Genomic DNA, 69,428 nt, shown 5'->3' with positions numbered 1-69,428 from the left:
TCATTTAAGCACAGAACAAGGTACACCTCCTTCCAGCAAAGAAAGCCACGCTGGACTGAAGCATGTCCACCTGACAAAGGCTTGCCACTAGGGCAGCCTGATCCTTAGGTAGCCTCTGGCACAGCCTAAAGAAACATCAGTTTGAGTAGAAAAAGCTCAGAGAAGTGTAATTAGATGTGAATCATCTGGGCCAACCTTCCTGACTTTGTCCTCAAGGATCAAAGGTAGTAGGGAGTTGGGATGGAGATGAGAGAGGTAAACGATCGGCCTTGATCAGAGCAGATATCTGGGGGATGACCTAGCACGTACACCCCATACCATGGAGCCTAGAAAGACATGTGCCTTCAGAAGGTCCAAGGCCACCAAAATTCATGTCAGCAATAAAAATCCACAAGGGAGCACTAAAATCTAGAAGGTCTTTCCATTTACATCTTGTTCAGGACCGATCACTAAACTGCCTATAGGATGAAGGGACATTTTAGGAGGGACTTTCTCCTTCCCAGTCTCAAGGGATTAAACTTGTTGAGGCTGTGAAATGACAGAGACATTCTCATTTCTCCTATTTTTTACATCACTGGTCTCCCAGAGGGTGACATTGGCTATGTGATCTTTATCCTTAGTTCACAGGGATCCTGCAGGGGAGTCTCAAGACAAAAGTTATCCGTGGATAAAAGAGGGCCTCTCTACAGATTTCAATAGGTTTAGCAAGCATGGGCAAATGAATATTTTATTGTAACACAAAACCCAACTAAGATCTAGGAGAGAGACCGCTGGCAGGAAATGTCAGAACAATACAAAGCACTGTGCAACACCTGCTTTACACTGCCATTAACTCCACTGGCTGCACGGGGTGGTCCTCTTGTTTTCCAGGGGTGGACGTGACAGGAGAACTCAGCCCGGAAAACCTTCTGTGGGTATCCCAGTGTGAACCGTGGAAAAGGGAACAACTGCCAGCAGCTGGCCAGAAGGAAGAAATAGGAAGAAAAGCAAAAGAAACACAGCCAAGAACCCAGGTTAAGGAGAGGAGAGGACTCTACAGAGCCACAAATCACCAGAAGACAGCATAAAAATGCCCCATTAATATCCACTTTCTGGAGCAGGCAGGACAGCGCAGGGCTCTGCATGAAATACTGACAGTGACACTGAATGCTGCTGCAGGGACTTAGGCAGGGGGGAGCTGGTCTAGAGTGGGATTTGTGCCAGAGCAAATTTTGTATTATTATTGAAATACGTGAATCTTGACCATCAGGTGACACCAGGTGCCCTCCTCCTGCAAACTGCTGCCTGTGATAGGAAAGCTAGGAGCCCTGGTTGCTTTTGAGCAAAACTTTACAGGCTTTAGAAAAAGGGAATGTGAGTTTCATTCAATTGATTGGAAAGTGGGGCACACAGGGATTACAGGTGTTCCCGAAATTGCTCTGGATGCTCAGTTGGCTTCTGATGAGCCTTAAAGCTGTATCTGCGAGCCCTACCTTAGCGAGGAACAGCAGCTGCTATTCCCCACTGAATTGTCATGGTGATTTTAAGGCAGAGAAAAATTTGGTTTCCTATGGAGAGAATTGCTACAGAGTGTTTTTGGCCTCTTTCTCTGTGTTAGTCTTATGCAAGGACTTCGCTTCAACTCAATTTTTCTTTGAATAGATTTTGTGAGGCTGCAGGCTGACCCGAAAGCCCTCAGCAAGCAGAAGAAAAATGCTCGTGCCAACAGCTCTGTGATAGCCTGCGGCAGCTCAGCAGTGCGCTGAGCAGCCAGAGCATCTGAGTGCCAGTTTGGGAGCCCATTGCTGCTCATCTCCACTGCCTAATTGGCAGAAAAGGCTGTAATTGCTACAAGTCAACAGCACCAAGAGTTCAACACAGAAATCAAAGAGGGGGGCAAATTAGACGACTGTACATGGCAGGCACACGCTTCTAGCAAGAGACCCAAAGGCTGTGCACCTCTGAGAAGGAGAACTATAAAGCAAATTCCTAACACGTGCATAACCTCCAGCATGCAAATGCACCAGCCTCTGAAAATACTGATGAGCAGGGAAACTGTCATGAATTTAAATATCTCGCAGTGTCATGGCATGGAGGGGGAGCTTTACATAGTTAGGTTAGGAAGTGAGAAGCATTTGCTTTCTTGTGTGAAGAATTTACGAGACGTATCTAGGCCTTTAAGACCAGACATAATTCCTTACTGCTTAAAAGAGGAAAGCAGGTTTCCAGCTCTGATGTGTCTCCATTTGCAGGGAGCAGTGGGACTGAAAGACAAAAGAAAAAGACCTGATTTTTTTTTTATTTATTTTTTTTTATGAACAATGGAAAGAAAGGCAGCAATGGTACTGCTTTCACACTGATACCTCTCTAAATTGGTTTGTCACAGTACTGTTTCACCTGGCACCCAGAGATGCCACCCCACCTATGTGCTGTTATGCTATGGAATGACTGTGGTGTATGGTCACCAGTGCATGGTCACCTTGCAAAAGTCAGTAGGCAACCTTGGAAAACTTGAAGAATAGGATATTTCAGGTTCACCCAGGAAACCTTGGTCTCTTCAAGGGGTACTGAAGGCCTTTATTTGCTGTTCAGTATTTTGGGGTTGGCTTTTCCTTGCTCTTCACTCTGCTGCCCCACTGAATATAAAGAATTAGGACTCTAGTGGAATCCCATTTTGCTGCCATTGATGTGAGCACCCCTCAGCAGCCCCCAGGCCCACTCTGTGAATTCAGCTCCAACCTCTGCAAGTAAAACAGCATCCTACGCACTGATGGCCAAGAGACATGTCCAGGCCTTCTGACTTAGCTGTCAGGCAGTGACTGTGGCGTGTTAGCCCCTCTAACCTTCCTTTTTCTAATAATACCTAAACCTTCAGAAACACCTCCCAGTGAAGCGCACAAGACACATCCAAGGTTTACTTCTTTTGATTCACGTAACCCAACTACATGGCGCTCTGCCTAGGCTCTCACACATTTCCTCTGCAGCATCATCTTGTTTCCCACTTCTCCACAGACTCACAGAAGAGCAGCCAAAACATGAGAGCAGTGAGGCTTCAAAGCAGTAGTGCCAGCCTGCCCTATAAATAATGCATGGAGATCTTTTGTAGTGGTGAATTTCGCTTCTGAATCGTAAATAGTGTTATCTTTCCCATTCCTGCCTTCTGCTGCAGCCTTCCTGTAACCCTCGTAGAAATAAAGTTATGTAAACAGCAGATTTGAAGCTCTTTTTTTTTTTTTTCTAGGAGTTCGGCTACCCACTGAATGGCTCTTACTACTCACCAACTTCACAGGAGAGTGGTTCTCCTTTTCCGAGGAGCAGAGAGCTGGGGAGCTGCTGCTTTAAGGAGAAGAGGCCTTGCACTGCAACAGTGCTGCAGTGCTCAGTAAGACAGGATGTTAAATACAGTTTTGATAAGTAAACAGGGTTGTGTCCATGAAAAGCCTGACCTTGACCATCCATTTTTTCCACTTCAGAGAGGAAAAAACAAAAACACACACAAAGGCTTCAAATACTCAGCTCTGGTGAGGCCGCACCTCAAGTACTGTGTTCAGTTTTGGGCCCCTCGCTACAAGAAGGACATCGAGGTGCTTGAGCGGGTGCAGAGAAGGGCGACGAAGCTGGTGAGGGGCCTGGAGAACAAGTCCTACGAGGAGCGGCTGAGGGAGCTGGGCTTGTTCAGCCTGGAGAAGAGGAGGCTCAGGGGTGACCTTATTGCTCTTTACAGATACCTTAAAGGAGGCTGTAGAGAGGTGGGGGTTGGCCTGTTCTCCCACGTGCCTGGTGACAGGATGAGGGGGAATGGGCTTAAGTTGAGCCAGGGGAGTTTTAGGCTAGATGTTAGGAAGAACTTCTTTACAGAAAGGGTTGTGAGGCATTGGAACAGGCTGCCCAGGGAAGTGGTGGAGTCACCATCCCTGGAAGTCTTCAAAAGACGCTTAGATGTAGAGCTTAGGGATATGGTTTAGTGGAGGGCTGTTAGCGTTAGGTTGGAGGTTGGACTCGATGACCTTGAGGTCTCTTCCAACCTAGAAAATTCTGTGATTCTGTGATTCTGTGATACTGGCAAGTCAAGGGTAGGACTTCTAAGATCAAATCAGATATTTTCCTATAAGCCAAAATGTAATTACCTCTCACTGCTGACTTACAGATAAGGCGCTAAGCCAGCACACCGAGGTGTGAATAATTGCCTGAGATACATGTGAGTGCAGTTCTCTTCCTTAAAACAAACACAGAAGTGTAAGACTTGTAAATTTAAGACCTATTGGCACATTACTTTGTTTGCTTTGCTCACGGAGACAGAGAGCCTGCTGAAAGTATCACTCCAGCTAGGGAAAAAAGTGATTACTTCAGGAGTCCAAGTGTGGGGTTGGATGTTGCACTTGCATTGCTGAAAGGTCCCCAGAATGAAAGGAACACACAGCTCATCGTAAAGCCTGAATTGTGGCTCGGTGTGTTTGTAATTGTACCAGGCGTGCTAATGGCCCTGAAGCAGACATTAAGTGCCTGAGAAAGCACTCGTGTCTTCTGCAGAAAAACATAAACAGATACTAAAAGCAAGGGCAATAATAGGTTTAAAAATAATGCCCTGCAGACCTCCACCAGTTGAGTAATATTTATATAGATGCCTGCCAGATCCAAAAGCACCCAGAGGAGTACTTACTGTCACCTCCTCCTAGCCACCACTTTGGTCTTTGGCTCTCTGAGACCAAGCACAGAGGAAACACAATGCCCTTGGCTTCTCAGAAGTCCACAGAGATCACTGTTGACCAAAGAGATCCACTTTTTGTTCTTCTCACCCTCTGTTCTGCCTTGAGAGGCTAAGCCTGACTGTTGGCCACCCTTGCCTCCGAGGAACTGGGGCACCAAGCTCTGAACTAGGCCCTGCGCTTGTATCCATATTTTTGGATCTCAGTGGCAGGGAGCTACTGTGATCAAGTAGCCCAGTTCTCAGATGGAGCCATTCCTGACTCATGTTTGTTTTCCACAATGGCAGTAAACACAAGGGAAGCACTGCAGCAACCCAAACTTTCTGACTAAATAAGCACTACGTTTCCCAACAGCTAAGAAGCACATAGGATGCAGTTCCTCTCCACCACTAACAGGGACAAATTCCTCTCCTAGAACTGCAGAAGCTGGTTCTTCCTCCTCTTTCTTAGGTTGTTGCAAAGCAATGTCTCAGGGTAGAGATGCTCTGAATTGCTGACCCCTTTTTTCCTTCCTTCTGCTTCTGCAGGGACAGTGTTGGCCATGGAGGGGGCAGGACGGAGAGCCCAGAGTAGCTGCAGGAGCTGTGGCAACATGGGGACAGCACACCAGTGGCCTCTGTGTCCTTTCTTCTCCAACTCTCTGCCCCTGGATTTTTACATGCCCCAGGCTGTTGCTGTCCCCTGTGCAGTGGGCACACTACTTCAGCTGCAGCCACTGAGATACCACAGCTACATATACCAGCAATGGGGTTGATAACCGTGGTTGCTTAATGTCTTGAAGGACTGGCCTTCACTAGCCTCATTGCTGCTGTTCTGTTCCCCAGCAAAACACATGTTCTTAGTGACTTCTGGCATTTTCACCACCTGGTATTTTGTCCTCTGAACACTTGATTTTCCCCACCTCTCCCAGGAACAGGTTGGCAGCTGGGTCACCTGGGTACAACTGCTTGCAGCACTTTCCTCCTCTGACATTTCTATTCCCTATCAACCACGCTGGATCATTAAGATGTCTGTAACTTAGATCATTAATTATTATGTATGCAGAAACTCAATTAACACTGTGAAAACTTGAAAAAATAAGTTCCTAGCTGAAAAGTTTTCTTTTCTGGGTTCCTGACACACTTGTCAGTGAGTTGAGCAGACTCATGTCACCTCCTTGCTGGCTGTCCATTTGTGCTCTCCATCTCAGTTCTTACCACCACTGTTAGACTCTTCGTAAGGAAGAAATGTCAAAGACCAATAAAAGCTAATTACTGGAATTGTGGAAAAATTATATAAGATAAGCTTCCCTTTCTAATGATATAAACCTTCATTATCACATACAGCTGTGCTTTCCTCAGGCATTTTCTAGCAGTGACTCATTTAGCCACAAAAGAAGAAAGCTCCAAAGCACTGTGATTGAAACTGTGCCAAACTTTATTGACAAGGAAGCACCAAGGCTTTGGAGGGATATGGAAGAGAAGCCACTGGAGAAAGAGCTACATTATGTATAAAAATACATTATGGAAAATACCCAAAGGGAAAAAGTAACTAGACTTGAACAAGTGTGACAAAGACGATACTTCAGCCTCAGGGTTTATATTTCTGTTGAAATCTAGTGTGGAGAACTGATCAGGAGGCTGAAATCAATGAAAGACAACAATTCACAGGTTTCACACAGTGATGAGCCTCTGTGAATCACTTGGATGTTGGGAAAGGAAAAGACAGAGGAAAGATGTGGCTGCTCACTTTCTGTTAGAAATTAGTAAGAACTAGGTTTTCAGACTCCCTAAGGGACTTACAGAAATGAATGCTAACTTCACTGTCATAAAAACTCATACTGGAACAGCATAAAGTTAATAGATGCATGGAAACAAAGTAATTGTCAGCAAATGGGAAATTTTAGCCTGGAAATCTGTACCTACAAGGCAGGCAGACAGCAGGCAGGTATAGGAAAAACTCAGAGGTCCAAATGTACTCAGAACATTGACAAAAAAAAAAAAAATCAAAACAAAAATAAACCATTCTCTGTCTGACAACTGAATTTTTACAATCAAACCTCAAGCCCTTTTCACATAGTTCAAATTCTTGAGCGATCTTACAAGTGCTTAAGTTTGGGGCAGTCACATGTGTCTGTGCTTTGGCTAGAATCTTCTAATGTTTCAGGTGCCTCGTTCCTATAAGGAGCTTACTCAGTTATGATTATCTGAAAAACAAGGTGAAGGTGTTCATTCATATTCACAGTGTAGTTTAATCCATACCAGAAGAACACTCCCAGCATCCCAAAACAGTGCATAAAATGGTAATTGCCTGGTCACGATTTTTGAGACACTAAAGAAAATAAATAGCTGAAATTCTAGCAAAGTTACAAATGCCACCATTTTAACTTGCAATAATATAGAGATTAATTGCTACCCAGGAAGATTCATCTGCTTAATAAAACTTAAATGCCACTGTAATCTGCTTCAATCCTTTCTTCCCTATCCATGATCTTTTCAGCGCCCTAGAAGTGAAGCCTTGCAAGGAGACCCTAAGGAATGTTTGAATTGAACCTCTATGACATCTGCAGGCTGAGACAGCTGAACTCCTCACCACAGCTTTCCCAGCCTCAGTTTCCAACACCACACTCTGAGTCTGAGGGCTGTCAGCCCTCCCTGCCCCTTCATACTTCCTCATGCAATCTTTGTGGCCAAATTTGGGTTGCCGAGTGCAGTAGCATCTGCTCATCTCTTCAGTTATCAAAATTCATTTAAATGAATTTAAAATTCTTTAAATGGTTGAGCCCCAGATTTCTCCAAGTTAGAGCTCCAACCCTGCTTTTCTATATCTTCTTTGCAAAAATTGTCCCCACAGAATGGGCTGGAGTCTTTCTGTTTCCTGCATACTTTTCCCAGCCACAGCACTACCTTTATCAGCTGGGCCTGCAGGATAGCTACAGGGGCCTATCAGTGAAAATCCCTCAGACTCACAGCAGAGTCCTGATGGGGTTCCCAGCTTATCACACAGGCAGACCGAGCCACTCTATGTTCCTCTGTCTCTTCTTCCATGGGATACCCCCCAGCAAAGAGGAGCTGTTCTGCAACTTCAGCTGGCCCAGCTCTGCAGCTCAGTGACAGTTTAAAATGAAGTGTCCCAAGACGCTGTTTTTAAGTGGGAAAAAGCTGCTGGAAGCCACATTCAAATCTCCTTTCCTGTTCTTGTTAGTGCCCATATTGTAAAGTCCCAAACAATTGTTCTTGAAATGCTGTTTGCAAAAATAGCAGTTGGATAGTTTGCACGCTACATTTCCATCTGGAACAGATCTTTTTTTCAACAGTTTGAAACACATGGATATTTAATGGAACCAACTGTCATGGCTTGAATAATGGCATCATTGAATAGAGAGCAAAGCTCACTAAGTGATTAATCCCAAAGAGCACTGAGCCCTCCAGGTCCAATTCTGCAAAGCTGTTAAGCATGGATGTACGTTGTTTTAAGCAAGCTGCTATTGCAGCACCTTGCAAGATTTATTATTAGTACTCCAAAGGCACATATTGATTTCTGGAATGTGCAGAACTGAAACAGTCAGAAAGAGTATCTAGAGTATTACATCTGGAGCAGTGTATTTCAGTTTACTGTTCCATCCACTTTACCAATACACTCTCTCTCCTGTTGTACTTGTTCATCAGTATTCCATGTGCAGCTTTCCTGCCTTGCTTTTCAATCAAAACCTGTTAAAACATCTCAGAACTTAATTGATTCTAAGATCACACCAAAGTCCATTGAGCTCCACAACCACATGCTCAGGAAACATTTGATAAGCCATCTGCGTGTACAAACACAGTATCTGCTTTTATTTATCAGGCACAACAAAACACAGTTCAACAGTCTCCAAGTCTACATCAAAATACAATGAATGGCTGGACGTAGAAGCAACTTTTGCCTGATTCACCAGACCAAATTCATCACCAGCTGAACGCTGAGAAAATCAATAGAGTTCTGTGACTACAGACTGCAGGGGTCTCTGCAGTAGCAAAGGACTTTTCGTGCTTTATCTACTCTAACAACTAAAAGCAATGCATTACATATCTCAGCTCTCTGGATTCATCAGCTTTTCAGATTTAAAACAATTTATGTAGTATATGGTACTGTAGTTTCTAGCTAGCATTATTTAAAGTTTCAAAAAATGACACTAAACTATGAGAACAAAATGTATGTATTGCTTTCAACTTATTCCTTTTACAAAAGTCCCATGATTTCTTCCATGGTGGTTGTGACTTTGGGCTGCTGGATTTGGCAGTACATATAATCTGACAAATTCTGTGACTGACAATAAGGCTGTACCATCGTGGTTCCCGTATGATTTAATCACAATCATGCTAATGAGATAATATAGTACCAAACTGCATTTTACGTCTGTTCCTTCCTTGCAAACAAACAATACAGCAGCGTTATGCTGGAATCATCCCAAACTGTGCAATATGGCTATCTCAAGATGAGAGGTGGCTTTGAGCAATCATTGTCAAATACTACAAGGCTGAGGTTTTATGAAAGGCTGCTGGAAGCCAGTTCTGGCCAGGGGAATACCCTTCCTAAGGGGCAAACCCAGGAACCTCAGGCATAAAAACAACTTGGGGACCCCATTCCCACGGAATATGAAGCCTGCATATGCGTTCCTCCCATTAGCACACTGGTGCTGCCTCACAGATACAGCAGAAGTAGGCACAGTTGGTTTCTTTCTAGATCTTAAGGTATGTACAACCCCTCGTCACTGTGCTTGAGCACAAATAGAAGGCCAGGTCCTCAGCATGCTGATACCGGTCTTCTACCCCAAGATTCTGCCCACTGGCAGCCATTTTGTCCACACATGCAGCCCTAAGGGCCTACAAAATGGTGCCTTGTCTGGGGCACACAGTGTGGTGCCCTAGTACGCAGGTCATGGGCTGTGAATTTCCCTCCTCTTTTCTGTCTGTTTTCGGTGCTGAACACACAGATCAGACTGGTCTGAAGATTAGCAGCCTGTACAGACAGCCTGTCTCTAGTAATTTCTTTCTCTTTGAGCTACTGAACTCTTCACTGCTTTTGCACTGCTGCCTCCAGTCTACCCTTGTCCTCTTCAGTTCAGACACTGAATCTCAATTTACACTTAAAATATCATTGTCATTGACATAATTCTATTAACAGACAGTAAGAATACACAGATAACTGCAAATCGTGTTTCCAGGTTATGCTTTAAATATTTGTTCTGTTTTAATCACTACATCTGTTCCAAGTAGGTGAGCACTACCATCATGAGTGCTGCATGGATTCTTTCACCACCCCAAAACCGTATCTACCATCTGCTCTGAGACATGGTATGGAATAGTGATGACAAACAAGGATGTTCCTGGCACCTGCAGCTTCATTGGGAAAGAAACAAATAATTGGCAACATACTGATGAGACCGTGCCACCATCTCAGCAACTTCAGCAAGGAGTATGCAGACTGACAACAAGATGGCAACTGGAAAAGCCCATACTTTGTGTGAGATAGGCTGGAGGGGACTGAAACTTCATTTATAGAATTAAGGGCCTTCTGGCTTCCCATTCCCTGCTTTATGAAATACAATGAAGTTTAGATCATAAGAACTACAAAAATTCTGTCTTTCAGAAGAGATGTTTCCAGGGTGAACAACCAAACTGGCCCTTAGAAGGGAAGGATGAGCACGCGTGTCTACAGCCTGCAGGCAGTTCAGACTTGAGGCCAAAGCAACCTGTTTTTGTAGACTGCCATTCTGACCTGCACAAATCATCATATTGCCTGCTAGGACAAGAAGCTGTAAGATGGGATAAAAAACACTCTGCTTTTCCTAAAATTGTTTGCCTCGTTATTGTTCTGCTCTTCAATTCTAGACATCCAACATCGGAAGGCTGGCTGGGTATTACTCTTTTGTGTTGTGCTTTGACAAAATTAATCTGTGCCATATTTGAGGCATGCATATGTGTATTCAAAGAAGTGCAGAATACAGTCAGTATCAGCTGAGATTTTGGGTTCTGAGTTTTTTTTTGCAGATTCATTTATATCTTGATATGCCTCTGAAGTGGTCAGGAAGTTGGATTCGGTCTTTGTAGGTCTTCCAGCTGAACTATTCATGCCTCTGTGTGCTACAGCGGCAGTGGCACCTACTCCAGTTACAGCCTTCTGCTCTCCATGGTCAACACACAGCCAAACCACACCATGCCAGCCAGCCTAACAAGTATCTCCCCAGCCAGAATTACTGGCATCCAGGCCATTAGGTTTTCCTTGAGAGAGGTGCTGGCTACTCGTCTTCACAGGCATTTTGTGCAGCTCACGAATTACTTTGTCAGTGAAGCTCTTCTCAACAGAGCCCATCAGTCACCCAGGCAGAAGCTGGTTGACTTTTTTTCAGGTTGGCAAGGACTGGGAGGAGTATGTAGGTGTCCAAAGGACCAACTGTTTGCGAGCAGTGTCCAGGAAAGCTCATGCCTGCTTATTCCAGACTCTGAATTTGGTGATAAAATCCCTGTCCTGATGTATGTGAGGTATCTGGTGCCCTTCCATGTATAAACTGCAAATCTAAATGGCAACTAAACTTGAAGAGGCAATACAAAAACTTGCTCACATGTCAGGTACAATTAAAATTTTAAATGGACAAGGTATAAATCCGACCTCACTCGAAGGGGAAAGCAGCAAAATGCATTTTTCCCAAGTTCACTGTGTTTGTCTTCCCAGCCTTTAGCTACTAGTCTGATTTTTTTCCCAAGTGTTGCATGTTTGCACTTGTACTTGGAGAGCTGGCCAAGGTCCAATACCCATTAAATCCATTCAGGGCCTTCATTTACTCCCAAGTCCAGATCGCTCAACAACTGTTTAAATGTGACTAATTCAAACTCCATCACAACAAAATTGTTTCAGCTATATAACTGTATGTATGGGAAACAGCTAATTATCTGCAATAAAGAATGTTTTAAATTTTGCAAGTTTTTTATTCTTTTCTTTTCTCTTTCCTTTCCTTTCCTTTCCTTTCCTTTCCTTTCCTTTCCTTTCCTTTCCTTTCCTTTCCTTTCCTTTCCTTTCCTTTCCTTTCCTTTCCTTTCCTTTCCTTTCCTTTCCTTTCCTTTCCTTTCCTTTCCTTTCCTTTCCTTTCCTTTCCTTTCCTTTCCTTTCCTTTCCTTTCCTTTCCTTTCCTTTCCTTTCCTTTCCTTTCCTTTCCTTTCCTTTTTCCTTTTCCCTTTTTCCTTTTCCCTTTTTCCTTTTTCCTTTTTCCTTTTTCCTTTTTCCTTTTTCCCATACCAATGAAACATACTGGAGTCCCTACGATCTTTCTTCAGAATTATTTCACAACAACAAAATCAATTATTCAATGCATTATTTGGCAACGAGTACTTGTTCTATTGCAGGCAATATACAGCAGTCTAGTTACTAAAGCTTATGTTAAGACATACTAAAACTAGTCTCTGAACAGAGATTTATAATCTTTCCCTAGTCCTCCTTTGCAAATGTTCACAGAATAACCTGTATATTTCTTCGCTGTTGCCCATCTTGGTATTGAAACTTACTCATGTGGTTGCTAAGGTAAGGAAATATGAGCAGCACATTAAAACAGTTCAGGAAGATGTATTAGAAATCTGGACCATAATTTGAGGGAAAGGTTTTTAATTAGTTACCAAATAGGAAAATCAGTGATTTTATAAAATGACTTAAACAATCAAAGCTCAACTCTTTTTTTTTTTTTTTCTTTTTTTCTTTTTTCTTTTTTTTCTTTTTTCCTTTTTTTCTTTTTTTCTTTTTTTTCTTTTTTCTTTTTTTCTTTTTTTATCCTGCTTTAATCATTCAAATATCAGCCAAACAACAATTAGACACTAATTATTTGTAGCCTGTATCCCAGAGAACCTAACTGGCAAAGATGTATCAAAGCTCAAGAATTCCTGGTTTCTAAATTCATCAGGTCTATACTATACTTAACTGCTACCAATGAGCTTTATGTGTTTACAGTCTGCTATACATTCAGCTCCCACATACACCTGAGTAGTGAAATACAGGCTCAGTTTCTAGAGCAACTAAAAGGAATTAATCATCAGAAAAGATAGGCTCGTTATAATCTGACTAATGTGGGTTTGCAAACAATGTATAGATCCATAGTTTTACCTCACCTTCTTAATTTATTTATATGGAATGAAATCTGGTATAACAAGAATTTGTCCTCTTGAGAGGTGTCAGTCTTCATCTATAATGTATGAAGTAGTACAAGCAGGTTGCTGTATCCAGCTAGAAAAAACATCCAGACTCAGTAACTGGTGCTGCAGACAGCATCTAACTTCAGTATTGTAATGCTTTTAAGATGATTAAGTACCTTCTGCACCACTACAAAATGGCTAGACTTCTATTTGTTATTTCACCTAGTCAATATTTAAACAAAAGAGAACATTTCATCTTGAAGCCAGCTCTTGATCAGCTTGAGGAAAGTGATGTTATAGCATCAACATTCTTTAAAACTCAGCCTAGTGCTGCAGGGACAGGGCACAGGGGCTTTGCTCTCCCCAGGAAAATCTTTTACAGTGCAGTAAAAGGACTGTATGAAATCCACACAGCAGAATAAACACACTGAGTAAACAAAGAACTGTTGGTGTAAAACAGGCCTGAGTCGCCTTTGTGCTTTCCAGTGAGTTCATGAAGAATCCCACGTGGGCATATATGAGTGGAATTTGTGCCACAGTGTTGAGGGAACAGCTCTGATAATGATTTCAGCATAAACAGAAATGTAAGGAGTTCAAAGAAAGCATTCACACAAGCCAGACTGAACAAAAAATCCATCGTTTACTGGCGACTTATCTGCCAAGAGATATTGCATGGAAAGCCTAAGGATGGATGTAGAGAACTGAAGCTTTAATAATGGGTATTAATGAACATCATCATTGATGGTAATTCTTTTTTATCTACCAGGGACAGAGCTGTGTTGACACACAGACCAAGCAACTACTTCTGTTTCCTAATTCTAGAAAGCTCCTTCATGGATGGTTGCTCTGTGTTGCAACTGCTCCTTTTGTTGTTGCCTTTCTTCTTCATCATCTTTGAGTTCAGTGAAAAACTGGGACTGATATTTCAGGGACCCAGTTATTTCCCCTTTGCCACCCACCTTGGGGATGGAGCATGCGATACAGGCTTGAGAAGATTGGGCTCTGGATGGACTGAGGTTGCAGGAGCCCCAAAAGAAATAACTTGTTTTTTTTGTTTTCCTGTTATATACAGGTACCTCCTGTCCCACACAAGTTATGTTTACCATGTACTTCAGCCCCCTCCCAGGAATAATGAGAACAATTAAGTGTTTTTCTTACAGCCTTCTTATGTTTCTCATCCCTCCCCTCTGAAGTTAAGGGAAGAAAGTTCATAACTTCAGCTTCTTCTCTGGACATTTACATTACACAACATAAGCACCTAAGTTTGTCTGCACTGGTTTAGACCAAAGGTCTTTCCAGGGGAGCAAAAATAAAACTAAATATTTTATACATGTTATACATATATATACTTGCTGCTGATATTATTTTTCCACCTCTAGATAGCTTTTGCCACCAATAACACTCTTTAAGTGGCTGCTGCCTTTTTCCCTTGGCACCTGCAAATGAGTTTCCCCTTAATTTTCAAATTGGCAAGTACCAATTAGCAAAGGATGTTTCTAGACCTTCTGTATTTTCTTTGGAAGGGACACAGCACAAAGCCTGCCTGACATTTCCTATGTTTTGAATAACTCCAGCTGAGGAGCACAGGGGTTATTCACAACCACCTCTTCCACCTGCATTACGCTGCACAGATCTCAAAAGCAGGTTCTGGAAAGCTTGTAATATTCACATGCCATGCTGGATGAGAGTGGGGGGAATAAGCCCTTTTCTTGCACCAATGTGCTCCCCATTCCACTGATTTTCCAGGAGCTCAGCCAGGCTGCAGAAGGCAGGTATTTCCTTTCCCCTCCGCACTCGCTCCCCTTTTCTCTCTTCCACTGAGTTCTTGCCTAGGGAAGGACTAAGCAGAACATTTTTTTAGGGGAAGGGTCTCCCTTCTTCTCTGCCAGGAGAAGCAAAGGCAAACTTTCCGTCTTGTGCTACCTCCACAGTAAAAAATAAATAAATACATAAATCCCTTATTTTATTTTATTTTATTTTATTTTATTTTATTTTATTTTATTTTATTTTATTTTATTTTATTTTATTTTATTTTATTTTATTTTATTTTATTTTATTTTATTTTATTTTATTTTAATTTTATTTTATTTTATTTTATGTTTCTCTCTCTGCCTCAGGAAAGTCACAACAGCCACAGAGATTTTCTTCTTTTAAATTACCTTTGAGCTCTGGAATTCCTGTATGCCTCCTTCAGCACAGCAAGTGCTTTCTCTCAGCAGGGTGAGATCTGTCTTCTGGTAGCAAACAAACAGCAACACCAGCACCCTGCACAAGTCTCACAGCTGCAGGAAGAGGTCTCCTCTCCGAGCTCCAGCCTGGAGCTGACATGGCTGGTCTTCAGGAAGATGCCTACACAGTTTGTGACTATTGCTTAGAAAGTAGGGAATGTGTATTGGATGCTCAGATTACCCAGGAGTTACCTACAGACCAGTTCTGATAGAAGTATGTGATTTCTAAATATGAGATTTCCATCTGGAGGGGGGATTTCATGGGGCTTTCAGAGTATTTCACAGAAATACTTGGTCAAGGAACACCAGCCCATATACTCACCAGATTCAGCTAATCGTACTACCTGCTTTTGATGTCACCTAAAAAGGATCTTCATTACAAGCAGGCTGAATTGTGTTCCTGTTTCTCAGAACAAAATCCAGAGACATGTCTTCACAGAGTTATCCTGAGACTCGTCTCAAAATGACTACCTTAGAAAACACACGGAAAACACCCAAAGAACATTGTCACTCAGGTGTGAGAAGTTGTGGAGGTGCATTGCCAGGATTTATCCAACATCTTGCCTACCCAGAGACTGCATCGTGTTAACATGATTATATTTCTCCTCTCCCAGGGAGAATTTAACTGTACATCGTTACAGTCTACCATTTCCATTCCACCTTGTGTACAAATACTCTGTGCCCAAGGCTACCTGCAGCAGCACTGCACCAAAAGAAAAGAAGACACAGCTTGGTTTCAAAAGGTCATGAAAATTGCCTTGGCTCCACAGCAAAATGGTACTTTAAGTGTTATGAAGCAAAGAAGACTTTCTGATTTAAGGCCTACTGCAATTAAATCCTTTGGTAAAATACACAGTTTCTTCCAGCAAATGGTGAATCCATGGGGCTCTGAATTTAAACAAACTTCATGAGCAATAATAAATTAAATCTATCTACCTCAAGTTTTTCTCCATGCTACCATATTCATTACAAGGAGCTTTATCATAACCGTCACGTACAGAGTATGGAGTCCTTAGAAATCTCACAAAAATCATTGCAGTACTTTTAATTTCAAATAAGAGTTCAATTTTATACTTCATTAAAGAGGAATGCATTAATAAATTGAGCCCAAATACAAGATTTCTTGATGTTTTAATTCAAAATAGCACTTTGGCTTGATTTTTCCACCTTGTTAAAGAGCTGATATTTATTGCTAAATGAGTGCTATCATGTTCCAAATAAGAAACAAAGTACACCAGATAGTGCAATACATCTTGCCTTTTTATTTGTAATAGACAAAGAGGAGTACATATAGTCAGTGCCAAAACTTGCAATGTCACTCTGATCGCTTGGGGAGACAGAGAACATCCACTCATCACTCGTTCCACCATTTTATCATAATAAGCTGCGAATATCAAAAGTTAGCTCTGAGCAAACATTTTTCTAAATGAAAACACAGCCAAAGAAAAGTGTTTGCTAATAGGATATTGCAGGATTCTTTAAGTGACTAGCAGAATAAGCGTGTTTAGTAGCAACACAAAACCATAGACATGCTGCTGTTCCCAAAAGGTGAGCTGTGCTGGAATTCTGCCTCCTACAAAAAAAAGTTAACTCATGATCTGTGCATTGCTTATGTTCAAATCTAGGTGGGGGTAAAGCAACCTAAGGCTGGTGTTTTGCAAAGCGGTTGTGTTATTCCTATCAATTTATGTGTAAAATGACACAGTCTGTGCTGATAACCTCTGTTGGTGCCCATCAGTCAGCTACCAGTGCTGCAGTGCAGTGTAATGCTACAAGAAGCAAGGTGTTGCTGTGTCGTGATGTTTCTTTTGTACACAATCTAGGTCCTGGTGACCTATAAAGGGTTTTTCTAGAATGCTACAAAGGACAAAGAAAATTTCCTGCTTGAAATGCAGGTGCAAGGAAGCCTTTCCCTGCTGAAAAACACAAGCCTTTCAAACAACTTTGGCAGAGTGTACGGTAATACACTCCTTTGTGTTACGGAGAGTGACTGCACACAAAATAATAAGTTGGCAGTGGCTCACGGTTCCCTATGCCTGCAGTGGTGGGATAAAATGGAAGAGAAGAGGTTTGGAAACATACAGAGGTTACTAGCTACTGTCATAACTTACTGAGCTGCCTGACAGCAAAATATCAGCCATTTATAGGAAGATGGACATTTTAATAAAGGTTGGTAAAATAACTTTGAAAACCACTGTTGTTGATACAGCTTCCATAGTCTTGCTTGTATAAAATTTCTCATTTTTACATAGATGCTCTAGCTGAACTACTGATCTCTGCTAATTACACTTTGGGGAGGATATTTGAAGTCCTATGAAAAACCTTTTATTATCTACAAGAACTTTCCACTGGGGGCATCTTCTGTTCCCTATCCTCCCAAAAAAAGGAAAAATGTAAAACAAGGAGAAAGGGACTGCTATTTTTCAAAGCATAACAAGGCGCAATCTTGTCTACTACTGCTACCACACCACCTAATTTCTTCTGTCCTCTCTTGTCTCCCACTGATTGCAGCAGGCATATTAATAGCATCGGCACTGTAACCCATCCCTACTGAGTGAAATTCATCCCTGTGTAGAGTCCTTGCAAGAGCTGTGGACCATTTTGCTGGAGCCGAAATATTTTTTAAATACCGTTTGCAGGAGGCTCCTGGGTGTGCAGGCGTTCGGCAGGCTGCCTGCCAAAACTCTCGGCAGAGGCCAGCGAGAGTGGTTCAGCCCAGTATGTGATTTGCTTAATGAAAGACACTTCTCCAGAAGATTTTGGCAGACACAATCAGTTCAACTGCCAGGCAGTATTCATGTGATTATAAATGTTAGCGATCACATTAGATACTTAATAAATCCCTCCAAAAAGATCACAGCTACTGGGTGGCTTTGAAGAAATTAACGTTGGGAGGCAGATTACTGTGCTTGCTGTGCACCGGACTATTGATACAATTGGGAACAAATCCCTTCCCTGGGCTGCCAAGCTGTCAGTGACAGCTATTAATTTCTACATAAAACCACGACTGCTTGTTTGCAAATTTTTAGCTAAGCATCGTTGTGAAGTAGCTTCCTTTTCATGTTGGGGACACATTCTAACAGAAATCTATGAAAGAATGTGACTCCACTGAGTTTCACAGATCTGTGGTGACTCACATGGACTGAGGTTGGCCTGAGAGTCTAAGGACAATTTTTGGCTTGAAATAGCAAAAAAGTGAGATGGTGTGTCCTTGCATAAAACCTATGAGTGAGTCGCTGGCACTGTTTTCTTCTTTTGACATTTCAGCAGATGCAATATCACATACAGTACTGATAAAACACATCAAAGCAAAAATGATCTAACTGAGCTGTACCTGTTTGGATAGAAATTGTTTTTCTTGTGGTTGTGGGCACAACTTGCACTCTATCTTCCTGTAATTTATTGAACAGCATTTTAAAAATTAATAAATGTCCATTGGCCAAATCCCAGTGCCCATTTCAGAGTATTGCAGGGAAGCAATCACACAGGCCTCTCTTCTCTGCTCTCAGGAGGAGGGATTCTGTCTGAAAAAAAATAAAAATAAAAAAATTAAAATGAATATATCACTTTAAAAGAGTTTATAATTGATTAGACCTAATCCCTCTGCACAGCTGTAGTCAAGGTGCTGTGCTGAGTGAAAAATCATAGTTATTACTGCTGGTTTCCATCCAGAAAAAAAGTGATACAAAATAAGTATGTTCAGAACCAAGAAGCATGGAGAGTGTTTTTGTAATCTGAATGTTTTTGTTTTCATACTTAACTTCCAGGGCCTAGGCTGTCAAAATTATTAAAGCGTCCTTTATAAATGCTGAGCAAAAATTCCACTTTCAGCTGCACTGCTCTTAATTCCTTCCCAGTGATTGATGGCTTCCTGTTGACGATGTCTTCAGTACTGTATAATTTAATTGTGCCAGATAGCATGTGCTAAGGAGCCAGTTGTGCTCTCAGTTACACTGCTGTTTCTTCAGAGTAACTCTGGGTTCAGTCCAGCTGTCAGTCTAATCTCATTGCCTGCAACTCGCAATCTTTCAGAGCAGACCTTAATTTGTGGCTCTTATTTCATCCTGAGTTAGTTTACTGACAGTTGTAAGTATAAGTACAATGTAAGGATAGTGTAAGTACAGTGTGAGTGTGAAAGACTTATTGCCAACTCCATTTGGAGCCATGCCTCCAGAACCCCATCAAAAGCTTAAAAACCATTCCCTATGCACATCATTTAAAATTACTTGCTCTTGGTTTTGGAGTGTCTTAGTGGACAAACATTTCCAAGATGTTTATTTATTTTATTTTTTTTTAATCTGTATCCAGGAAAAAAGATAATGTCAGATCCTCAAAGATGTTTAAATATCATTTATTGTTATAACTTAGATCTTTTGTGGGTCCTGGTCTCACTTTTAGGGAAACAATGGTCAAGTTTCCCAAGTGGCACCATCATTTCAGAAGCTGAGTCTCTTGCAAGGCTCAGAATGAAACTGATGGTGCAAGCAACTCACTTTAGCTAGTGCAATCATGACTGAGGAGAAACTTCCTCCTGAGTACAATTTGTGGTTTTCGGCCTGTGGTCTGCGGTCCCTTAAGTATTTTGTAGACTAACTTTGAAGTGTTTCTTGAGAAAAAAATAAAGTAAAGTAAAATAAAGTAAAGTAAAATAAAGTAAAGTAAAGTAAAGTAAAGTAAAGTAAAGTAAAGTAAAGTAAAGTAAAGTAAAGTAAAGTAATCAAATCAAATCAAATCCAGGCTTAAATTCACAATGAATGGGTTTTCCATCTGCACTGGAAAAGAAAAAAAAAAAAAAAAAAAAAAAGAAGAAGAAAAAATAAAGGAAGAAAAAAATACAAAACCCTGAAACCTGCTTGTTAACAAAAGATGAAAGAGCTCTGTGAAACATGAGGTTTTCAGTCTGCCAGCATTCCCCTTGCACGACACCTCCTGACAAATTAAAAATGGCAAAGGCCCAGCTAATGAAGACACCCAGTTCCCATAGGAGTCGCTGGGCACTTCTGAAGAGTCAGGCAGAGGCTGTTTGAGAGCTGCTTTTTCCTCCCTCCGCAGCCCTCTATCCTTTCCAACCCAAACTTTTTGACATCCACCTTTGCATTAAAGAGGAACTTGTTCACTTGCCTTGTCTGCTTTCACTTACCAGCTTAGTGCAATGGCAGGCGTTATTAAACACTGCTCCCCGGGCGTACGGAGCAATCCTGCATGACTGAATGCTCTCATTGTTGGAGCCCGGTGGAAACAGAATCACCCTAATGTCACGCAGGCTTCCTGGCTTTCACCGTAATGCCAGCAAGCTGTCAGTGTTGCCACAGACCCTGCCTAGGCATCACTCATGCCTGTTTGCAGGCAGGAAGAGCAGCCCTGGGACCACTCAGCTGTGAACTGAAGGACTATGAGAGCGAAGCATCATTTACCAAAGTTAATTGTGGCCCTGTTGGCATTGGCTGAGGGAGTCTGGGGTAGAACAGTCCTCCGTGAGGTTTGCCTTTGGAACAAGAAATTTAAAGACTCGGGAGTTGTTAAATGAAGTTATTTTTGTATAAAACTCGAGAAGATAAAGTTGGTCAGCAGCAGCCAAGCAGCAGCAGTTCGGTAAGGATATGGAGGCTGTGCCTTTCAGAGAATGGAAAGCCACAATGTGCCACTTAGAGAGCCTTGGCCACTGCATTTCATTTTAGTATCTCTGTACCATTTAGTAATTTACATTTAAGTATCTCTTCTAGAAAGGTCTTTGGAATCTCAGTCAGGAAAAGATGGAAAATAATATACCCTTTCTGATGCTCCAGATAACTGGTTATGCTTGCTTTGGGATGGACTGTTCCTGTGCCCCTTGTCTGGTTGTACTGACAGCTGTCTGAACCAGAGCCTTGTCATCTCAGGCCTGTCCAGGTCTTTGCAGAATGAGCAATTTATGAGTTTATGAGCAGCTCTGGGGCCATCTTCTGCCTCTACGCTTTGCCTCTTACAGCACAGCATTGCTCTCGGATGGGTTCTCCTCTCACTCCAACCCCAAATAGCCAACAGAGACATCAACATAGGTTCAAATATCTCTGTCAGTGAGATTTAGGAATTGTGCTGGCTCTGCTGCACTCAGAAAATCTGCCCAGTGCAGCCTCAGCAGTAATTTAGTACCTCCTGGTCATGCATAGGTACCAAACATGTCAGCTGAACCTAATCCAAAGCCCCACTGTGGACCACAGCAGCCCAGCCCAGCTGCAGGACTAAAGCACCTCCATTTGCAGCCTGACACCTGACAGTTATTGAGTATTAGGCTAGTGCAGGGGAGACTTTTGCGATGTAACCCACACTGCACGCAGATCTCTGGCCTAATCAGTTTGCTATTGACAGCTGAAGGAAGCTCCAGTCACTCTGACCTTATCATGCGAGGCCCTACATGATTGCCCAAGGTCACAAGAAACCAAATGCAAAGCAACGTAATTGCCCTTCAGTGGTATAGTTTGAGACATAATTGATTTACATCTCCTTGGCTGACTCTGCTGTGAATGACAATTGGAGCAGAGCGTGACTTTGAAGGAACAAGGAGCACTTCCCTGCCACCAACAAACAGCATGGCTGAAGGCACTGAGCAGCCACCCAAAGGAACTGGCAGATGTGGCTCCACTCTGGTTTCTCTCACCAGAAGTTGCTTTGCTGTCATGCTGCCAATGTTCATGGAGCTGTTAGGGATGGAGAGGTAGTGCAAGACATACGAAGGGGCTTTATTAGAGGTGAGAGACCTCCCACCCCTTGCTAACTTCACACAGCATGGAAACCACTTGTGGGTTTTCATTAAGTCCTATCCCAGTGTTTGTGTATAATTAAGAACCAACATAAGTAGGTATGGCTAAATTCAGGGCACTTAACACACCCCCGTGTTTTGTTCATTGGGACCTCTGCAGCACAACGCAGGCAGGTGCAGCTGCAAAATGCCCTGTGTGCTGTGGCAGCTACCCAAGCAAATGAACCTCACCCTTTTTCATGGAGAGCATCAATACATGAGCAAAAAAGATATGTGCTTGCCTTTCCTCTCTGCTAGCCCTGCTTTCAGCCTTCTTGCACTCCCATTCATCTGCTGCTCCTGCCCAGCGGATGAACATCCACAGCTCAGGAGCAACGCTGTGGGATAAAGAATAAATCATCTTTCTCATTCTCCTCCCCTTCATGCATCTTCTTTGCTCTTCTATTTGATGCAGGAACTGTCTGGGGTAATTCTTTAGCCTGTTATGCAAGCAGTTAGTCTAGATGATCTTTCCTGAAGCTCTCCAGCGTGTGGAAAATAATCTGTACTTGGAACAATCCTATTTGCCGAAATGGAAGTGAGTCAGCAGAGATGTCGTGTCTGCTGTGTGCAGACAAGCAGACCTGGCCACTCGAAGATAAAGGCTCAGTCAAAGCATTTCTAGAGGAACACATACCCGTGTGTCTAGATTATACGCCGTCTTCTTTAAATCCTGCAACGCCCTCTGCATGAACTCAAACGCATGGCAGTCAACGCAGGGACGGCCTGGGGAAAGGTACAGAAAAAAAGACATCACTGTCACAGCATGAAATCTGCCGTGTGGCAGTACAAAGAGGGAAGGCTCGGAGACCTTGTAATACCAGGAGAAAACCCATGTTACCAGGACCCACAGCAACGTCTGAGTGAAGTTAGGGCCGCCTGTGGACAGGGCTCTGTGTGTTGCTGTGCAAGTGCTCACGTGGGGAGTGAGGACCAGCAAAAGCACAAGAGCATTTTGCTACGTGGGCTTTTCTGAATGGAGCCCAGGCTTGGTTCTGCGGGGTGCTGTGTGCCTTCAGCCCCCAGCCTCTCTCCTTGAAATGGAAATCCTCTCCTCCTCCTTGCACACGGGTTAATCCTCCGCTGACATGCTGAAAATAGCAGCTTGCAGTGGTTCAAAAATCAGACAAGCAGCTCTGTTTTTACAGGAGCTCTTACAGAACAGCTTGGCAAGGGTTGCTGCCAGCTCTGTATTTGCTTCCTTTCACCTGCTGCTGTATTTTTTCTCTGCCAGGAATGCAAAGCGTCCCCCTGGCTCTGCAGCTGATGCCAGTGTGTGTGTACAGAGGGGCAGGGCAGGGAGAAGGCAGAGCAGAGGAGGAGGAAGGGATGTGACAATAACCAGCCTGGCTCACTGCTGGACCTGGGCATTTCTATGCTGCCAGAATTCACCCTGCACCAATCTCACACCCTTCGGTTCAGCCACAGAGTTACTGAAGTTTAATGAGTTTAATGGGTTAATGGGGCTTCAGAGGAAGAAATTGCAGACACTGGAGGAGATGCAGGGGGAATGGAAAGAGAGGAAAGTTTTTTACACTGATCCCAGCATTCCCATAGTGGGGGCAGTGCTAAAATCCTGGTCCCCAGGCAGCCACTTGTGCTGCTCTGACAAAGCAAAGTGATACAGCACAGCTCTTCAGGGCCACGTTGCAGCTGTGTATGGTTTCCTGGGCTGTTCTCCTTGGTGGAGGGTCCTTCTCCAGGTGCAGCTGTGTCTGGGCCAGGGCAGCACCCCTGCTAGCAGCTTTGGCAGCGGGACAGCTCATGTCATTCCTCTAACCACCTGTATCCTGTGTGGGGCCAGGGGCTGGACCCAATATCTCAGGATATTCTATGAATTCTGTGATATCCCAGGATGGCAAAATGCAGCTGTTCAACCTGACCTTTCATTTTGAGTTATTTGACAGGACAGCTGTACCTGGGAGGAGGAGGAGGGCAGCTGTGGAGGTGTGAGCTCTTCCCTCCATGCAGCTCTGGAGAGCACATGTCTGTGCCGAGCTTTAGAGACCAAACTAGGGCAGGGCTGAACTCACAACCAAGCATCTTGCACAAGCACAGAGCAACCTGAATGCAGTTCCACCAATAAAACAGGGGCAGCAAATCCCCACTACCTAGAAAGTCTACAGCTGTAGTCTGATTTTTACCAGCTGAGCTTTTAAACTATCATACTAGCCAGGCTTTTCCAGTAGGCATTAGCAGGTACTTTGATAAAATATAAGAATAAAACTCCAGCAATGTTATTCTAGGCTGCCAAGAGGTTTGGAGACATCCTGAGTCTGGCTGGTGTTTTTACACCTGATAAGCCCTCCAGGGATTTTTCTCACATAAATTTGCTACAGTGCTTCCTGCAGCCATGGAAACTTTTGGCATCTACAGCACCCAGCGACAAGAGATCCACGGCTCAGCAATTCACTGTGTGACAAGCATCAGTCCTGTGTGCTCTGAAGTTAACTGGTGTCATTTCCTGCCTCTGATTTTTGCATGGAAAAAGCAGTTATTACATATTTACCATCTTTGTCCCACTTTTGCCTTTGCTGATCTCCATCACTCCCTGCCTCAGTGTCACTTTTCCAGACTGAAGAGCTGGCCTGACAAACTGGCCTATCTAGCCAGACTCAGCCTCTCTTTGTGCTCTCAGTGTCTTCAACAGGATAATGTGAACGTTTCCCCAAAGTAACAGTTTTTAAGGGTCTGCTTTCACAAGGGGGTTAAACAAACTTAAATATGTGCTGCTGCCACTTGGAGCAACCCCACTGTCCTTTCTGTCCTTGGCTGCACGTTCCCACACCTTCCCCTGCTCACAGCAAGCAGTGACCGTGCAGTTGCTTGGTCAGCTGGATTGCTGATTTTGTTTTCTCCACATCAGCTCCCGAATGCACAAGTTCTGGGGCCAGAACAAGGACAAGGGGCCAGGTTCTGGGGAGGAGAAGGGTTACATCAGCTTTAAGCAGTCGTGAAACCAAACCTTCATGTCGTAGCAAAGTACAGCAGAGTGCTATTAATTCCTTGCTGACAGCTGGGAACAGGCTATCATTCATAGGGAGACTTAACAGGTTTGTGGATTAACATAATGAGAATTATCAAGAGTCAGCTATAATTCTTTAAATGGATCCTGTCAGCACGAAGACTGTATGTGTCTTTGTGTGTTTGGGGAGAAGTGGGGGAGGAGAGCTTAAAATATGCTTCTTGGCTTCTTCTTGGTGAAAAACTGGAACTGAAAGCACTGTGGAAGTCTCATTTACTTTCCCTCTCATGCACATGGCGTTTACTCTTTGTATTTCATGCACCTTGGCTAATGAAACCAGACTGACCAGCTTCTGTTCTTCAAATTCCATGTTTCAGCTTTCGCAGCGGGTGATCTGGGCTGTAAATGCAATGGGAGGTTGGGGAAATCACTTAATTATTTTTTAGTGGATTGCTCTGAACTTTAGAGAAAATACTCTGAAAGCATTAGTAACACCATTTCATACTTGAACAGGCTTTGCAGATGCAAAGTGGTGCGTATAAAGTATCAGGATGTGATTAATCACTCCTAATTAGCATTACTCGTAAAAGTTGGGCCTGGTTCTCTGACTAGCAGAGGCTAAGTGAAGTGAAGAGTAGGAAGAGGCAGCCCAGGCCAGAGATCAGCGCCACGCAACAGCACGGAACCTCTCTGCAGCACCAAGAGCTCCTGCACATCTCCTGCAGCTCCTGCACCTCCCACACCTGCAGAGAGCATTGCTGGCCTCTCACGATGCCGCGGTGGGAACACATCTCTCCCACCAAGTGGGAGAGAGAGGCAGTAGAGCTGTTTGTTCCTGCTAAAGGCACAGTTCCATGTCCCACACCTGGGAAGAGAGCAAAGCATCAAGCACCATGCTGGTCTGGCCTGCAGAAGATCACCTAGTATGGTCCATCATCTTATCTCTCAGTCAGGGACCTGTACTAGAGCCCCCTTTTTCTCTCTGGGTCACACACGGCCACCAATCTACCTGTGCTGGCAGTATGGACGTAAGCACAGCAGCAGCACTGCCCCCAAACTGGATCAGGGCCTAGGAGGATCAGCTCCTCGATCAGAAATAGCCAGTGACATCAAGCAGGAAAAGGTTCAAGAATGTCTGTGCTAGATCAAATCAAAGGTCTGTCTAGCCCAGTGTCCCGTTTTCCATGAGCTGCATCTCTTGTAGTACATTAGATGTGTATAGGAGCATTCCTGGACTTTGAAAGCAGCTGGCACTGATGGGCAAAGGAAGGCAGCTGGAGCACTGAGCAGCTGTGCAGCATTTTCTCCACAACTGGATGATGAGGACCACTGCGAGTACCTTGTTTCTTTACACACTACCTTGTGTCCTTGCAGCAGCACAAAACAATTTACAATTCACGATGAGTCAGGAGCCTTTCTCCTGGCCTGGGCTCAAACACGAATACCGTTTGTGCATTCATAGCAATGCTACCAGCCTCCAGGATTCAGGACAGAGCAGCACATCTCCACAGAAACGCTCAGAGCTGCTCTTCGTTCCTCATTCTCACATACATGAGCAAGACAAGACAAGGAGTCCTTCTCAAGGGCTCATCAGGGGACTCAGCAGCCTGGCCACAGGCTATCAAAAAGATCAGATTGGGGTTGGAGGCAGTGGCCAAGAGATTTGTTCTACGGATAAAACAGGAGTTTCCACCACACAAGAGGAACAAGGAACCACAAAGTACATTTTCTCCAAAAGGTGTTGACTTACCTACGCTAACATAGACACACAAAGGGTACATATAATTCATTTTTTAAGCACAATAGTCTCTTTGAGAAGACAAAATAGACTATTTGTCACAAAACTTATTAAAGTTAATGAATGTATGCCTAGAAAACATACACACAAAACAGAGATGAGGTCTGTGTTAGGACCAACACTTATCACTAATCAAAAGAGAAGAGAATGGAAAAAGGGAAGAATTCAGCATTCAAGGCCTATAGAGGCAGCCATGCGTGTATTTGGAAATGAATAACACAGTTACAGAATAAGATGCAGTGACTAAATCAGATCTTGATATAAATATTTGAGCAGTTAGGTAAAAGGATATCTCGATACAAAGTGTGCCTAAGAACTAGAGATTGGCTTGTATGCAATTACATTCCTTCCTTTTTCTTCCGTAGAATATTTTAAGTTCCCAGTGAGCAGCTACTTCAAACTCACTGTCACCAAACACCCCGAGAACATTGAGTCCATCCCCTAACATTTTTGAACTGTTGCCTCATTTTAGAGCTGAGAAAGTTTAACTGGAAATTTGCACAAAATGATGGAAGAAATTAGTACAGAGCTGTGATCCAAACTCAAGAGCTTCCAGCTCCAAAGTGTGCTCAAGTCAGTCTGTCATATTTTGAGGTGGATTTTCTTTTTTTTTTTTTTTTTTTTTTTTTGGTCAGCTGAATAGCAGCAGGATTTCAGAAATCTACATATATTTTACAAATATGCTGTTTGGGACAAGTTCACCTGTGTCCACCTGCAGTAATTACAAGAAAGCTGAACTTTTAAATACAAAAAATAAGCCAAATACAATGCCCTAGCAGGAATAAGCACAATTTTCTTTCTAATAATATCCAGATCTGGAAGGATGTTGTGTGCATAGGGGCAAATCTGGAAAAAAAAAAGCTCTCAAAAAAGCAAAACTAAAAGACCTCACAACTGAAAAGCTTTAAAACATCTCAGAAGAAAATTACAGTATGCAGTTATTGTGTTTGTTTGTTGTTTTTTTCCTAAATAACTATACTTTTTGTTTGCTTGATTGCTGTTTTGATAAGCAGTGTCTTCACGTGCTTTGCTAACAGGTCACAAACTCATCGTTCCTCCCTCCCTGGTCAGGCTGTGCAGGGTACCCCCGGAGCTCACTGTGTCTGTGTGGCCACGGGGGGCTACGAGGAGGAAAGCAAGCAGGACACGGGGCAGCAGGAGGGCATGAGTGCGGCCCGGCGGTACCTACTTTCGGCAGGGATGACACTCCCAGAGTCCTGGCTGGCCCCCACAAGCCTCCCGCTTAGTAGGCCGAGCACCGAGATGAGCGGGATCGCCACCCACATCACGCCGCGGACAGACGGCAACGCCATTGCTCTCGTCAATAATTCAAGCTTTCTTCCCAGCCTGGAATGAGGAGAAAAGAGTGAGAATCAGCAGTTTGCTCCCAGCGCGCTCCGCACAGAGAAGTGGGTGAGATGGGATAAGCACAGACCCACACTCACAAGCAAACCCGCATGCATATACATGGAAACAACACACCATGGGTTTGCGATGACCCCCAAGGAGCAGTTTGCCCAGTACCTGAGCCTTCCCTTCGCCCGTGTGCCAGACCCTTGGAGCAGCTGAAGCGAGCAGGCGAGACTCCAGCACTCGCTCTGAGCATGCGTCCCCCTGCATTCCCCCCTTCCCTGATTAGGGTCATTGCCATGGAGATTTGCCATGGCAACACTGAAAAATTGGAGCTGCCAAGTGGAGGAGAAGATTTAAAGGGACCACAAATTGGGGGATGGCCACTGCTGTGTCCCTCTGCCTCCACCCCTCAAAGGCCACCTCCTTCCCTTGGTGAACACCAGCTGCTGCCACCCCCATGAGAGGGTCTTGGGGCAATGTCTGTGTTGGTTGCTTTCCTTCCCAAGGGGACTGTGCTGAGAGATGCAGCTCCCGTCCCTTGCTTTAGCTGTAACTCAGTGTGAGTGAGACTTCATTCTCGGAGGTTTCAGCTGAGACAAAAACTCTGAAGTTTGCTTGGAAGAAAAAAAGACCCAGTGCCTGCTCCTGGTGTCCTGTGCTCTGGGGCAGTCTCCATTATGGGTTTTGTTTAATTAGAGTGAAAATAAAGCCTTGAGGACATCAGCAAGGTTGGCAGAGGAATCAGACAGCACTATGTGTTCTGCACACCAGGTAGTTGTGGTTACAGCTTGGGCAAAACCTACATACTACAAAATTTTAAGGGTGCTTGCTTCACCCTTAGCTCTTGATGTAGGGTTTTACTGATAGGCTGTGTCCTGACAAAGCTCCAGCATGAACCTGCCCAGACACGGGACCTCAGTAAGCACCTGGATGAAACCAAGCCCTCAGGAAGTGGTGATGCCCTTTGGTAAAGAGAGGGGCTCTCAGTAATTATTTGCCAGGACTTTGCAGGGGGGCAGCCCAGAGCAGTAGAAGGAACTCCTACCAGAATGACACACCGAGCTAATTTTTAGCCCCAAATTGAAACTGAAATCCAACTTGCCTTGTGTGGAGGGCCCAAACGAAGGTTTCAGTCAGCAGGGTCTTCATAAGGTGAGTCAGGGCACATATGTCTACCAAAATGGCTCCACTGACTCTATGAGAAGTCAAGACTTCTCATGTAGGAGGCTGTGTGAGATGGCCCAGTTTAACACTGTCCGTCTCTTCACAGACCTCAGATGCCTGCAAAAAGAGCAGCTCTGGAAGAGGCAGGATATAACAGAGCAACATTGTACAGTTGGACTGTATACTCATCTAGGGCTGGTCACACAGTCTAGCCCTGATCTACAGTTTTAAATAACACCAAATGGAAATGCTGGCACAAAATCTAAGCCTTACGCTTCCATTTACCCTAGCATATGTTTCTTGAGCATACCCTCATTATGGTCCCATGGGCCATATAACACTTTTCATATATGAGCTTAAAGAAGAGGACAGACAATTGCCTACAGATGCAGTGACCTTTATTGAGATGAAAGACATTGTTTGTCCTAATATTTTTTCAAGGTACCAATATATTCTTTTCTAAGGTTGTAAAGATTTTGTAAAATCATTTTTCATGGTTGCTTGGTCTTTTCAGTACATAGGTGGGACAAGCAACACAACCCACAATGAGGTAAGGAAAAGAATATGACATCTTGGGGAGGAAAGGCAACTGCAGAATTAAGCAGAAGTGTTAGCCATATGAACTGCAAAGAGCATAAAAGGGGATGAGAGCAGAGAACTTGGGCAAATTTGGAATAAAGAGAAGCTGAATGTCCTGAAATATGCCATTCCCAGGATGCCATGACTACAAGGATACCTACACATAGTTAGATACCTGCATAGTTTGACACACCCACACACAGCCAATATCCTGTTCATAAGGTCTAGATATCACAGCTTAGTTTTTCATGGTTGTATATGAAACCTATAAAGCCTATTTGTTAGAGGATGGACTGATTTGTCTTGTTTTCTGACTGCTCAACCACCCACTATCCAGGCCTAACACTGTGATAGCACCACAGAAGGAGTACTTGCTGAATTGGACTACTGCCATCCAAACAGTACAACACCACTGAACCTGCTCCCACTTCTAGTAGTGGGGGAATCTGCAGTAGGGCCCCTTCAATCCACCTTCTAATGAGATGGAAGATGTTATTTCTGTGTTAAAACACACTACTAAGCTTAAAATAATGTCCTTCTTTAATTGCCTGGTGCCAACATAAAACAATCAGACACTGCACTTGCAGAGTCTGTCCAGTTTCTGCCTCAAATGTGATGGTCTTTAAAAATCATGAAAAATGTTCCCAACACCTTTTGCTAACACAAGTGTGTGGTCCAAGAGGCAGTTCTCAATTCACAGGGAAAAGAGCCAGTGTGCATGGATAACTTCCAGCAATCTGTGTTGTTCTATCACCTCCAGCAAAGCTGAAGAAGAGAGAAGCATGAAAGTACTTGGATGACTCGCTTTGCTATTGCATTCACTACTGCATACCGCTATGACTAACGGGTATCAGCACTAAATTTACTTTGATGGATGAGAAGACTCCAAGACAAACACAGGAGTCCATTTGCTGTCTGAAGAAGGTCATGGTGAATCCTAGAGGACTATTGGAAGTATTTATACTTCATTTTCTCTTTCTACTGAATCCATACTTGATTATAATTTGCTAACAAAAGATGAGTTTCCTGCAAAATAATCAGAAACATCCAGACATTTATTGGAAAGATGATTAGTGAGGATAAACATCTGGTAGCTCCCTAAAAAATCACTTATTCTTGCCTAAATGTGACAGATATTGAAAGTTACGTCTTTGCAGTGGAAGAAGAAAATGTATACACCTAGTTAAAATCACTAACATTAAAGGCCTGAATTAAATATATGTGCATAAAACGAAGATTCAGGTAAGTGCTCTAATTTTAGAACTTATTATTATGATCATGGGAACACATGGCTAAGATAGCAGAGGTTAATTCCAGTCTAGTATGAAGTGCTAAATCATTGCCTGCTAACGTGGCCACAAGCCCTTTGCTGAACTCAGAAGAAAGCACAGAGACAGAAGGATCTGGGTCTGGTTACTATTACTTGAATAATGGAGTGGCAAGAGAACACAGGCACAACCCCAGAATGGCCAAGAAACAAAATCAAATGCAAAGAGTGAGAAGCATGAAGCAAAAAAGCATTCTCTAAGCGTATGGGGAGTAAGGAAGACAAAAGCCAAGTGAGTTTGTTCTCTGTTCAGTGGGAGGGGAAGGTTAATGAAGCTGATGCCTAGAAAGTGATGCAGCACCTAGCATCTCTTTTATCTACCAAAACAAAAACAAAAATAAATAAAACACTAAAGCAGTTGTAGTTGTGGTGAGCAGGTAGCTAAGACAAGCAACATCAATGTAAATGATTCATGCAAGAACAGCTTAGCAGAAAATTTCATCAGTTATATATATTTGCAGATTTTTGCCAGGTCATTTTTCTGGGTTTCAATCTGCCTAGTGCTCTTTTTTTGCTCAGTTCTGTCAGTACACCTATCTCAGGCTATTTAAAGAAGCAACTAAAGCAATTGCTATCATCAATTATTGCTGAGAGCTCAGGGAAGATGTGAGTTCTACCAGCCACAGAAAAGGGTAAAAGTGGCGAATATCTTTAAGAGGGGAAAGAGAAACTGGAAAATGACACGTGAGCCAGTTTATTTTCAGTCCCTGGAAATATTTTATAAGCAATAGTCCTAACAATATTTTGTAAGTGTTTGTAAAACAAGTAGAATTGCCATTATCAGGGTATTTATCAAGAACCAAGTCAAAACATTTTAGAGTCCTTCTGTTATATGGCAACAGGCATTATGGGTAGGGAAAAGCCAAATTTAACCAACTTCTGGCAGGTTTCTTTTGCTGTGTCACACAGCATTGTCAGAAGCAAAGCAAGGAAACTTCTCTGTGTCTGGATAACTGCTGTGAGTTAGCAATGGATCACCATCAGCATGGAAAGATGTATCACATGGGGTCTGGAGAGGCTCGCTTAGGTCAAGGGTTATGCAACATTTCATTAGTCACCTGGGTAATGAATAAGCAAAGTGATTATTTGGGATATAATACCAGGTCAGGAGGTAATAAGTAATGCTGGGAGAAAGGACTAGAAACCTAAATCATACAAACAGATTAAAAAAAAAAAAAGAAAGGTCTAAAAACAGATTAAAAATTGATAAGGATGAGGACAAGGTGATACACTTCATCAGCAATAATCAACAACTCACATTTAGAATGGGAAACAGCAGGTTAAGTGGCACTTCTAAGGAGGAGCTAGGAAATCATGAGCTGAAATCAGTCTGCAATATTCTGTCACTGCCAAGAAAGGCAATTACACTGGGATGTACAAAAAAAGTGTGCTAAAGCTTAGACTCTTCAGCACAAGGTCTCAGCTGTGGTACTACATCTGTTTTGGTCGCTGCAATACAGGAATGCCAGGAACTAGCAGGGGCACCAACAGCAGCAGAAATTACTTTCTGATGAGGTTTAGGAATTGTGCTCTACCAGAAACAGTTGGAAGAACTGAGGTTGTTCGGTCTAAAGAAGAGAAGCAGACATGAAATTTTCTTCAAGTACATAAAAGGCTGATACAGAGAAAGCATCATTCTGGGCATCACTGGTGGATCAGATGAGGAGTACCAGGTTAAGCAGCACCAAGGAGGAACCCCCAACATCCCTGGAAAACTTTATGATAGGAATGTCACTGTGATGGATTGCCTGTGAAGACAGGGGGATATTTAAACCGGTCAATATAAGTTAGACACCATTTAGGAATGGCATATTGGGATAGCTGGCCCTGCATTAAGACAAGGTGATTGTTTCTGGATTGCTTCTTCCCTGTTTGTCATGATTCTTTGATGACAAAAATCATTTTGTTTCCCCAGTAGTTACTTCCCAGCTCTTTGTGTAGTAATTCCAGCATAAACACAGACACCCCTGGGAGAAATGTATTGCCTTCATGCAGCAGCTGAAATTCAGACTATTTCTCCTTCAGCACTGAGCACGGCAAAGGCAATGCTTTTCTGGTCTGAACAAGTTAGGTGGCAAGAGTGCATTCCCATTTTGGGATGAGTCACTGACAAAGGAATTCAGAGATATTTGACTGAAGGGCAGCTGCCAGGGCCTACAGCTTCTTAACACTCCTTTAAATGATTATTTTACAGCCTTGCAGATGAGATGAGGGGTGACAGGCTGGTGCACAGTAGATGTTTCAGAACATAAAGAGAATAAACTGTTTTATTACTTTTCTGACAGGCATCTTGGGCCCTGAGAAGGACTGAAAATCAAAGCATCCTCTACGTATCTTGTCTCTTGTGCCATGAGATGATTCACCTTTGCTTGATGACTCAGTATCTTCTTTAAGCACTCGGTCGGAGTTTTGGTGGAGAAAAAATGCCTTCCTCCTGAAATAATGATTTTGCTCTTGGCAACATTGCTTGACAAGTTCCCCTTCTTAGGGCTTCCTGGAAAACCCTTCAAGAAGCCAGCTGAACCCTGGTCAGACTGCAAGGCTTTGAGGCCCTGCAGCTGTCCCAGCAAAGTCCACATGACATTGCAAAACAGGGACATGGCTGCAAACCAGGAGCGTGATTGAAACTCGGCACAAAGATATCCTTTAGTGCAGGAAATAATCAACTCCAAGAGGTCTCACTCACCACAGTGAAAGATGTGGGGAAAGATCCAGGCTTGATCAATTTGCCAAAAATAAATTGAAGCCAAGCGTGACGAGCATCTTTAGATGATCCCTAATGCCTAGAATGCTCTCAGCTATACAGGAGGGGCAGCTGTCAAGCCATTGTGAAAAGAAAGTCAGCTCATGCTTTTAGTTCCAAGAAAAAGTAAGAACAGCTGGCAAAATATCAGAGTTTTCAGAATTTATATTTGAAGGTTTGCACTGGACTGCTGCAAATTCAGCAATGATTCACTGTGCTGGACAGGGTGTAAGTTTACAGCATAGGCAAGGGCTGTGTATTAATCCAGTACACACAACCTGAATGTCATGAACAGTAAAGCTGACCTATCTGCCCCGCTATGCCAGTCTTATCCATGTCTAAAATATAAGCATGTCATTTTTTACTTGCTTGAGAACTGTATGTGAAAACTTCTGAATTAATTTGTTCTGAAAGCAGTTATGTTCAGGAAGTACCTGGTGGGGTTTTTCTAAGTGCTGGTTTTGGTACATCATTCTGTTGCTATCAAAAGCAGTGGAAGAAGGCACAGACAGTTCTCTGAGCAGCCTATATGTGCATAAAGAAAGAGAAGGTGAGGTCTCATCTTGTTTTATAAAAGCTTCTAGGACTTCTAGAAGCTTTGTTTCTTTGTTTGTTGAAGTCTGTGTTTCCACCCTCCATGGGTGAAATACAATTTGATTTTACATTGTATATAAAACAAACCATTCTTCAAATGTGCAATATACCAGCTGTCAAAAGGCATTTAAATATTGTTCAGTTCCTCCTTGAATGCAAGAATAAATTGTGCATTAGTTATATTCAGTGTTGTTGGCTGAAAACAAATATATTTCACAAGCTGGATGCTTTATTACAGTGTACATATAGTCCAGGAAGAATTCAAGAGCTGCTTAGGCAAGGAACCTTGTGTATCAAATTTACTGCATGAATGATTTGAAGGTTTGCCCTTTAATAGGGAAGAAAAACAACCCAAACTGCTCAAAGCTTTGGAATTCAATTTATTGCACTAAAGATGGTTTCCAGTGAAATCCTTGACTATAAGCATTCACAAATGCTGGTAACTTTGATTTTGGTCCCAAAGTTTGTGCCCTATATTTACCTGAAGAGTTCCAGAGTAAAACTATTAGTTACATCTTTCGCAGTTGGTCATCTTGACCAACTTTTGACCATGAAAGGGTTGTGAGGCACTGGAACAGGCTGCCCAGGGAAGTGGTGGAGTCACCATCCTTGGAAGTCTTCAAAAGACGTTTAGATGTAGAGCTTAGGGATATGGTTTAGTGGAGGGCTGTTAGCGTTAGGTTGGAGGTTGGACTCGATGACCTTGAGGTCTCTTCCAACCTAGAAATTCTGTGATTCTGTGATTCTGTGATCTTTTTAGGTTGGGGTTGAGAGCTCAACAGATACAACCTCATCAAATCTGGTATCACTAGATTTTCACCAGGTTCTGTCCATAAGCCACAAAAATAAAAAATTTTGTTGATGTTGTTAGCATAAATGAAGGTTGTTTTGCTCAAAAGTTAGTCCAGATTTGACATAGAAATGTACTTTATATTAGCAGATCTTTCCATTAATTTGGACTCGGCACAACTCTGTTACACAAACAAGCTCCTACACTTTCTGCTCATTTCTTAGAAGAGCCACTTAGATTATCTAATAATCACATCAAATTGGCATGCATTAGCACTGCTTTGCACTTAAAGCTAAATAGGAGCTGTGTTTTGTCTCTGCTTTCTCTAACAACGCAAGACCCAAACTGCTTTAATGCAACAACTAACACTTCACAGAGCAAAAACATTCTGCAGTATTTTCACTGTCTCTGTGGTGTGATTTATTCATTTCTCTGTCTGTGCTATCTACAGGCTTTTCCAAAGTCAAATATTTTATGGAGTGTAGAAATAAAACAAAGGACTAGGATAAAAATAAAGTTATAATCTTAAATATATATATATATATATATATATGAAAAGAGCAGCAATGCTTAGAAAATATCTAACAATTATATGAAGCTTGGGGCTTAGGCTGCCCTTACATTTGCCTGAGCATGAATATTAAGTGTAAAGTGCATCTATTAATGCTATTATATTAATATTCAGAGCCCACCCACCCCAAAACAATAACCTGCATACTAGACTCCCTTGAAACGTGTGTCCTGCTTTCAGCATTCATCAGCAGTCAGCATTCTTTCCAGTTGTTTCAGACTCTCAAAGAAGAGTGAAGCTATATAAAGTAAAATTAGAAAATTTCCAGTGCTGTTCAACTTCCAGACTCTATTGACAATGAGAACAAGATATTGTTTTGCCACTTAGATGACCTGAAAAGTGCAGTATCGCATAATTTGATTTAAACAGCAAGAGGTGCTCAAGGCTAATTAACACAAGCTAATGTGTTAGTGGGTTTTCAGCAAGTGCATGTTCAGAGCAGAAATCATAGGATGACAACTGGAAAACAGAGGATCAAGTTGTTACATCTATTGTGAACACTGCCTCACAGCAAAGAATAATTTAAAACTAAAATTAGTATTGTCAAATTGTTCCCACTGTAGCTTTACAGCCTTGACTACCGGGAAAGGAAGCATGGGCAGACCAACACAAGAAATGGAGTATCTGCAGAAATATGAGTTTCTCTTCGCATGGAGTCCATACCTGCAATTCTTTTTCTTATGTTTTAACCCATTTCTCAAAATTCAGGACCTTGGGAGCCTTGAAAATACTGTCTCTGCCACTCCCCATGGTTCTATGAAGTTATAGATGGAATGGCAAGCTGGAACAAGAAGGTTAAGGATGATCTATATGGAGATTAAACTGCAAACCTCTCCTTAAACTGCAAACAAATACTGTGTTTGAAACTAGAGCAACAGGCCAGAATATTTTACATTTTGATTTTTATTTAATAAGTTCACAACACCTGAAGGTGTGGTGGCCACCATCCAGTGTTATTAACAACTTCATTGTCCCAAACAGCTTTCAGTGCAGTCACAAAGCAAGAGACAAACCACATAATGCAGTACAGGGAATGAAATGGGACAAGATGTACAGTGAGAAGGATGCATGCATGTTCTGATGACCTTATCAAATACATATAAACCAGTTTGGATTTAATGGAGATTGTTGGATTTTGAGTTAAAAAAGATGAAATCAAATAACTTCTTATAGGATGCTGATTGGCAATAGTGAGTTTTAAGTATGATGGGAAGAGGTCAGCCTGTTTGTACTCTTTGTTTCCAGCCCCAGACTTCCATATTTCATTGTAAGGCCATAGGGCAGTGAGTGAATGCTAGACAGGAATGGGTTTGTACAGTACAAAAAGAGACCTTAATATCTAAGTAATTATATAGGTTATTCCTGCAGCAGGCAAGTGGTTTGCAGTTCCATTTCTTTCGCTTCATAAAGGAGCCCTTAATCCTGGCTTTGGAGCAGTCTCTGCAGTGTACCGGGCTACAGAAGCAGGGCCACTGGCCTACTTAAGGGTGCCTGTCCTTGGACAATGGGGAAATGCAGAATTTGAGGCTTTCTGGAGGTGTTTGTGTTGAAGGGGTAAAATGCGTGGCTCTCTGGAGCACTAGGAGAGGGTTTGGTTTATGAGTTGAGGAAGCAGTTCATTTCTACACATACACAACCTCACCAGACCACACCAAAGATCCTTGTAAGGCCAGTGTCTTATCATTGGCACAGACCATTATTAAATGTCGGGAAAACTATAAAACCCGGGCAACTACAGGGGCTTCCTAAAGTGCTGTTAACCTGTAAGAACTTGTGGTTCAGGGACCTTCTGAATCAAAGTTGTCATTTTTATATTTAACAGTTTGCCATAGGATTTTCAGGCATGAGTCTGAACAGCTGCTTTTTAAATGCATTTAAATTTTTAGGATGAGCAGCATTCTGCAACGAGGACTTCTACAACTTAAACACGCAGTAGGTCAAGAGCAACATCCTTCTATTTGTTCTGACCGTGCCACCAGCTGGTTTCAGTTTGCCATGCCCCACTTCTTGTTTGGGAAGTGACAGCAAACGGTTGTTGTCTGGTCACTCATGATTTTGTAAATTTGCATCATCTCCTTCTTCAGTCATGTCTTGTCCAGACTGAAGACTCAAGAATGTTCTTTGTGAGTATGGGTTATTCTAGTTGCCTTCGTCAGCAGTTTGCCTGGTTCTGCTGTTTTCTTTTCCTTTATAAAAATGGCCTTCACTCTTGTCACTGTGTCATATTAAATCCAAGCATACATATTCAAATCCATTGAAAGTTTCTGTTCATTTGCCCAGAACCAATTCTGGTTGCTGGGTGCAATTCCCAGGCCCCCCTGCCAACCCTTTTTAAGAACTGCGTGCCATGTTAGCTGTGCGGGTTCCTGCCCACACCTAAACCAAGCTGGCGAGCTTACAGCACCGTGGTGGGCCACCAACGAGCTCAGCTTTGGGAGCTGGCTTTTCACCATGTGCACTCTTCTGGGACTCCCTCCAAGTTCCACTACGGGAACGCTGGCTTCTCAGATAAAAGCAGGCCCTTACTCTCAGCACCTTCACTAGACAGGGAATGAGATACCGGAGTTGCTCAGCACCACGCGCCCTCAATCCACAGTAGTGGGAACACGACGTATTACTCCTGCAGTGCTATCAGTTGGATCTGAAGGGACTGCAGACCTGAAGAGTATCAGGAGTTCACCAGGAGATTCCTGGGCCTAGAGAGAGGCCAATGCCAGACTGGAAGGGGGAACGAAGGTTGCACTGAGAGGACAGCCACAGCAGGTCCAGAGCAAAGCAGAGGAACAAAGCCAAGCTAGAACACGACAGGGAAGACCCAACTGCTAGAAAAGCCAAGAAACTCTGAGAAAGCATACTGCTATAACCAGGATCAGCTGAAGCCCTCTAAAGGTAGCCCAGCACCTGGCAGAGCAGTATTTGTGTCACCTCTCTCATTCACTCCCATTAAAGTCCCACTGGTTTAGTTAAAGAGTTACGCAGGCAGGAACCTTCTTCCAAATTCAACTGGAGAGGTTTTGGCCTTCTGGAAAGGCTGCCAGCAAGGCTGCAAAGTCATGGTCTTATTCTCCTTTTTTTTGCTCTTCCCATTTGACCTGCTAGGATGGAGTTATTTAGAGATATGGTGGGTTAAGAATGGAGTGTCCAGGGAAGAAGAGTAAGAAATTAAAGGTTTTAATTAAAGAAGACAACACTTTTACATGGCATGTCAGAAATTCAGCACAAAGGTATAAGCTGTTTTGGTCCAAGTACAGCACACGTATACCTCCTCGTAACACATGCCTCTTTACAGCTGATATAACTACAAGATGCTTGAACGTGGCCACAGCACAGACAACAAACAGAAAGGATTTCCATCATCTTTAATAAACAGGCAAAACCTACAGAGACCACAATTACCTGTCTCAATATAATTGGGGAAGTTGCCACAGAGGTATGCTCATATTAGAGACCAAAACCAGCTGCTGCTGTCTCTAGAGCACCGCTGGCCATATTTATCCTGTGGGTTACGCTTGGCCAACTCTGATTTAAAAAGCAAAGCATGTAAATTTCCCCCCCGCTCTAATGCCAAGTAGCAGATTTACCGAACTGAGCCCTTACTGGCAACCCATTGGATATGAAAAGAGGACTTAAAAATAAATAAATAATAAATAAATAAATAAATAAAAATAACCAGAACAGACAAATACATTAGACACAACCCCCCAGTATCCCAGTACAGTGGGGTGTACGTGCTTGCAACATGAACCCCATAAAGCTGCATTTTATACAGCTGCATTTTAAAAACCGCTGAACAGGTGATACAGTTGGCCTCCTGGATTCAGTTCAGCAGATTTGCAGCTACACAGTCACACAGATTTCTCTTTTCCACCTGAAGAAGCAGAGTTTCTGTCTGTAAGAGGGGGGGGACAAAAGCAACATCAAAAACAAAGTGTCAGCACTGTGAAACTAATTAGCTCCCAAAGAAAAACCCGTTTTACTTTTGTTCTAAGATTTGGGCTTGCTTTTATGAGATGATGCTTATGGTAACAAATCAGAGCTATTGCTTACTGGTCTGCAAAGCAATTTAACTTTTGCATGATTAATTCTCTTACTGACAAGGCAGTACTTCCTGTGACATGGAGAAATTCAGCCTGGTGCATATTTATGTTTTTCTCGTTAGTGCATTCAATATGAGTCTGGCTGCTGCTGTTGTTGTTTTTGTTGTTGTTGTTTATTTTGTTGTTGGTGGTGGTGGTGGTGGTTTTGTTTTGTTTTTTACTTGTCTTTCTTACAATCTTACATCAACTGCACAAACTGGAGCATAATCTCACAAGGTCTTGGGAGGCTTAAAACAAAACAAAACAAACAAACAAAACTACCAGGAATTCTCCTTGTATTTAAAAACAGGCTGAAAAACTTAAAATTATAGTATTACGGCCTGGTCTAACTCTTGAAAGTTAGACAGAGAAAGTGAGGCATAATTTAACTCTGTTTTAACTTCTCTTGCTTCACTACTGTTGTGGTTAATATGCTGTTAGGGCATAAAAGAGAAAATTAGTGCCGAGCAAGCATATGGAAATCATAGTTCAAACATGTGATGGGATCACTGGCTTTAAAGAAAGGGGTCCCGAGCCTGTAAGAACAGAAGCTTGCCCAGCTGAAATGGGGTTCATCAACACCAAGACTGGTGCCTGCCAGCAACAAGGGTGAACTGGGACCTTTCCCACTGAGAACCTTCCTGAGACAGAGCTGGGTATGATCTGAAAGGTCCACAACCTCTCAGCCTACCTGTGCAAGAGAGTGCTGAGAACAGGGCAGGGACAGCATGACTGCCTAAGGGAAATGTGGGAATCCTTCCTCTCTAGCACACACATGCTTTGCTTTGCCTGTCTGTTTGGAGCAGTTGTGGTTTCAGTAGATGCATGATGAAGCACAGAGCTGCCTGACACCAACATCGTATCTTCATCCATTATATGCAGTCATCTCTGTCTGTCATGGGCTGGAGCTCTATCTGGGAATAAGTCTGATCAGAGAGAACCTCCTTATTGCTCCGGGACACACCAGCTGGGGGAAGTTTACTTGCCAAATTAATCTCTACTGGTGTAACCAGTTGCATGAAAAAGGACATTACCAAGACTACCAGCTCTAAATACCCTTGAAATCCACCTTTATATTGCCTGCCTTGTGATTTTGGTATGAGATGGGAAGGCCATGTGATTAAAGGCTATATCTTAAAAGCTGTGATATCTATTGACCCACATCAACAACAGGTCCTCAGAGCACAGCTGGGCATAAACATCTGCTTATAACCTGCCTTCTTAGTACAAGATGAGGCATTTATTGGTGAGTTTCCTTTCCCAGCTGATAGCTCACTAAACATAGCATTGTTTTACTGTATTAAACCAGATATCACTTTTGATTATTTCAGCTGCCCTGCAAGACTGGAAAGATCTGATCAGACTTTGCTAATCACCTAAAAGACACTCAATCACCACCTTCTAACCATCTCCTTGACATCATTTGCAGTGGTTTGAGTAAGGGAGGTTGACAGCATGCCAACAGCTTTGGAGTTAAGCCCCAAGGCTGCTTACCACCTTATATATCTTTAATAACATTTCCAAGCCTTTGTTTTTACTTTCATGGGCACATCTAACTTAATGGGCTTTGAATGTTCCAAATAACCACTGACAGTTTAGGAAGAAATAAAGAACAGAATGAATGGCAGTAAATACAGCTTTACTGACTGGTTTGTGAGCATGATCACAAAACCATTTACACAGAGATTGGTTATTATCCCCCAGTGGGTTAAAGCACATCAAAGGAAAAAAAAAATCAGGGCAGGGCTCAGACTCTCAACCTACAAAAAAGATCTAAGTTCCAGCTAAAAATGCAGCTTCTCAGCTTTTTTTAAGGTGTAGCACAACGCCCACTGGTTAACTCTGAAAAATGGATTGGGATTTTGAAAGTGTTTATAGCACAGACATACAGTGAATCGTGTAGCCCACAGACAGGCTTTGTCTTATGGGAGTTGTTTTATCACCTGCTTCCTGCTGGCCTCTGTCTCGAGCAGCTTGCTAATGCAGTAGGGAGCTGGCTGGGGGCTGGTGGAATGGTTTTGATGGTAACAGCTCCCTCCCAACAGTAAAAGAGCCCTCTGCTAGTTCATGATCAGAGCTGCACCTGCCAGATACTGCACTTTGGTTATGTGAGTGGAAAATCACAGGTATTCCTGTAAAAGATTGCCTAGAGTTGGTTACTGCTGTTAAAACAACTAATCCATCTGGCAGCCTGCTCCCAGAGGTAGCAGCAACAAAAGCAGTATGCAGAGGTGGCAAATAGATCTGGTATCTGCCCAGGCAGCAGACAGCCTCTCAGAGGGGCTGGGACCCTTCTCCTACCACATGAGTAAAAGGCAGCCAGTTTGTCAATCAGTAAAGGATCAGCACACCCGTGTAGGTTACAGGCATTTCTAGTCCTGTAAAAGGAAGAGGATATAGACTATGGCCTACATAAAATGCTGCGTGACCTACGGTAGAGTCAGTTTGCTTTGTCAGACACCACGCAGATCAACGCAGGGCCAAATTAACCGTGAAAACTCTGAGTTGTGCAATAAAATGATACCGTCTCCACCGTGCTGAATTGCATAGTGAGACTAGCAGGAGGAATTAAGTGGGAATTTTCTCTCTGAGCTTTTGGGAATCCCTCCCCCTCCAACACAGTTAGGAGCTGCTTAGTCATCATCTAAAATTCCTGCCTGCAAACAAAAGGGAGTTTTTCAAGGAAATGAGTGTCTCTAGTGGGAATATTAACAAAGGGCATTGTATTTTCGGGACAGCAACATTTGCCCCACTCAGCAGCAAAGCAGACCAAAATAGTCAAATATAAAATATATATGTGGCTGAAAGTAATTGTCCTAAAACTCCCAGTTTGCATCAAATTGGGCCACAGAAGAATAATAAAACTAAGAACTGAAACAGTGTAGAAGGCAGTTATATGAGCCAAGAAGTCCTCAACTATTAAATATTTCCAAGTCTTTTGAAGATGTAGGCAGAATTCCTAGCTTACTGACTAGAATAGGCCTGTCCTACCCAGAGGCCTTCAAGGATGTCAATATGGCTTCAATTATTTAGATTTTAAAGTGGCAAGGAAGTGATAGATTTGTAATGAGAATGTATCGTGGAGCCGCATTTTCAGCCTTGTCAAATCTACAGCTGCAAAACTCAACTGTAGGACATTCCTCTTGTCTGAGCATTTTTGTATCCTTGTTTCCTCTCCTTGGCTGTCTTTCATTTTTATTTTCACTTTTAAATATTAAAATACAGTTGCTGTTCTGGGGGCTATGCAGCTCAGTCTTCATTGTTACCACCCAGCTTTGGATACCTTTATTTTATAAAGCTTTACTCTTGGTATGAAAGCTGTAGGTGTCACAAAGGTCACTGCCATAGCCAGACAACCAGAGAAGATTTTAGTAGTTGAGATATTTTTGAATCAAGATTTATAAATTCTAGCAAAAAGTTGAAAAGCTTGTAACAGAAGGAAAAGGTGTACTAGAACCACTTTTCAGCACAATCTGAACATCTTGTTTTGGCTGTATACAGTACTCAGCAGATGTATGCATTAACAGGATTTCTCCATGAAGGAGCCCAAAATACATCTGACCTGTATTTATTGAACAGATTTTATTTAACTGTAAATCTGCTACATACTAATTTGGTTCTGCTCAAATATTTGTTTCTTATAGTACATCACAATTCAAGGCATCTTTATTCCTACAGCTGCATTTTCATCCAAATGTCATGGACCCTGCTTGGAGTTACTTCAAACCATTCTTCAAAAATGCCAGTATGCAAGCTTTGAACTGCAAATGACCTTGTCCATAGATAAGAATAGCAAAAAAGTTTGAGTGCCTTCTGCTGAAAAAATCTGTGCAAGAGTGCAGATATAGCACTTTAGCAAAAGTGTACATGGGAGGTAGGGGAAAAGATACCCTCCCAAGACACTGCTATCTGACAGCAGCTGGGATACAGCTAGTCACAGATTGCAGGCTGCAGTAGCAAGAGACAGATTCAACTTCACTCACAGAAGGAAGATACCAACCTTGGCAAATTCTCCACTCTGACTGCAAGCCAAACAAGTTTCATCCTCAATGCTGCTCTACTTTGTGGTATTTTTCATCATTATGGAATCAGAGCAATGTAAAAAATATCTATGAGATGATGTTTCCTCCCTTAGCCTCTCCCCAGGGGCAGAAGCATGTTATTTTATTTTAGTATGTTTTTTTTTTTTGTTTGAGCTGACTCTCATTTTGGGTAATAAATGTAAATCATGCTGTGACCTTACTCCCTCTGACATAAACACAAGGGTGTGCACTCAGCATTTGGAATGAGAACAGCAGCGCTAATGGCTTTAACTTGGCCAAGAGAAGGATAAAGAGCTAAGGACTGTCAGTTCACTTTTACAAACTTCCTAGTTTCTCTGATAATGTGATAACCCAAGTGAGAGGAATTCCACATTACTGACCAGAGAGGTGAGATGTAATTACCCAGCATCACCTTAGAATATAGGACAGTACAGTTCAATGACAGTGTCTTGTGCAAAAATCATACAATTTATCTACTCCTACCCACAGCACTTTCTTTCATATTAAGAAAAAAAAAAAAAAAAAAAAAAAAAAAAAAAGTTGAATGTTTCCTTACCCGTGTGTCTAAATTATACGCTGTCTTCTTTAAATCCTGTAGAGCCCTCTGCATGAACTCAAAAGCATGGCAATCAACACAGGGGCGGCCTAGGAGAGCATTTAGCAGAGAATGAGCTATTAAGAAGAAGGAGTAAACAGTGATCTTGAACATGATGAAGAACTACAAAAAAAAGTCCACAATGAATACCGATGTATGTACTCTTACAGAATCCATGTTTTTGCAATTGGTCCATCATGATGGTCCACCCAATGTCTCCGTGGCAAAAGAATGACATCAACAGATTTGCATTAAAAATATCATGTTTTCTTTCCTTTTCTTCCTCCTCCACTGCTGTTCCCTTCATCCTCCTCTATCTCCCCCCCTTCCCCTTTCCACTATCTTTCTTCTCTTGTCACAGTTCACAGAAGTGTGGAAATGCTAAACCCAAAACTTGAGTCCTCCATTTTGTTCCACTAATCCTGACCACATGCTCAACCTCATCTTCTCTAAAGATGATCTCTACAACCACAGTCCTGTTCCCAGGAAAAGCCTGTCTCCTAATCTCACAAATTTGAGCATTAAATAGAAAGCTAATGGAATACAATTGAAATCATTATCACTAAGACAGATCACTAGGACTCCAACTTTGAATATGATACAGCTTTGTCAAAAGCTGGTGAAGCAAGCAGCAGATAAACACAATGCCCTGTGATTAGAGGGCACTGATGATAAACAAAACGGCTGCATTTTGGAATAATTGCAGTGTTTAAGATATCTAGATAATCCACACTTAAGGTCACAAGGCTTGCTTTGCCTTGATCATCATGTATCACAAAGCTGCTCTGTAACAAATAGCAGTACAGAGACTGAACAAATCCAGACATGATAAAATGTCTCAGAATCATCAGCCTCTACACATGCTCTTATTTGCTTCTCAGTGGCTGTGCCTCTCTGACAACTTCATAAGCAATAACTGCACAAGTGAGGAATTCTGAGCACAGGCTTAGCTTGCTCTTTGAAGTATGGTAAGGAAGAAAGGATAAAACCTAAAGTAAGGGTATCCTGCAGTGTCTGTCAGCCTATTCTGCAAACACTTGATACTTGACTGATTACTACATGCCTCTGATAAGCTGGCCTCCAGCTCATGACCTGTGTGCTAACCAGCAGAGAGGGATCCTGGCTGCGGGAGAGAAGGAGGCTGCCAAATTCTTTAACTGAATAGGGAAAAGAGAAAAAAAAAAAAAAAAAAAGAGGAGAAAAAAAAAAAAACACCAAGCAGCACTAAAGATTTCCTCTCCCATCGTTATACTACCACCCAGCCTTAGTGTTATCATTTATGCACCAGACAAAAGGAGAGGACAGCACTTTCCACACCAACAACTTGATGCATGGACCTGTCATTATGTTTATGACATGAATTAAACTCAACACAGATTAGCACAGGAGAATTAGGTGGTTGAAGGCAGAAAGGCTAAGAGCTGACAAGTTGTGCTTTCTTGGCATCTTCACTGTGAAATTTTAAAATAAAAAGTACTGAATTCATTAGAGCAGACATTACCAGGAATGAAAGATGTAATGAGGGTTCAACATCAGTTGAAAAAAGTAAGTCTCAAGAATGTCTCTGAAAAGCAAAGAAGGTGACTCATGGCATAGAAAAGGCCAACACAATGAAAGGGCTGCACAAAATACAAGGTGCAGAACATCGCCAGATTTCAGGTTCAGCAAGACAGCAACAGGCAGGAGACAAGAATAAGAAACTAGAGAGCCTTGGATGCAGGAGGAAAACAGTATGAAAGTTCAGGTTGTGGCTTTAAAACAACATAAGACATTTCCAAAACAGTTTGAATTATTTGGACAAGCTTCGGTGATGTGGTGTCCTGCAACAGTAAAGCTACAGTACAGGTTGTGTGAGAGGACTGTCGGGTAGTACATACTTTCAGCTGGTATGGCTGTTCCTGCTTCTTGATCAGATCTAACAGGCTCCATGAGGAGTAGTGCAGCCACAAGAACTAAAGGAACTGTAAGGACCACTCTTCTCAGAAGGCAGGGTGCCAGCATCTCGGGAACGGGTGCTTCTCTCTTTATCAAGAGACACAAACAAATCAGGGAGGAACATTATAGATACCAGGGTTTTGTTACAAAGAACTTTATGTTCCTGATAGCTAAAGCATTGTCAGACTTCCTTTAAAAGAAAAAATAATAATTAAAAAATAATAATAATACTTAAAAAAAAAAAAAAAGGCAATCAGAAGATCTATAGCACAGTCAGACGTTCTCTGTACTTTTCCAATACTGCACGTACCACACAGCTGGGAGAGAATGTCCCTAGACATGGAGGAGAAAATGAGAAGTCCCTAGACAGCTTTTATTTTTGTGTGAAAGCCAGGATGCCAGAAATCTTACCCACTCTGTGACTCCAGTCTTTTTTTCTAACTGTATGAACACAGACCAGCACATGAGTTTGGGCAGCTGGTCCACTGTTAGACCTTGAGATCAAGCCTCTAAAGATTATAGAGCTACCTGAAATGGATCTGTCCCTCAAAATGAGTTTTTTACCCACTGGCTTGCTTTATTGGTGTATCATCTATTCACTAGAATAATAACTAAAGCTAACCACTATCATTAACTACACACAACACTGATCGTAAAAACTTACTCCATTATGAAAATAGCTGAAAGAAAAGACTTTTGTTAAACTTCTACAAATTCATAGGCAGAGTGGTAAATAATCAAAAAAGTTTCCCTTCCCAATCTGAGCTTCAGATTGTTTGCAGCCATCCATTTGTTCCTGAATATCACAGCCTGCCCACACCATGTCTGGACAACAGGTACAATCTGGTCCTACAACACCCACCCTTTCACACAGAGGTAACATGTTTGATAAGTACACAGGCTTCAAATGAAGTGTTTTCTTGATCCAACAAGTAAACTGTTCAGATCAAGAGGAAACACAGAAAACTTGAATTGGTTTAAGCTGCAAACGCCTATTTGAGATTTCAATCACAAGCCTCAAGCATCCTGGCGAACTACTAGGGTGGTCCTTAGTTCAGCCAAGTTTACCTTCCGGTCCTGTTTGTTCAAAGGAAAGAAGAAAAAAAAATCAAATAGGGTTGTAAAAACACAATAAAATCCACATGAAGATTTTCTTTAGCTAAGTCCAGGAAAGCAGTACAACAGGCTGTTTCTTCCTGTTTTTTTAAGTACATATTAATTGAAAGATGTTGCACAAGAATGTCAAACCCACATGTGCTGAATGCAGGAGTACAGCCTTCTCCAGAACAGCCTGTATTTCACATTTGGAGGTGTAACAGAGGGAGGCAGGAAGGGAAAGGTTTTTCCTTATCTTGCCACAAACAGAATGAAACGAGTCTGCTCTTCAATACGTGCAAAGCCACTATTTCAAACACAGCTAATTTTGCACAAACACTTGCAGCATGTGCAAACCAGCAATTTATCCAGGAAAGGTGAGCATTACACATCTCCTTTCTGTACACTTCAACCTACATGTAAGGAGAGGGGATGTTTCAGAAGCAAGAAATACACATGCACAGAATCACAAACACATTTGGGCCCATAGCAAGTAACACATCTGGTAATGTAATTCCTGTAACACCAGAACTGGGTTTCCTATTCCTTCCACTATTTAGAAGTGATCTGATGTGATGCTTTCTCTTATTTCTTCAATCCTTAAAATAAAGGAATTTAAATCATAACAAGTGACTTGTTGGTTTGTGTTGTTTTTTTTTTTTTTTTTTTTTTGGTTTTGTTTTTTTTTTTTTTCCTGTTTTAGTTAATGGTGACCTGTGATCAAAGCAAGTACAATCAAAGGCACAAGGCTTTGCAACAGGATGCAGCAGAGTGTTTCTGAGTAACAGCACGTCAGGATAACACCAGCCTCCTTTGAAAGTACCTAATGCAGAAGCCTGCTGGTCAGTAGGACGGGAGGCTGTTCTCATTGTGGACTACCAGTGCGATAGAGGTTCAGAAAACAAGGCGGATACTGTTAAACTTTTTCAAGGTACCTTACACGTTGCCCACCCCAGCCTCAGCTCAGCTTCACACGTGAGCCCTGCTGCAAAATAATTGCTCCCTGAGTGCAGCCGTCACCTCAGGCCACATCTAAGTCCTGCCTCCTAGGAATATTGTGGGAATTTGCTATCTGCAAGGAACAATCACGACAGGCTTCCAGGGTGGTCTCTCGCAGCAATGCATCTGGGAACGGAGACAGATGTGTGCGAGGTCTTCTGTGAAAGAGAAAAGTCACCCCCTCCAACAAAGGAAAAAAAATCGGTACCTGATCTCTCTCTCGCCTTTGTGATGCTCTCTTTGAAATGGCCGCTGCAAACTGCTAACAGAACAAGTGCAGCTTTTCTGAGCATGTGCACTGTCTCTTTTTAACCTTCCCTGAAAGAGGTTATTACTATGGGGAGATTTCTGCCATGGCAACAATGCAGAGCACTGCAGCACACAGCACAGATTTAAAGAGGAACAGGCTGTGTCTCCCACGGCTGGGGAAGGAGGTTTCTGCTTTGACACGGGAGTCTCAGCACTGACTGACCTGCTGTGGGTATGGTTTTTTAAGCTGGGCCATTTGATTCACCTTTCTTCATGTCCACGGAGTGGTTTTCCCCCAGTCTGCTCAGCTGGATGTGGTGCCTGATTAGAGCGACTTGCTCTCTCATGCCTGAAAATAACCATGACGAATGACACCTGTGTTATGGGAAACAAGGGAAAGCTATAGGTTTGCACTCGGGAACTGCAGGGCATGTCACAGCTGAGGTTTTGGTGAAGGCCAGGAATTGTTCAGCCCGTCTGCCATGGGAATGGTTCTGGGTTACAGGGGTTGTACCACTTGTGCCTGGATGTTTCCGCGATCCCAGTCTCAGAGCTGTCAGAAACAGCTGCAAGTGTGCAGGTGCTTAAACTCCGAGGGGGGCCCTGAGTCTGAATTCAGAGCACACCTTACCCCCATTTTCCAGCCTGTTCCCCTTTCAAGCCCCACCAGCTCCATCCTACAACACACTGATGGCATTCCTGCTGAGTGCATACAGGAGCGGAGCACAGATCACAGAGTGCTTTTGTCAAAGCAAAGCTGACTTCAGGGGTCTCATCTCCTCCCCAAAACACACTTCCCACCACAAATGAGGCACTACCAGTTGGTGTTGAAGAGAGAATGAGCGCAGCTGAGGGCAGGCGTAGTGCTGGGAAGCATGAACAGCCCTTCAAAGGGGCTGTGCCCTCTGTTTGCTTTTAGCCAGTTCAATAGGGACTCGGTCTTAAATGTTCTCAGGGCAAAAGCTGGGGGCACTCAGCCTCAGGAAGGTCAGGCACACAGTCTTTGCCATCAGCAGAGAATCCCCCTCAGACTTATGACTAAATTGCTGGCTAACATTTTTTTCTTTTCAGTGTGCTCTAAATCCCATCTCTCCTGTACAGCCCTAGGGGAAAGTTTTGTTCCCATTAATTCAACTTTTCAAGTCAGATGCTCAGATTTCCGGTTGTGCAGCGTGTAACTCTGGTGTGATGCAAAGTTACTGCATCTGTGAGCAGTGTCAAGGGAGGATTAATGATAGAGCTTCCTTTCTTATACATCACAAAAACAGAAGGATGGGGAAAATATTTTTTAGAGGCTGTTCTTTTGGGCAAACAAGATTTAGCACTGCTCTTGCAGTGATAACTATATAGGATTTGGTCTGATTAAGTATCTGCCTATACACAAATTACAAATGCAAAACTTTATTCATGATCACTGGCAGCCATCTAATCTCACTTCTTGGCCTGTCTTCTAGAAAAATAGCATACATACACACATATATACATACATACGTGCCTTTTCTTAACCTGTGCTCTTGATCATTCCCAGCAAATCTTATTCTCCCAAGTCCCATCCTTTTTCTGTCACAACAGTAACATCTAGCAGTGAGCCACTGGCAGCCTGGGTGTTATCCCTGATTTATTTTTTGAGAGCTTCCAACTACTTACTAAATTTTTAAAAAAGATAAATCTGCTTTTGTCACTCCTAGCTGCCTTGTCCAAAATCTACTTGTCCCGCTTCCTTTTTGGTGCTTTCACCACATTTGCTCTTTATTCACCTTTCCCCATTCTGTACCAGGTTGAGCACCACGTTCCCTCTTCACAGAAGCTCATGTTTTCTCAAATGAAAAAATGTCAGTTTACCAAAGTGGAAGCTTTCCACAGAGGAGGAAGACACCCCACTTAAGGATATTTTCACTTGAAAAAAAGTTTAAAAAAAAAATAATTTGACATTTCAAATTGATCATTTCTGGCTTTCTGCTTCAAAATTATTTCCTTCTTAAACCTACGCTAAACAGAGTAAAAATACATTTCATGCTCAGTTAATGAAACCAAAGAGTGGGAGCAGCTCTTACCTTAAGGGTATTGGAGCCCATCCCCACCAGGACGGTACAACCATGATAAAACCTTTCCTAGTCTTACTTCCCTCTTGCAGGAGGCGTGGGTGGTGCAGATGCAAGCCCTAGGGTACCCAAAACTGCAAGTACACACCAGGACTGGGGCGGCACAGCAGTTCTCAGCGGGGATTTTGCTGGCTGTGCCTGAAGCTGCAGTGATGGTCACATAGTGGCTCGGGCTGAGTGTGAAAAGTGACATTTGGGTGAAAGCTGGAAGGTCCCAGCTCCCCTGCTGCCCTGCGGGGATCATTCATGAGGTGAGCAGCGAGATTTTATAGTTTCTTTTTATGATGAAGTTGAACGTAATGGATTTCTGTTCGAGATCCCCAGCAGCTAAAAAACATCAAAGCAGTGCTTCTGAGATTTCAATTTTTCATCTTGATAGCACATGTTTTGATACTATAAATATTTCTGTGGGATTGGGAGGAAAGCTTGAGCCTTTTCGTCTAAGCCTCTTCACTGCTTGGTCTCTCCTTGGCTCTTAAATCTAATACTCTGTCATGGCAGAAAACTTTCTTCCCTCACTAAAGATAACAGATTCTGTCACTTCTCCTGCAGACACTTTCATGCTTTCTCACAGCCTGCCCTCTCAATCATGGCAAAAATCTCCCCACGAAGGTACCATCTTGTCCTCCATCAGCCCCCCTTTTCAGCTTTACCTCTGCCATGAATCCTGCGGAGCGCGGCCACCTGGCAGAGCCTGGGGAAAAAGCTGGCTGCGACTGCTGACGGCATGCAAATGTGCTCGTTATACCAATATCACGCTGTCTCACACCTCTCCCCAGCTCCCCCCTTGTCGTCCCACCTCAACGCCGGCCTGCGAACGCTGCAGGGCAGGCGCCGTGTTTGCACTTGTTGGCACAGCACCACGCGGCTGGAGTGTTGATTGAGGCTCTCGGGCAGATGCGAGGGATAATGATGCCAAACTCCCTCGTGCTGATCGCTCTGTCCTGCTCTGATATCTGAGCTATTTGCAGAGCAAGCCTTTTATTCTTCTTCCAATTTAAAGCTCCTGGGAAGTGTCAGAGTGGCCAGAATGAGAAACAAAGCCTTCCTTTGTTCCCTGAACAGGTCTTGCATGTGTTGGTAGCAGCAAATAATTGAAATGGTCCCTTCTTCCACTTTCCCCACCAGTAATTTTAGGAATGATCTCCTTGTCAGTGACTGCGATTCCTGCAGTCCCTATCTGTCCAATTATGGCGTATCTGAAATCCCCAAAAGTCTTGAGTCTCAGCGCAGCCCAAGTCTGGGCTCGTGTCCAGTTCTGACTTTTCCATACGGCTCTCAGGGAGTCCTGCCCTGTCAGAACTGCTTACTGCTTTTTGGATGAGATGCTACACTGAGGTCAAATCTTTCAGCTTCTCTCTGGGAGTTGGGAACCATTTAAAGATCTCAAGGTAATTTTCAAGAAGGGTTAGCATTTAGCTGAGCTATCCTTGCCTTGCACCGTCCCTATCCACTCATCTTTGGGGAAATAAACTGTGTTCCAAGCTGTACTTGAGCTGTTTGTAGGTACATAATAACTGCAACTTTAAGTAGTTTGCTAAGTCCACAGAGATGTCTCAAGTACTTTGCAGCAACTGTACAAATACCGATGCACGTGAACGGGCTATGAGTTGAACTGGAGGGGAATAAACTGCTATTTTTCCAAGATTGCCATTGTAGAACCAGACTTCACAGTCCAGAGGCCTTTTCTAACACAGGTTACACAGCCTCCTCTTAGCTGAGAAGCAATGCAGCACTAGCCAGTTTCCTTGAAGTGGCTGCTTTGAAAAATAGCAACTGAGGAAACTACAGGAAATGAGATTGGTGAAACTGGAAGGATAAAATGACCCTTTCTGCCCCCAGAATTATTTGTTATCCAAAGTTATCCAAGGATGCTCAAGCTTCAGAATCCAGAAGATCCATAGTCAGCTCCAAATTCATTCCCTACTCTAGAAACCAACTCATTTGCAGCCAGTCACCTGAGACTGATCCAGGGTGACTTGTGACAGCAATACCTGGATCTTATTAATGGTTGATAATTCTGACATTAAGATCTCTGTGACTCAATGGCTTAAAGATGGATGCATATTTATGTTTGAAAACAGCACAGAATCATAGAATCTTCGAATGGATTGGGTTGGAAGGGACATTAAAGATCACCTAATTCCAGCACCCTGCCATGGCCAGGGACACCTCCCACCAGACCAGGCTGCCCAAAGCCCCATCCAGCCTGGCCTTGAACACCTCCAGGGATGGGGCAGCATCTTTAACTTGTGTTCATTTTTACAAGATATTGTAAGCTGACATGTGGCTTCTCCTTTCTACAAAATTCTCCTATTTTCTACAATTACAACGCTACAAATTGCAAGTTGGTTAGTACAGTATTATCCCAATGTTACACTAATCAGGGCTGCAGTTACCAGCTGAAGGTTTGCCCATGTATTCAAAATGTCCTGTGGAAGAATTCCTTATTTGTGGATGAGGGATGTTTTTAGACACTGACCGGTAACAAAAGAGCAATTAATATTCCTTAAGTGTCATTATAATGGTCACCATCTTGGCTGAGATGCTGGAGAATAGCCAGAACCACCACTGTTCATTCACTGTCCACTCCCAATGCCAGTTAGAATACAGTGGTAGCTCATGCCCCAGCAACATCAAACTCATCTTAAGAAACACCATGGCAGTCCTGCAGCTCAGAGACTATGCAGAGTACATTCTAAGAGAGCTGAGAACAAATCAATCTTGTCGAAGGCAGCTACAGAAGAAATATGTTGAATCCAAAGTCGGATCAGAATTAGGGAATGCTGCAAAAGTTTCCCCTTCATAAACTCAGCAACCTCCCGGGAGGCTGAAATGCTAAAATGCTCCACTAGAATGCTCCCTTTTCTCCTGAACTCTTTCTAATCTTCACATCTACCCACTTTAAAAGCAACAAAAATCCCTGCCACAGGCAAAAACGTATTGTAAGGGGATGAAGATGTTGAAGGGAAACAAGGATGCCACAATGACAGGGGCATTAGAAAAAAAAAACTCTAAGCCAGATGGATATATATTAATAGATAGCAGAAAATCTTAGAAAACTGACAAGCCAGGAAAAGCGTGAACAAAAAATTATAAGCTGCCCATCCATACAAAGAAAAGGCTTCTTGTACTTCCAGCTTTCCCTACAGAAGGACAGAGATCCATCTATAACTCAGCCACCAACACGAGAAAGAGATAATGATAAATTGAATCTTGCCAAGTAGTTTGAAGGACATGTGGGGAGCAGATGTACAGGTCAGATTGGAGGTAGATCTTTTTTTGTGGAGAAAAAAGCATCATGGGAGATGCAGACAAAAGTATCCAGGTGAAATTAACATAGCTGCAATGCAACAGTGGCAGAAGATGAGAAAGTGGGTTGGGTAGGGGAGAGACAAAAATGCTATTTTGGCTGGAAAAGTGGAGGAGAGATCCATTTTCTTATATGTTCCAAGTCCTCAGACAAGATTGGTATAGTTGTGTTTGAAAAGAATGCTTTATAGCTGGTGTTGAACAAGAAATATTTTTTTTTCTACACTTTCTCAAAAATGTCAACAGTGATATACAGCACTCTCAGGAAGAAGCAGATATCCTGACTTCAAAGGTGTAGAACTGATCCATGGATGACAAAATGCTGCTGTTGTGGGTTAACACTGCTATCCAGCTAAGTGCTACACAGACGCTTGATCACTTCTTCTTGCCCAGGGGGACGGAGGAAGGGAAGACTAAAAGCAAGAAGAACTTGTGGGTTGAGATTAAAATTACACAATAAGTTAAGAAGAAGTAGAAGAGAGAGAGAAAACAAAGCAAGTGATGCAAAAGTGGTTGCTCGCCACCTCCCACAGGTAGACCAGTGTTCAGCCAGTCCCTGTGCAAAAAGATTGCTAACTCCTAAACCTCACCTCCACCCTCCTCTCCCTCTTAATAGCTGAGCATGTTGTCATTTGGCATGGGACATCTTTGTTTGTTCAGGTGATCTGCCTTGTAGTATCCCCTCCCAACCTCTTGTGCACCCCCCAATCTATTCACTGGGGAAGCAGAGAGAAACAGGTGGCCTTCACACTGTGCAGACAGTGCTCAGCCGCAGCTAAAATATTAGTGTGATACCAGCGCTGGTTTTGGTCACAAATATAAAACATTGCACTACAGGAGCTGCTGTGAAGAAAACTAAATCCAACATAGCCAGACCCAGTACAGTGGCTTAAGGGACATTAGGATAACACATCATAAAGAATTGGGTGCCATCATACAACTTCGTTGCATGGGGTATTCTGCAGACATGTCCCCTTACTGTGGCTTCTATGGATTACTGTTTTTAGAAACGTAAACCTCAGTGAATCAGGAGAAACAGGATTTTCACTGTTACGCTGGAACCCAGAACTGTCAGAAAGCCTTAAGCATGTCTGTCTGATAGGCGAATCTGCCTGCCAAAACAGCTGAATGCTCCTTCCAAAACTCAGCACTGACCGAGTGGGAAGAGGGCAGATGCTTATACAATTTTAATAGCTTGAAAGAGTGCTTATGTTTAAAAGTAGGAGCAGGTTATTTACGGTTCTGCCAAATTTTCAAGGTGAGGAGGAAGAGAAATCATTGAATGGGTGCTTAGAGGTGTGCTCAGGACAGTACAGCAGTTGAGAGAAACAGAAAGCGGTATTTGTCAGCCAAGCTCTTTCCTTTCTTACTTTGCCCATGCTCCTTTCACCTTTTCCTCATCTCTTACACAGCTTCTGCTGTAATTACTCTTTCTCTTAGCTCTTTGTCCACTGTTAGACACCCTTTGTGTGTCAAGTCCTTGATACTCTCCTGTGAGGCCTAGCTGCTGTGTGCAAACACTGACCCTTGGCTCAGGCCCTTGACCGAGTGCAGTGTTGAGAACCAAAGAAAGCTGTTTGTGCCCCTCTCCATCACTTTACCCCTCTGCCAAAATGTTATTGCTCTCTAGAAAGATGGGTTGTAGTTGATAGTTTGGCATACTATGCCAGAACGGATTGGAGTGCTTTGTAAAGGCCAACGTGGAGTGTCAGTGAATGACTACGAGCTCATCCCATCTGCCAGAAATAGCATCAGCTCAGCTGGCATTCTGCTCCTAACATGGTTTGCTCCAAGAAGTACAGACCGTAAACAAAAATGTAAATGGATCTAAAAGACAGAGAAAGACTTCTTTAAAGTGTTCTGCAACCACCTTGATAACTTCAAACATGCATGGAAGTCACTTACAACATTGCAGAGACAGCCTGTGGTATGGGTTCCCTCACTGAGATCAGTCAATAAATCAAAATGGCTGTTGGGACTTTGCTGAATCAATGTACATTAGATATGTGGGGACAGTAAGACACATACACGTTTCTTAAAAGAAAGGTATAGGCAGTGGAGGGCTGAGAAAAAAACCTGCCCAACTCATCTCCCCCAAAATAACAGCTGGTTCTAAGCCCTAGGAGGCCCTAAATTAGCTGAAAAGGCCTTAATTAGAGGTTCTTCACCTTTTCCACGCTCAGACCCTTCTAGGATTTCTGCCTATTTTTAGGGATATGGGAAGACAGGGTAATAACCACTTGGTTATCCCTTTTCATTGCTTCTGGATGAGGCGCCTGCAAGGAACACCTTCTTCCTGGGAATGTGGGCACCCCTCAGTACCACCCTGCGTTATTTCAAGAGCTGTGTTTGGGTCTGTGATAATGCACAAACTAATTCCCATCTCCCGACCTCAAAACAGGAAATAAAAAAATAAGGTAGAGCTTTCAGTTGCATAAATATTTTTTCTTGCCAAGAAATCTTCTCTGGGCAGACATCCTGCATTTTTATTCCCAGAGCAGCATTCTCTCCTCAGAAAGCAGGTATCTTAGCTTACTTTCCCACTATGTTCTGGAAATGGCATTAGGAGGGGAAAAATAAAATATGTGAGTGTTTAAAGATCCCATGATTCAAAATGCTTGTAATGCCTATGCTAATGGTGCATTTGTGATATGCTGATTTTGCTAACATGAGTTAAAGTCTAATCTAATACGACCCTGAATCACTGTGGGGCAATGTGCTCACACAAAGAGCAATGTGGCTGTCATAGGGGGAGATATTTTAATAGGCAACTTGAAGCAAATATTTTTCAAGATTTAAAAAAAAAAAAAAGAAAAAAAGAAAAAAGAAAAAAATATATTTTAGTGGATTTATGTCAACTTTACAATACAGTTGAAACAAAAAAGGATTTTGCAGTAACATTAGATGAATTACCCCATTAATAAAGAAGTACCAGGGCTCCCCTACAGTGTTTGAAAAAGCATGCATGATACATGGCAGATAAACATGGCTGGAGCATTCTTGGTTGTTAAAGCTGAATTACAACTTTTACTGTGATCCTCACTTAACCTCCCCCATTGCTAATCTTTTCATACACTGTCCTGGCACAGAAGTAAATTTAGGGAAAGCGCTTTAAATGTAACTGATGCACTGATGTGAGAATAAAACAAGCCTACCATTCCCCATTGGTTCCAGTGGGTTTTTTGAGCCTGAAACACTCACACTTGGCTCATCTGTTTTTGTATTTAAACATGAATGATTTTGAGTCAAAAACAAAGAACATCTGTTCAGCAATTTTAAAGCTAGAAGTATTTAACATTTTTCCCTTGATGTGCATGATTTGATTCAGTGCCCTATTGCATTGATGTTACTGGAGGGGCTTCACGCATGATTTAGAAGGAAGATCAACAATGCAGGACACCCAGGATGGCAAGCAGGCAGACAGCATGCTGTTGGACTGGTGCAGGGCCAGGAGCCACAGCAGCTTCAGAGAAGGATTTGTGAGAGGCAGTAGCTGTCAGCTCCTGGTTCAAACTGAGTTCTGAGCCCAGCAAAAGGAGCTGCTGCCTCCCAGAAAAGTGAGGAACCTTCCCATAGCCACCAAGATGTGGAACCTTTTTCCCTTGAGAGGCAGAATTTCCTGGTTCCAACCAGGTTTCTGCAGGAATAAACACCCTCTTTCCAAGGAGACAAAAATTGAAGCCATTAATTTTAGGGCTTCAGACTAGCAGCGTAGCCCTCTTTACCCTGAACATCAGGAGTGCCTCTCCTCATTATAATCACTTAGACCTGCAGACCAGCTTTTCTGCTGCAGGCTTGCTGAAACAAAGCTAAACTAAACTAAAAAGCATGCACATATTCTGAAATGTAAAAAACACTTAAAGAGAGAAAAAAAAAAGTGCTGATTTACCATCAACTATTTTATACTTTGGATTGTTTTTACTTAGCTGTTTACTGGAAAGTGTCAGATATAATATTTATTTATTTATTTATTTATTTTAAAGAAAGTCTGTAATTAAACACAGTCAGGAGTCATTAGCTTATTCAAAAAGCCTACTGTTTCCCACTAACTAATAGCAACTACCAAAACAATTTTTTTTTAATTATTATTATTTTATTTATTTTTATGGGCTAGGCCTAGCTTTAATTGTGAAACTATCTTTGAGGGCAAATGCACACACTATACTTTGAGATCCCATCTTTGTGCTGTAGGATGTTGTATTGGATAATTAGTTTCCTCCAAGCTGGAGCTGAAAATTGCTTCTTTCCAAACACCTAACTTAACAGAGGATTAAACTATCACCTTTTGCATAAAAATGAGCTTTGGATATTGACTGTGTCATGAATCACCTTTTAGCTTGAGATCAGCCATTTAAATTTAGCACAGGTTGCACTTTTTTTGCTGTCTAGGTGGAAAAGAGACTGGGTATTGTGGTGTGAGATGTTTCTGAATTACTGAATTCTGGCTTTTCTATCTAACCAGTGTTAAACTGCAAATATCACTGCAGAAAAAGAAGAAGTGAAAATGTAGCAGAAATGGTAACTCTCCAGAATAAAGAAAACATAGTCTTAAGACCCCATCTTCACCTAAGACAGCCAAATGATAAAAATTACGTTTGTTGCACCAGCAAAACCAGCCATAAGAAAATGTTTGGGCACTGTTCATGTCACACCATATTATGTTGGCATTTCTATTTGACACACAGACTTGTCAGTTTTGAGTGTAGCTGTGAACTACAGATGCTTTTAAAATAAGGGATAGAGGAAAATAGATTTCCATTCAAAACAGAACCTGTGTTTAATGTCTATCTCAGGTCTAAAAAGGTCTGGGATTTACCGGTCATACAGACAATTTTCCAGCTGCACTAACGCTGAGGGAGATAGGAGAACATACTGAAGTATCCTCTGTCCATTATTTTTCAAGCTGGTTTTGGAATCTCTGAACAGAAATATTTCCTCTGTTTCTACAGACCAGCTGTTCAACAAGAGGTGGGAAATACAGGGAGCAACAGGCAAGCAGCTTCGAAATCTGCTCATGTTGGCATGGCAGAATTGTATTAACTCATCCTTTGGTTGACAGCATGTAAGAGACAATTCACAGAGGAATTTCCCACCTGTACACGTGTGAGTACACAGAAGAAAATTAGTCATAGTCCCTTTTTGCCATCTATCCAACGGTCAGCATTTAACAAGGTGTGTCTGGAGAGGGGCATGTTTCAGGCTGAGGAACAGACTTGCAGTGGCTGCTGCAAGGTGCATGACCTTTATTTTGGTTATCATCTCCCTTGGGAGCCAATGTTGGCGTTGTGGAAAGGTGGCTGAACTGGGGACAGATCAAATGGAAAGGCAAATGGCAGGCACTGACATACCAGCAGCAGCCATGTACACAACAGAGCACCAGAGGTTACTGCATAGCAAACCACCCACTGGCACTGTGCTACTGAGGAGCATCTTGATACAGCCACAAGAAAAACCTGCAGCCTCCTTCAGAGGCATCTCTGCTTATGACAAACCCAGGCTGAAGCTTGGAAATCCTCCTCCATAAGTGCTTTTACATGGCCTGGTTGCCATGTGTAGTTTAGTACTTCGCATTCACTGGCTAACATGAACTATAATTTTCCTATAAGCGTTATTATTCCTCTACTACTTTTATGAGGGAGAATGTGGTATTTGGGGAGCTTTTTAGTTAAGTGTGTGCTACTTCTGTGTGAGCAGGCCAAAAACTCACTTATCTATTCCAAGGGATGAGTAATAATTCAAGATGATCCTCAACATCTAGAATATTTTTGTCTTCAGTCTGTGAGCTGCTCCCAAGAAATGCATCTCCATCGGCAGTTATGATTGAGACAAAGGATTGCACATCCTCAGACACCTTGGTGACCTTCCCTGCATCTGTGTCTTGCTTCACAACTCCAGCTTCCACATCTTTCTCCTTAATTCTCCACCCAGCCCTGTCTATGAACTGACTTTCTCCATTAAGTCAAGCCTGTAGTTATGGACAGCAAAGACAGGCTGTACAGTGCTGTGTGGGATTGCTGCTCACCACTACCCATACTTGCAGGCTGCAGCAGACAAATGAACTTAGTATATCATGTAACTTCAGAAAAGCTCCTGGATTCAGACCGTATGGCTGCTGAGGCTTGTACTTTAGGGCATTTCTTTATAGGCATCTGGTGAGCTGGGGGTTGAAAGTGACCCTGAAGTCTGCCATAATGATTAGACATATTCTTAGCTTCCTGTGCATCTGTTCTCCAGCTGACAAATGGGGATAACTGAAGTTCTCACCTCTCTCAAGCATAGATAGGCTTTATTTGCCCTGGTGCTAAAATGCTTCATGGTGCCTCTCAGAGCAGTAGTGTTTACTCCAGCCAACAACCCGGAGCAGTGTCTCGTACAGTCCCAAAAGCAGCTGGGAAATCATGACTGAGACCCTGCATTTGAGTATGGGGAGGCAGCACAGAGAGCAAGAATCAGTCTGATATGCTTGCAGGTGCCTTAAGATGGTAAGGACACACACTGCAGTGTTCTGTAGCAGTTGTGTTTCCTGAGGACTTGTGGCATCATGCCAAGCGTAGAGTATCCCTGCAGATCTGAGAGCAGGTGATGGTTCAGACTGCTTTCCTCCTCCTCCACATCTCTGCACCAGCCAAAATGGAAAATGGATGTCTCTGGGTATCTTTCCAGAAGCCTATGCAACTGATGCACTCATGCAGCAAAACTCAGCTGGTACATTCATACCCTTTTCACCTTGGTATTCACACTGTAAAAGTGTTCACCCTCCCTTTGCTGTTCCTTTGGATGCCCACTAGCATTTTGTTTAGTTAAGAAAAAAGGAAGTCACTAAATAGGAACAGAACTGAGTTCAAGTCTGACAGATCAATAGGATGTCAGATACCATTGGTACAGGCTTCTCAACTACCATTATCATTGATAAAAGTGTTAGGCTCTATAGCTAGGTGTTCTCCTGAAGTTACACCACTGAGATGAAATTTAACCCTTCCTCGTAATCCCAAAAGTCAATCAGACCATCATTGAAACAACTGAATAAAATCACCAGGCCTTGTTCTATTCCTGTGTCTCTTTAAAGGTGATAAACAGATGAATTCACATTAGATGTCATCAGTGTTCCTTAGTCAGCATGATTGTTCTGGACTTCCTGGCATTCCTACAAACTGAGCATGTAAGGTTATTTAGGGGCTTTGAGCTAGGATGGATGGAAAAGGAAAGCAGACAATATGCTGCCACCTTTTGGTTAGAGAAATGAGAACAGGTACTATCTGGAAAGATCTATCTAGCAAAAAATTAAAAAATCTGTGCTTGTTTTCTGTAATGAAATGATCTGAAAGTCCATATAGCGCAAGAAGCACTCCATCATGTTCTGAACTCTTACTATAAGCTTAGCACATGTATTTCACATTTGTTTAGCTCTGTTTCAGCTAATTAATACTAATCAATAAATAATGAATAATTTATCATTTTAAATATACGGGGTTCATTTTTTTTCACCTAACAATAATGCTTTGAATCACTAAACTGATTTGAGGAACATAGCTACCAAAACAGGAGGTACAAGATCTCAGGAATTAGTAGCTTGCAAAAGTTACTGTATGCCATAACTCCTGTTTGTCTACTTATATAGAAATAAGTATTTAAGGTAGCCAGATATTTTCATTATTAAACTTATTATCAGAGGCTTGCAACTTTTAACCTCAACTGTCTGAGCGAGACTTTCTGTTCTGGCTGACTGCCAAGGACCTGAAATGTATTTTGCTTGCTTGTTTACTAAAATGTGGTCTGACTATGAGAAGATGGAAGAATGTCCATCTTAATAAAAGAAATGCAAGACTGTTCTGTCAAAAACTTTATGCACCTTTGGCTTTGACGCAAGGCCTTGAAATTTAACAGAAGAGCTATTGATATAAGGGATGCATGGCTCACTGCTCCTGAGAGCCACTGCACAAATGTGGGCCAAGCAACAAGCCTTTGAAAATCTCAATTCAAATATGTTCTGTAAGGACTTAGGGGAACTCAAATCCATGAATGTTCTGTTACTCACAGCTCCTATGCACCAGAGGCTCTTTACATTCACTGTGGACGCAAACTCACTGCGCATGCCCCATGGTGGGGCTCAAAAATCCATCAAACACTCAATCTTCCTTTTTCTCAGTGCTGGCACTGAGTTTTCAATCTCTTCTGCTGGCATATGGGCAGTGTAAAGGAGGAGGATTATGTCTACCTGTACTGCAGAATGGACAAGAGTTCTCCAAGCACCACCAAAGAAATTTTGGCAGGTCTGTATTGTCCTGCATTAGTGGCACATTGGTCCTTGAGCCCTGGAACTCTTTACAGTCTGCAAGATCTTTAGAGCTCAGGGAACACTTGCCAGAGTTCTCTGAGGGCCCCTCAGGTGGAACAGCAGCACAATATGCCCTATGGGTATCTATCTGCCCATGAGATCACCCTACACTGCTCATACAATCCGTGCAGATTGCACTTTGGTGCATATCCCCCAAGAGCAGTGCCAGTCAATCAACCACATGCAAAGCTGTGCAGCAGACCTGAACGATGCTTACACTGCATCATGCTGTCATTATACTTCACACATGGGTGCTTATGCAAAATATCCCTGTCTCAAGAAAGATTTGCAGACCTCTGTTACATCAATGGTGCCACCCTACACTGTCTGCTGCGCCACAGTCCAAAATCTGGGAGTTGGAAAGAATAGTAGTGCCTTGAGGAGTTCTGTGCTTTCTTGCCATTTGGAAGAATACCCAGAGAACCACAGACATAAGAAAACCACTAAGAATTATCTTGTTTGTGCAGTGATCACTCACTGACAGTTCCAGTAGAGGCATTCACAGCTTCACAGCCATTGTCATATAAAGATCAAGAAGCTGAAGGAGCCCTGTTGGTATTTTTTGAGGCAAAAAAATTCCTACCAAGGCTGCTGGTAGGAATTTTGAGGCAAAATAGCCCCCACCTATGCTTTATGACTTCTTCAGGCGGTTTAGCTCCATCATCCATCAGGAAGAGAGGAACTGATTTTATCTTCCTTTAAAGATGAAAGTGGTGCATTGATTTATGGTGCAGTGCCTGGCTCTACCTCTTAGGGTAGAGAGCATCCTGTTGTCTTAATTTTTCACAGGCCAAGACCACAACACTAGCTGTCTGAGTCAGTTATGGGAAGTGGCAAGACACATCCTTCTAGGGGTAAATACCAAGGTTCCTTTTCCTACTGGTAAGTTCCCCTAACCCTCTTGGAACCAGAATTCCCCATCTCAGCACGCATCTTCCACACACCTTATAAACCTTTTTTTTTTTTTTTTTTTTTTTTTTTTTTTTTTTTTTAAACCATATTCCACTGGTAGGCTTTTAAACCATTTTCCAGCCTCATTCCACATTGCCTCCACAAAGTTCTGGCAGGGCATGTTCCTGCTGGCCTAGGTAGGCCACCCCATCTTTCTAGTGAGAAAAAATAATAAATTAATGGCTAAAATGAGTACTTATTTCTGCTGAAGACTTCCAGCCATGTTGGGAAATCTCTTTGAAGGAAATATACCTAGGCCAAACACTATACCACAGATCAACACAAACTAAGGGTGGCCTTGTTGGGGCAACTCTGCTGGCTGTTCGAGGGGGTGGAAGACTGGCAACACACGAGTAATGTCACATATGGTGGAGGGATAAAAATTCATGTTTGGCTGTTAGCTACCCACAACCCCTGTTGACATGGGCACCATGCCACAGCTGGGGTGCTCCTTGCACTGTTCCAAGCCATCCAAAGCAACTTCCCATTTGGCTTCCTGACTCCTGTCACCTGCAGCTGGGTGATCCAGGAGAAAGCTGTAGGAAACGGAGGCCCTCTGGGAATGTCCTGGGCACTGCACCCTCAGCATTAGCACAGCACCCTGCTAAAAAGACTCACAGGGATGGCCTTTTTGTTTCCCCTTATTTCTGTCTGCAATTTTCCTGTCATTTTTAGGGCAGTATATCTGGTTTGTTGGTATAGAGCTATATATAGCTACAGAGTGTGATAACACTCAGTGGAATGGACTGTGGTATGGAGATGAGTCAGGACTGTGCAATAAATCAGATGTTGTCCAGAGGATCCCAGCTCTTCTGTTGCAGAAAGTGAAAAACACAATCGCTGCAGGAAGAAAAAGAATGCTTGCTAGCTATGGCATTTGTACGCTGCTTGGAAGGCCTGGATTCTATTTTTGTCTCTAACACAGACTACTAAATTAGCCACTTAAACAAACATTTTTCTTGGGTGGCCATGAACTGGGTGCTAGGTTTTGCTGGAAGCCTGGATTCTATAACCTTGTGCTTTTATGGCTAAAAATGTAGCTGCAGTGTAATGTAATTAGCTGTAATGCTATCTTCTCCTTACTTTATGAGGGTGTTATAAAAATACATTGAATTATGTTTGTGGAACTCTGCAAAGCTCCTGCACTGCTGTATACCACTGAGAAGTCTGTAACAAAATTAGTAACTCTGTCTTCAGAACTGGGTTTGAATGGTAAGTATTAAGGCATGGAGCCAGTCCCAAATTAAACAACAAAGTGCAAACAAAATATTGAATAGCTGCTGCTCATTAAGCAAGGATCATCCTTTTTGTGCGCTGAATGAATGGGCTCATGTCGTTAATGCCTACCTATTAATCAAACACAAGGGGGGGCAAACCAAAGTTCTGCAAACAACATGGATTCTGGTATTTTCTAACTTCAGAATGCTTGACTTAGCGGCCTTAAAACCTTTAGTATGATTTTCTTTTGTGGGTAATTTAAAGATACATGATGTAGAAAAACATTAAGAAACACAAAAGAAATCCCTGTAAATTAAAAGTGCATTAATTGACATTTCTTTGACATGCAGAAGCATCATCAACATACACAGAAGCTGTAGTGGTGTAACAATTTCATCTCTAAATCTGTTACCACACATACTGTTTTAATCCTGAATATTATAGGTTAGTTTATACCTATACATTTATCAAGGGAAGCCTTATCATAATATTAGGATTGTGAAAGAGTCTAGTTTAACTTAGCTTCTGCCAAAAGGTAACAACACAGTGCAAATCTATGTGTAAATAGACTTAAAAAAATAATATGAGACATTTAAAGAAATAGAGAAAATGTAAATGAATATAGAGCATTTTACTATTTAAGTCAATTATGCCCTCTAGAGCATCACACTGATGTAATTATGCCTGTAGCTAAAATATTTGGGTATCTATGACCCATGCTTCAGTACATAAGGTTGACATACTCAGCCCTGGGTCTGTGGCACTGCATTGGGTTGATGTTAACAACTTCTTCTTTGTATTGATCCACAGAGGATATGGATTGTTTGGGCTCTCAGCAACAGATCGTGCCCCTTTAAGTTCAAACTGTAGGAGGTGAAACACAATCCCAATACTTCAGCCAAGAGGATGTGATCACACTTGTAAATCAGCATATTAGAACACCAAGTATTTTCATGTTTATGGATTTACACAGAAGATCTCTCTCTATGCCTACTTTCATCTGTCCTCATACCTCACAAAGCTGCCAGGAATATATTTTCCAAAGACCTTTAACTGAGTTTACTCAAAGATCTGCATGTGTAACTGAACTGCCCTCCTCTGAGCTTCCTTCCTGCATTCCTGCAATCTCTTCTGAAAAGTTGGTTCTGGAACCAATTTTGTAAAGGTTTGTATGTGAAACAGCAGGAACTAGCACTTAATCCGTGAACATTTTAACAGTGATAAAGCAAAAGGGAATGTCAGTAAAACAAAAAATCCCTTACATCTACCATTGTTTTCATGCGTATCACCAACCTGTGCTTGCCTGGGATCAGCTTTCTTCTTGCTTGCTAATTTCCTGTTCTGCATTTTCCTGCCATGTTGTCAAATGTGCAAAGGAATGGTTTATCCCTTCCTCTCCACAATCAGTATTTTAACACCTTATTTCCTCAATTACTGTTGCAAGGTTCTGTGTGGGCTACAGGTTATTACCGTGATATTTCCACTTCAATTTCAAGGCTTGCATTTTATGTGTTAGGATAAACAGATATCTTTACAAGGTATCTGGCAGTTTTGCATTTGGCAATTTGCAAAGAAGCTGTTGCCTAGTTCTATGGTAGAGTTATAATCCATATTTTATATCACCTGATATATAATTAACATACAATTGCACTACTGGGCTTTCCTCATGTCAGTGCACAAACTATCTATTACATTTAATCACCGTGTATTACACACTCATAATTACTCACTGAGACAGTGCAGTACCTGAGAGTCAATTATAATTGACAGTCAGATTGTTCTGTGTTTAGTGTCTTCCTGCTACGCTGACTTTCTAGCCATTAAACTCAATGATGGCACCCCACTGATTGAAACAAACAAAAACAAACAAACAAAAAAAGCAAACAAACAAAAAACAAACAAACCAAAAAACAAACAAAAACTAGGATTTTAAGAAATAAGGTGCAAATTGCTATCATTAACTTTTTGAAAAACATTTACTGAAATCAAAATATTTTGTAATCACCCTTTTTAAATTTTCCTCCTTGTATTTCTCTTCCATTTTTTGCTCTTCTCCCCTCCTCCATCAGTTTGAAAACCTTAGTCCAAATGGCTCCTTTAACAAAAGCTTTTAGAGCTGTAGATCAAAAACTCTTCTTTATAAGTGTCAATATAATCCATTTCAAAACATTTTCCTTCAAGCTAATTTATATCACCCGCCAGCAAAAAAGGGATTAACAGATTAAGCTGGATTTAAACATTCCCCTCATTAACACAATTGCAAATTGGGAAGAGTGCAACATTCTTTTTAACTCCAGCTGTCTCCTCAGCTGTCTCCTGGGCTCTCCTTAGCCCAGTTAAATTTCAGAAGTGGAAAATCATCAATCTGGTGCTGGAAAACCGAGTTAAATCTGTTTTAGACTTCCTCAGCTAGACTTCCTACCTAGCCCAAAGCACATCATTTCATTTATCCTGCATCTTAGCTCCCTCTTTGTTAAACAGGGTAACGTGTACAAATTAATAAAAATAAATTAATTTATTAAGTGAGTTTATTAATTTCTTAATAAATTAATTTATTAAGTGAGAATCTAATTTATCGAGGATTATGAGTAAGTAAAATCCAATCAGAATTAGAACTGTACCTACAGATACAAAAAGTGCATGTAAACTTTTTTTTTTTTTTTTACATGAAACACTTCAATATGGTCAATAAATATTAACAAAGAAACAGACATATGAAATGAAATAATAACATATGTTCCTTTGGAACTCTTCCTTCACAAATAAAGCTTAAGATAATTTATAACTGACACAGATTAAAAGATTTATAATCATTTTCACTGCTCTCCACATAGTCATAGAACTAGCAATTTTTTCCCTGTCTTTTTGGATTTTTCTCATGGCAATGAAAAGAACAAAAATAGAAAAATTGAAAAAATGATTGTAAAAACATAGAGATGGGTGAAAAAAATATACTGTCATGAAAAAGAGCTTGAAAATCTTTTAGTCCATTTTCTCTTTAAGTGCCTACAGTTCAAATTCACAGTACCCCCTGAACTAAGAGAGATGCTTTGATTTCATAAGACTCCTCAGTTATGCATATGCTGTCATGCTCTTTGGAGGTCTATGTCTCTTTTTCCACTATAATCTGTTTTTCAAAAAGACTCCAGTCTTCAAAACAGTATCTGAACTGACGCTAGATATCTTCATCACTAGACACTAATTGAGATTGACTATCTGTTTACTCAGACAAGCGGGACAGCTTGCATGCACTTGAAATTTATTGTGGGTAAATTTGTATAATTAATGATTCACATCAGTTAATTCCCTTTTTAGTGAATTCTCTGGCTTTATATGCACTATTATTAGATTTTCTTTGGAAAAAATATTACTCAAACAATGCCCATTAATCCAAGCATGTCTTAATGAATCACTATCCTGAAGCTACTTTTTTGCAATTGCTAAGTGATAAAAAAAATAATAATAATTTTTAAAAAAACTACTTTTCTGTCTACCTGGACCGTTCTGGGTACCACACTTATTGATTGCTTCTACAGCCTGACCTATTGGTGTGCCAGCTCCTGACATCTTCCCACTGCAGCAGGCCTGTGTTTGTCCAGCCAAGCCTCGAGCGTTGGTGTGGTCAGGTTCTCAGGTCCTGATCTCATTGTCCTCAGAAGAGAAGCACATGCTGTCCCACTGGATTTCTGCCCAACAAGCTGTACAAATACAGAAGTGAGTATCAACAAATGAATTGAACAGCCTGAGCAAAAGCAAATTCAGCAATAAATGATCTCTCTCTTAATTATAAGAGAAAGAAATATACCAAAAGCAAAACTGGCTGGATAACCACACTCAAATGGAAAAGACCAAAGGCTGACTAGCTAACAAAGAACACAGCGTTCAACATCTTGATCAGGAGCCCAGACCATGACACAGCATGCACCGAGTGAATTTACAGACACCAGATTAGGGAGCGGGTGACGTGAGGACTGGCAGAGCTTCATCCAGAGAGATCTCAATAAATCTGAAAATTAGGCAAACAGATACTGCACAATACTCAACAGAGCAGAATAACCTCGGGCATCAGGACAGGAGGAAGCTGACTGGTGAGCAAAGGACAGGGATCACGGTGAATGTCAGGCTGGGCATGAGCTGATGGTGGCCAACAGCACACTCTCACTGCAAATCACATGCACCACTGAGAAACTGGACCCTATTGAGAGAGGTGTGGCAGGGAGGGTATTTTCCCACAGTCATTAAAACTGAGAAATTAGGAGAAACATTTTTCACAGCTGCTGACAAATTCTACTTTAAATGTTTATCTATTATGCATAGAAAGAAAAAGAGCATGTTTTCATAGAAATGGACGTCATCTACCTGGAAATTAAAAGGTAGAAATCCTTGCCAGAGCAGCAAGTTTCTGGAATAGCTTTCTGACTTCAGTGGCAGAGAAAAACAATCAAGCCAGCTGCAAAATGGAATTCAACAGTTTATAAAAGGACTGGTGCAGTGATGTTTCCCATGACAGTAAGTGGTGATGCAGGTCTCTTTCAGACCTACATTCCTGAATTTTGCATGCACAAAAAGAGTGATAAAACATGAGAGAAGAGAAAGAGCAATTTCTGAAACATGAAAAAGGAGAGAAAAAGTGAGAGAAAACTATGGGTTTTGGCAAACAAAGACCCTGGAGGTAATGAAGAGGGAAGCAATGGCCTGATGCTACCTGCCTTTAATATTCCTTATTTTGGAGCACTATTTAATCCTCACAGCTGGCAAGAAGCATTATTGCTTCTAACAAAACAGCAATACAACATTTTATACAGCAT

General features: G+C 42.2%; 2 protein-coding genes across 4 annotated transcripts; both read right to left on the bottom strand.

The window, feature by feature from the left end:
- Positions 1–16,290: 16,290 nt before the first annotated feature.
- LOC311436564 (NELL2-interacting cell ontogeny regulator 1-like) lies at positions 16,291–28,240 on the bottom strand (the record flags this gene model as incomplete). The annotated part of the gene is given in 5 exon segments (XM_084518836.1): positions 16,291–18,572; positions 22,464–22,552; positions 27,779–27,936; positions 28,114–28,198; positions 28,201–28,240. Coding segments are annotated over 5 exon segments (438 nt in total). The 3' UTR covers positions 16,291–18,506.
- Positions 28,241–36,597: 8,357 nt separating this feature from the next.
- On the bottom strand, positions 36,598–68,183 carry LOC311436563 (NELL2-interacting cell ontogeny regulator 1-like). 3 transcript variants are annotated; one of them, XM_084518835.1, is made up of 4 exons: positions 68,163–68,183; positions 46,302–46,446; positions 44,386–44,474; positions 36,598–39,599 (listed from the first exon to the last, which is right to left on the bottom strand). In XM_084518835.1, the coding sequence occupies exons 2-4, from the start codon at positions 46,423–46,425 to the stop codon at positions 39,528–39,530; spliced, it is 285 nt and encodes a 94-aa protein (XP_084374961.1). In that variant the 5' UTR covers positions 46,426–46,446; positions 68,163–68,183; the 3' UTR covers positions 36,598–39,527. The 3 variants fall into 3 exon arrangements, with proteins under 3 accessions (XP_084374961.1, XP_084374959.1, XP_084374960.1); XM_084518833.1 differs by lacking the exon at positions 68,163–68,183 and adding an exon at positions 51,458–51,556; XM_084518834.1 differs by lacking the exon at positions 68,163–68,183 and adding an exon at positions 48,662–48,801.
- Between the last annotated feature and the right edge of the window lie 1,245 nt (positions 68,184–69,428).

The sequence above is a fragment of the Aythya ferina genome, assembly GCF_964211825.1.
Source record: "Aythya ferina genome assembly, chromosome: 4".
In the NCBI taxonomy this organism is placed as follows: domain Eukaryota; kingdom Metazoa; phylum Chordata; class Aves; order Anseriformes; family Anatidae; genus Aythya; species Aythya ferina.
The sequence above is the reverse complement of the archived record's forward strand: the minus strand, read 5'-3'. Positions and strand labels throughout refer to the sequence as shown.

What these genes read in the sequence shown, in the direction of transcription:
- LOC311436563 (XM_084518833.1), bottom strand. An exon ending in AACAGCCATACCAGCTGAAA is followed by an intron (nt 44,475 to 46,301) that starts GTATGTACTACC and finishes ATGCTCTCCTAG; the next exon opens with GCCGCCCCTGTGTTGATTGC. An exon ending in CGTATAATTTAGACACACGG is followed by an intron (nt 39,600 to 44,385) that starts GTAAGGAAACAT and finishes CCCCTCTTACAG; the next exon opens with ACAGAAACTCTGCTTCTTCA.